Genomic DNA, 72,089 nt, shown 5'->3' with positions numbered 1-72,089 from the left:
ACACACAAGACTGAGAGATAGTGAGGTGGTGCGGGAGAAAGACAAAGAGAGAGAAGGAGAGAGTATTGTGGAGTTTCCATGTCCTCTGGAAAGTTGCTATCGTAGCATACCATACTCGGACATTACTGAGACATTACCGGCACAGACATCGTTAGGGTCTTCCCATAGTCTTAGTTGCCAATGCCATACCATTGTCATGGTGTTAGTTACCCTATACTCCAGACTACAGTTTCCATGGCAGCACTTCCAGGGTGGTGTCTCCGGGACAGGTAGTGTGTTACCACGGTGAGTTGCCAGGCGTCAGTAGCCATGACTGTAGACTGTTACTGTAACTGTGAGACTGTTTCAAGCAGTAAGCAGTCTAAAGCCAAGGTGCTGATGCTCTGGCTGTCATGGGTCAGTGGTCGTAACCACGGTAGCCAGAAAGAGGACGAGGAAGAGAACAGACTGGATATATAACACTGCACCTGCAATGAAAAGAAGAGAAGACTTCATAGTGTTAAGCGGTTAAAAAGACATGGACCTGAATGAATTAAAAGTTTATACATTACAGAGACCCTATTCCGTATATAGTGCACTACTTTTGACCAGTGGCCTATGCCATTTGGGATGCAGCCTTAATGTAAGGCTTTCTTCCTGTGTAGTTCCCTGGTACCATTATGTTAACCAGGACAGCATGACGGTCAGCGTCCCGGTATATAGATGTTTATCTGGCAATGGGAGCGGTTAGAGACATTCAAAAAGGAATACGTCTTATTTTTGAGAGAAATCTTTATTAAATATCAAGCAAAACTATAACTATCCCCCTGTCTCTGTCTCTCTCTCGCTGATGACCTGGTTCTCGTGTGTGTGTGTGTGTGTGTGTGTGTAGTACAGTATTGATTAAACCCAGGCTTATCTCATATCTGTGATATTCCCCATGGGGACCATGTTCTGTCAGAGAGAACGAGAGAGGGAGAAGGGGGTGGGGGTTCTTAATGCGTCTCTCTGCTACCCTGCTACCCTGCTTCCCTTCTACCCTGCTCCCTTCTACCCTGCTACCATGCTACCCTGCTCCCTGCTACCCTTCTACCCTGCTACCCTGCATTGACGTACTGGATAGAATGAGGCACTCAACTGTTACACATCACTGGATCGACAGAGGATCGCTCAGCCTCTGCTGATTACGTGGCTGAGCAACAGACCGGAAGTAAAGAAAGAGAGAGCGATCCCAAACATTATCATACAATTCAAATCATTGATGAATCTTGACATTTGGGAAAGAAGTATACCTATTTAGTACTCTTTCTCTCACACTCTCCCTCTCGCTTTCTCTCTCTCGCTCTCTCTCTCACCTGCATGCCTGTCAGATTATAATTTATCTCTCTCTCTCACCTGTATGCATGCCAGACTATAATCCCTGTAATGCCTGAGCTGGTGTTAGATCTTGTCACTCAGCCCCTCTAACCCCGGCGAGATGTACCAGATTAAACGAGTCCCGGCGGCTCTGGCTGACTCACTGACCGAGTCTGGAGGACAGTTCTTTAAAGCTACAGACACCGCATGCAGTGTTCATTGTCTTTTGAGCAGTTACACATTTATTTTAGAATCACTAAAGTTATGTTTCTTTATATACTTTTATTAAAGCCCTTTGTAAACTGGAGCTCTTTCTCTGCCGCTTATTTCAGCACCCCGGGGAAAGGGACAGTGCCAGCAGCAGAATGGATCGTTTGCCGTTTTGCTAGCTAACAATCAGTTTTTTTACTATAGACAGCTTGTCAACGTGGCAAAAAATCAACAATGTAGCATTGTTGAATGGCAAACAGCCTGGCCCGTCAGCTATGGTACAACACTGCAAAAACGCCAACTAATGAAATGTTGGGGAAGCTATTAACTTCCCCAACTGTGTCAACATTTCTGTGCGGCTTTAATTAAGAAATCATATTATATTATGCTTTTGAAATTCCTCTGTAATAATGCTGAGTGGACTGGCAGAGCCAACATATTTTTGGGCCTGGAACAGCCGCTAGTGCGTTCTATGTCACACAACACATGCACATTCAATATCTGAGGAGTGAGCCAATTTCAGATTCAGGTGCAAAACGTTGGAGTTGTCCATAAAGTTACAAATTTCTTGTATAATCACTTCTGCCTATCCCAGTACGACGCAGAAAGATGAAGAGGAAGTGGCAGAGATGGACGTTTACGGTGGTGCTGTCCATGGGACTGAACTGGCTACAAGTCTGTTTCAACTGTAGCCAGCTTGTCAACTTGGCAAATAATCAACCATGTAGCGTTGTTGAACGCCGAAATCTGAGTCTGGTAATCAGGCTATGGTCCTAGGCTACCGCTCTGTATTACTTGGGGTTCACTAGCTGTCCTCTGATATTATGACATCTCTTACATTTACATTTAAGTCATTTAGCAAACGCTCTTATCCAGAGCGACTTACAAATTGGTGCATTCACCTTATGATATCCAGTGGAACAACCACTTTACAATAGTGCATCTAAATCTTTTAGGGGGGGGGGGGGGTTAGAAGGATTACTTTATCCTATCCTAGGTATTCCTTAAAGAGGTGGGGTTTCAGGTGTCTCCGGAAGGTGGTGATTGACTCCACTGTCCTGGCGTCGTGAGGGAGCTTGTTCCACCATAGGGGTGCCAGAGCAGCGAACAGTTTTGACTGGGCTGAGCGGGAACTGTGCTTCCTCAGAGGTAGGGAGGCCAGCAGGCCAGAGGTGGATGAACGCAGTGCCCTTGTTTGGGTGTAGGGCCTGATCAGAGCCTGAAGGTACGGAGGTGCCGTTCCCCTCACAGCTCCGTAGGCAAGCACCATGGTCTTGTAGCGGATGCGAGCTTCAACTGGAAGCCAGTGGAGAGAGCGGGGGAGCGGGGTGACGTGAGAGAACTTGGGAAGGTTGAACACCAGACGGGCTGCGGCGTTCTGGATGAGTTGTAGGGGTTTAATGGCACAGGCAGGGAGCCCCGCCAACAGCGAGTTGCAGTAATCCAGACGGGAGATGACAAGTGCCTGGATTAGGACCTGCGCCGCTTCCTGTGTGAGGCAGGGTCGTACTCTGCGAATGTTGTAGAGCATGAACCTACAGGATCGGGTCACCGCCTTGATCTTCCACAGGATATTCTCTCTATACAAGCTAGGCTAGACTTGCTCTGCTAGCTTGTCTATCAGTGTCCAGCCAACTGATGCTGTAGCCTACATTCAGCAAAGAGTCTATCTACAGCTTCTGTGTGCCTGTTAACATTTATAATCTACACCTCCACCTTCACTGCAATACCAGCTAAGACTAAACAATGATTAACCAACTACAACGTGCTAACTACCTACCGAGCACATTGTTGTTAAGCAGTGTTTGTGTTTTAGCTACCTACAGTGCATTCGGAAAGTATCCAGACCCCTTGACGTTTTACACATTTTGTTACATTACAGCCTTATTCTAAAATGTATTAAATCCTTTTTTCCCCCCTCATCAATCCAGGCAACTTTTGTTTTGCAAATGTATTAAAAATAAAAAACGGAAATATCACATTTACATACAGTTGAAGTGGGAAGTTTACATACACTTAGGTTGGAGTCATTAAACCCAGTTTTTCAACCACTCCACAAATTTCTTGTTAACAAACTATAGTTTGTGCATGACACAAGTAATTTTTCCAACAATTGTTTACAGACAGATTATTTCACTTATAATTCACTGTATCACAATTCCAGTGGGTCAGAACTTTACATACACTAAATTGACTGTGCCTTTAAACAGCTTGGAAAATTCCAGAAAATGATGCTTTAGAAGCTTCTGATAGGCCAATTGACATTATTTGAGTCAATTGGAGGTGTCCCTGTGGATGTATTTCAAGGCCTACCTTCAAACTCAGTGCCTCTTTGCTTGACATCATGGGAATATCAAAAGAAATCAGCCAAGACCTCAGAAAAAAAATTGTAGACCTCCACAAGTCTGGTTCATCCTTGGGAGCAATTTCCAAATGCCTGAAGGTACCACGCTCATCTGTACAAACAATAGTATGAAGTATAAACACCATGGGACCACGCAGCCATCATACCGCTCAGGAAGGAGACGCGTTCTGTCTCCTAGAGATGAATGTACTTTGGTGCAAAAAGTGCAAATCAATCCCAAAACAACAGCAAAGGACCTTGTGAAGATGCTGGAGGAAACAGGTACAAAAGTATCTATATCCACAGTAAAACGAGTCCTATATCGACATAACCTGAAAGGCCGCTCAGCAAGGAAGAAGCCACTGCTCGAAAACCTCCATAAAAAACGCCAGACTACGGTTTGCAACTGCACATGGGGACAAAGATCGTACTTTTTGGAGAAATGTCCTCTGGTCTGATGAAACAAAAATAGAACTGTTTGGCCATAATGACCATCGTTATATTTGGAGGAAAAGGGTGAGGCTTGAAGCCGGAGAACTCCATCCCAACCGTGAAGAACAGGGTGGCAGCATCATGTTGTGGGGGTGCTTTGCTGCAGGAGGGACTGGTGCACTTCACAAAATAGATGGCATTATGAGGAGGGAAAATGATGTGGATATATTGAAGCAACATCTCAAAACATCAGTCAGGAAGTTAAAGCTTGGTCGCAAATGAGTCTTCTAAATGGACAATGACCCCAAGCATACTTCCAAAGTTGTGGCAAAATGGCTTAAGGACAACAAAGTCAAGATAATGGAGTGGCCATCACAAAGCCCTGACCACAATCCTATAGAAAATGTGTGGGCAGAATTGAAAAAGCGTGTGCGAGCAAGGAGGCCTACAAACCTGACTCAGTTACACCAGCTCTGTCAGGAGGAATGGGCCAAAATTCACCCAACTTATTGTGAGAAACTTGTGGAAGGCTACACGAAATGTTTGACCCAAGTTAAACAATTGAAAGGCAATGCTACCAAATACTAATTGAGTGTATGTAAACATCTGACCCACTGGGAATGTGATGAAAGAAATAAAAGCTGATATAAATCATTCTCTCTACTATTATTCTGACATTTCACATTCTTCAAATAAAGTGATGATCCTAACTGACCTAAGACAGGGAATTTTTACTAGGATTAAATGTCAAGAATTGTGAAAAACTGAGTTTAAATGTATTTGGCTAAGGTGAATGTAAACTTCCGACTTCAACTGTAAGTATTCAGACCCTTTACTCAGTACTTTGTTGAAGCACCTTTGGCAGTGATTACAGCCTCGAGTCTTCTTGGGTATGACGCTACAAGCTTGGCACACCTGTATTTGGGGAGTTTCTCCCATTCTTTGAAGATCCTCTCAAGCTCTGTCAAGTAGGATGGGGAGTATTGCTGCACAGCTATTTTCAGGTCTCTCCAGAGATGTTTGATCGGGTTCAAGTCCGGGCTCTGGCTGGGCCACTCAAGGACATTCAGAGACATGTCCTGAAGCCACTCCTGCGTTATCTTGGCTGCGTGCTTAGGGTCGTTGTCCTGTTGGAAGGTGAACCTTCTCCCCAGTCTGAGGTCCTGAGAGCTCTGGAGCAGGTTTTCATCAAGGATCTCTCTGTACTTTGCTCCTGACTAGTCTCCCAGTCCCTGCCGCTGAAAAACATTCCCACAGCATGATGCTGCCACCACCATGCTTCACCGTGAGGGTGGTGCCAGGTTTTCTCCAGATGTGACACTTGGCATTCAGGCCAAAGAGTGCAATCTTGGTTTCATCCGACAGAAGAATCTTGTTTCTCATGGTCTGAGAGTCCTTTAGGTGCCTTTTTGGCAAACTCCAAGCTGGTTGTTGTGGTGGTTAATTTCTTTACTATCAAATGAGGAGAGACAAACTTATCACACAAGTCAGAGTTGTACTTAAACTAAATCTTTAATCACTTATTAATAAGGGAGCAGGTCAATACAACGCACACATATAAAGTGAATTGATTTAGTGCTCTACGATAATGATGGCTGGTTGACGATTCACGCACAGATGACTTGTTGAGAGCCCCGAGACCAAAGTACAAAGGTATTTTTATAGCCAAGATACACCCCTTTCAACCTACATGACAAACAACATATGTATGGAATGGGTCACAAGGTTAAGATTTGTATGAAAGATAACTATAATTCACAGCAGACAGTATCTGACATGTCAACAGTTTTCAATGTGTAGAGACCAGTGTCTGGCCCCCCAACTCCATACTGGAGCCATGTCTCCCTGGTACCATATAGAACAGAAACATTAACTCATGCTCTTGAATGCTCTTTACGTTTTATCACCCAAAAGACATTGTAAATCTCCTGTCAGTGTTTTCTCCCAGAGGCCCATCCTAAGTAGAACACACACAATAGTTTATTTAACATTTATTTAACTAGACACGTGAGTTAAGAACAAATTCTTATTTTCAATGACAGCCTAGGAACAGTGGGTTAACTGCCTTCTTCAGAACAACAGATTTTTACCTTGTCAGCTCTGGGATTCAATCTTGCAACCTTTACGGTTACTAGTCCAACGCTCTAACTAGGCTACCTAGGTTACCTGCATAAAGGCCTGATTGGTGGAGTGCTGCAGAGATGGTTGTCCTTCTGGAAGGTTCTCTCATCTCCACAGAGGAACTCTGGAGCTCTTGTCAGAGAGATCATCGGGTTCTTGGTCACCTCCCTGACCAAGGTCCTTTTTCTTGATTGCTCAGTTTGTCCAGGCAACCAGCTCTAGGAAGAGTCTTGGTGGTTCCAAACTTCTTTAATTTAAGAATGATGGAGGCAACTGTGTTCTTGGGGATTTTCAATGCTGCAGACATTTTTTGGTACCCTTCCCCAGATCTGTGCCTCGACACAATCCTGTCTCGGAGCTCTACGGACAATTCCTTCGACCTCATGGCTTGGTTTTTGCTCTGAGATGCACTGTCAACTGTGGGACCTTATATAGACAGGTGTGTGCCTTTCCAAATCATATCCAATCAATTGAGAAATTTCTCAAGGATGATCAATGGAAACAGGATGCAACTGAGCTCAATTTCGAGTCTCATAGCAAAAGGTCTGAATACTTGTGTATATAAGGTATCTGTTTTTTATTTATAATACATTTGCAAAACATTCCCCAAATAGTATGTTTTTGCTTTTTGTCATTATGGGGTATTGTGTGTGGATTAATGAAGCAAAAAATATTTAATCAATTTTCGAATAAGGCTGTAACAATAAAATGTGAAAAAAAGGGAAGGTGTCTGGATACTTTCCGAATGCAATGTACCTACCAAGCCTGTTGTTGTTAACCAGTGTTTATGTTTTAGCTACCTACCTACCAAGCCCGTTGTTGTTAACTGGTGTTTGTGTTTTAGCTATACCTACCAAGCCCGTTGTTGTTAACCAGTGTTTGTGTTTTAGCTACCTATCTACCAAGCCCGTTGTTGTTAACCAGTGTTTGTGTTTTAGCTATACCTACCAAGCCCGTTGTTGTTAACCAGTGTTTGTGTTTTAGCTACCTACCTACCAAGCCCGTTGTTGTTAACCAGTGTTTGTGTTTTAGCTACCTACCTACCAAGCCTGTTGTTGTTAACTGGTGTTTGTGTTTTAGCTACCTACCTACCAAGCCCGTTGTTGTTAACCAGTGTTTGTGTTTTAGCTACCTACCTACCAAGCCTGTTGTTTTTAACTGGTGTTTGTGTTTTAGCTACCTACCTACCAAGCCTGTTGTTGTTAACCAGTGTTTGTGTTTTAGCTATACCTACCAAGCCCGTTGTTGTTAACTGGTGTTTGTGTTTTAGCTACCTACCTACCAAGCCCGTTGTTGTTAACTGGTGTTTGTGTTTTAGCTACCTACCTACCAAGCCTGTTGTTGTTAACCAGTGTTTGTGTTTTAGCTACCTACCTACCAAGCCTGTTGTTGTTAACCGGTGTTTGTGTTTTAGCTACCTACCTACCAAGCCTGTTGTTGTTAACCGGTGTTTGTGTTTTAGCTATACCTACCAAGCCTGTTGTTGTTAACCAGTGTTTGTGTTTTAGCTACCTACCTACCAAGCCTGTTGTTGTTAACCAGTGTTTGTGTTTTAGCTATACCTACCAAGCCCGTTGTTTTTAACCAGTGTTTGTGTTTTAGCTATACCTACCAAGCCTGTTGTTGTTAACCAGTGTTTGTGTTTTAGCTACCTACCTACCAAGCCTGTTGTTGTTAACCAGTGTTTGTGTTTTAGCTACCTACCTACCAAGCCCGTTGTTGTTAACTGGTGTTTGTGTTTTAGCTACCTACCTACCAAGCCTGTTGTTGTTAACCAGTGTTTGTGTTTTAGCTATACCTACCAAGCCTGTTGTTGTTAACCAGTGTTTGTGTTTTAGCTATACCTACCAAGCCTGTTGTTGTTAACCAGTGTTTGTGTTTTAGCTATACCTACCAAGCCCGTTGTTTTTAACCAGCGTTTGTGTTTTAGCTATACCTACCAAGCCTGTTGTTGTTAACCAGTGTTTGTGTTTTAGCTACCTACCTACCAAGCCTGTTGTTGTTAACCAGTGTTTGTGTTTTAGCTACCTACCTACCAAGCACGTTGTTGTTAACCAGTGTTTGTGTTTTAGCTACCTACCTACCAAGCCTGTTGTTGTTAACCAGTGTTTGTGTTTTAGCTACCTGCCTACCAAGCCTGTTGTTGTTAACCAGTGTTTGTGTTTTAGCTACCTACCTACCAAGCCTGTTGTTGTTAACTGGTGTTTGTGTTTTAGCTACCTACCTACCAAGCCCGTTGTTGTTAACTGGTGTTTGTGTTTTAGCTACCTACCTACCAAGCCTGTTGTTGTTAACCAGTGTTTGTGTTTTAGCTACCTACCTACCAAGCCTGTTGTTGTTAACCAGTGTTTGTGTTTTAGCTACCTACCTACCAAGCCTGTTGTTTTTAACTGGTGTTTGTGTTTTAGCTACCTACCTACCAAGCCTGTTGTTGTTAACCAGTGTTTGTGTTTTAGCTATACCTACCAAGCCCGTTGTTGTTAACCAGTGTTTGTGTTTTAGCTACCTACCTACCAAGCCTGTTGTTTTTAACTGGTGTTTGTGTTTTAGCTACCTACCTACCAAGCCTGTTGTTGTTAACCAATGTGTTTGTGTTTTAGCTACCTACCTACCAAGCCTGTTGTTGTTAACCAGTGTTTGTGTTTTAGCTACCTACCTACCAAGCCTGTTGTTGTTAACCAGTGTTTGTGTTTTAGCTACCTACCTACCAAGCCTGTTGTTGTTAACTGGTGTTTGTGTTTTAGCTACCTACCTACCAAGCCCGTTGTTGTTAACTGGTGTTTGTGTTTTAGCTACCTACCTACCAAGCCTGTTGTTGTTAACCAGTGTTTGTGTTTTAGCTACCTACCTACCAAGCCCGTTGTTGTTAACCAGTGTTTGTGTTTTAGCTACCTACCTACCAAGCCTGTTGTTTTTAACTGGTGTTTGTGTTTTAGCTACCTACCTACCAAGCCTGTTGTTGTTAACCAATGTGTTTGTGTTTTAGCTACCTACCTACCAAGCCTGTTGTTTTTAACTGGTGTTTGTGTTTTAGCTACCTACCTACCAAGCCTGTTGTTTTTAACTGGTGTTTGTGTTTTAGCTACCTACCTACCAAGCCTGTTGTTGTTAACCAATGTGTTTGTGTTTTAGCTACCTACCTACCAAGCCTGTTGTTGTTAACCAATGTGTTTGTGTTTTAGCTACCTACCTACTAAACCCGTTGTTGTTAACAACTGTATGTGTTTTAGCTACCTACTTACTAAGCCTGTGTTTGTGTTTTAGATACCTACCGACCAAGCCTGTGTTTGTCTTTAAGCCAGAGTCATATAGATGTACCATAGTAAAAGGCTCTGCATTTAGCTGCAAAGACGTCAGCTTGACATAGCGACGTGGGATCCGTGAGCAAAGTGGTGTCAAAAACACACAAACACACACGCACACATACACGGAGGAGTAGGAACTGATGAGGAAGAGGGAGACTTCGGCCCAAGGGCCTTTTACTTCAGACAGTTTTTCATCATATCACCGTTCACTCAGCGACTACCTCAGCTAATCGCAGCGCACAGGGAGTGCCCTCTGCTGTGGTTGGTTTCCATAGCGCCGCCAGCTTCCGCTGCGCTCTGCTCTGTTCACGCGACGGTGTGTGTGTGTGTGTGTGTGTGTGTGTGTGTGTGTGTGTGTGTGAGAGAGAGGGAGACCCGTGTGCGTTAATAAAGAACACGCCGATTTGGCCACATTATGACTGATAAGAATGAACCCTAAAACCTAACATGAATCTCAGAGATACAATAAAGTCCTACATCTGTCCAATGTCCATTCAGAATATAAACCCCTCCACTTAGTGACTGCATATGAAATATAGAAGTAATTCTCATGATCTTCCTTGACTTCTAAAATATCACGGAGTGAGGATAGGTTAGCTCTCCCTCTCAGTCCTCCCTCCTCACGCTGCTGCGCCCTCAAATGATGAATCAGATCAACGTCAATTACAATGAATGAACAAAGACTTTCATTGAAGCTTAATGCCATTCACACGCTCCCTATATCCTCACCCACTTCTCCACCTCCTTCCTCACTCTCCTCCTCCCCCCAGTGCCCCCTACACACGAGCCACTTCTCACCACCCATTCATGTTACCACCCAGCACGCTGATCACTGCGGTTGTAGAGTGTGTGTGTGTGTGTGGGTGTGTTTGTTAGAGCTGTGTGCTTTAAAGGGTTACAGTTGGTGACTGCGAATCATCTGCAATGTGCGCAAGAATGACGCAGGGCTGACTTCAACGCCGAATACACGTCACTGAGCTGAGAATACATTTGAAAAAGTTCAAGGAAACGCGGGACTGAGCGGAAATACACGGAGGCGGGTGGAGGGAGGAGAGCGTCACAGGGGATATGATAATGAAAGAGCAGCGGGAAGCAGCATGGGTTTAGGTGGGGGGATGAAACACCGTAAAGAAAGTCATCATCACCACCACAGGAAACCTCCCGGTGCCACGCGCTCCCGGGAGTGGAGGAGAGAGGGGGTGGTAGAGAGAGAGAGAGCAAAAGAAGAGGCAGAATGGTAGCCAATTCAGCACCATGGACAGTGACTGTGTAGAAAACAAGATGGATGTCTTATCCTGGTTTGAAAATATTTCCAAATGCATAGACAGCGACTCTATCATGGCAAAGTCTATGTATCTGACTCTAGAAGGAGGTGAGCACCTTCAAAACATTATCCATCCCTACCAGTTGTTGCGTAATGTATTTGAGAGTCATAAACAAGTTGTGCAGATATGTAGCCAACGATCCAAGTACAGTTCCAGTCTGATCAACCTCTATGCATTAAAATATTTTGGAGAGAGAATGTCTCGAATGTGAACTGACTTGGCTATTCCAAAAACCAGTCGCAGTCAAGGCGAGTATGGCCCCTTGTTCGGCGTTGTTCGTGTGTACTCGGGCTCGATTACCGATCCCGAAGCCCGTCTCGTCTATAGGCTGCATGCTGCCCACGTGCTAGAGAAAGTGAGTCACACTGCAGTAACTTTCAACCGCCGAGAAGAGACCCGCGGTGCCACGGCGACCTAGCGGTTTTAAGACTGCATACAAACGAGCCTATAGCTCAATTACAATTTCGAAAAGTTAGCTTTTAGATAAGAATGTTTTCGAATATAAGCCTATAACTGCACCTCAAATAAGCCCTTTATACCTAGCAATAAACCAATGTCGAAAACAAGCCATGAGAAACAGTTTGAACTTACCTCACACAACCTCCCATCTTAAAGTGTCCGCAACACAACCACAGCTTAGTTACAGGAAAGATGCTGAAATAGGAACTTCAACAGATGTCAGTACGGACTTCTTTTTCGTATTCTTTTTCTCCTGTTGCAGGACAGTATATATATATATATATATGTGTCACACTCTGTCTTTCCAAGAACATCTCTTCTCCTCTTCTTATTCTCTTTCTTCTGTAAAAGTTGTTCGTCTGAGCCGGATCTATGATAGGGTTTTTATAGAGAGGCAGTAGTAGGCTAATAGAACCGGAGCCGGGACACCGAGGGGAGGGGACAGCCCATTCACTAAAAACCAACACCTACACATCTACGTGCGCGGCCTACGTCATTGACGGCATGTTTTCAACCGAGAGGCTATTTATACAGGCAAGACGCGCGGGGGAGAGAAAGAGCCCACCGTACGGTCCGAACACAGCCCGGGGGAGATGAAAATAGACTGTTTAGACTTTTATTAAAATCGTTCCTAATATATATATTTTTTAAAAACGAGTTCTAAAATATGCTATATTTTGTGTTAATAATGTACCCTAATGAATGCGTCCTTTTTATTGATCTTGTTTCATTCGCTCTGAAAAAAATTGCCTCAGAAATAGGAACATAATCTAACGTGAGGATTAGTTGTTGGAGCGGACGCGGGCAGTAACCGAGCAGCCATTCGTTCGTTCGGTCGGTCAGTTGGTTGTAGAGCAAAAACCGAGGCTGAAGTGAATAGTAATAGTCTTGTTTCAGACTAGCCACACGATGACGTGTGATTAAAGGCTGTAGCTAAAACATTTATCCAAATAATGCAGCACAATATTCAGGTCATTCTGGTATCATGTTGATAATAATATAACGCCCCATCGGTATACAACGAAGGACATGATTCGTGTCATGGAGTGGGTAACTTCAATGTCAGAGTGAATGATACAAATGTAACACAGTATGCTATTTCAATAGTGACATTTTCCAATGTTACATCTTCTGCAAGGTTAGCCTACTTGACAGACATCTCTGCGTATTGTCTCACTACTATCCTACGAGTGTGTGTATCAGCCCCGCTGGAGAACGGACAAAGTCTGAGTGAAACGTTCTCAGTGGCGCTGAACTGCGCTACGCAACGATCTATTCCTCTCGTCAGCTCCCAAGCCCTGAGCGACACGACCAAAAAGCTGGAGTTGCAAGCTAACTTGCATGCGGAGTTATCATGATCAGTGCTTGCTTAGAGACAGCCGACGGGGTTAAACCCCCAGTCGAGATATGCTTGCAGTGGTTCGTCGCGCGCTAGGATTACCCTAGTAAACCTTATGATGAGCGAGTCTGAGAAGATGATCCGAAATCCGACAGACTCTCCAATCACATCACAGCCGTTATGAATGAGCATTGAGCAGGTCCACCAAGCAGCGAGTTACTTTGATTGCCCGTTTATTCAGATAACCATTTCATTATCATTCGGTTGTAAGAGTGACATACTGTACACCACAGCAGATTTATCATCATAGCTTCACACCACTATACAGGCTAAGCAATTGGTCACAGACGTGTCCAATACAGCCTACTAAAATAAACCGTGATCCGCCGTCATCCATCAAAGTAAAACACACACGCACACACAGAGAGAGAGATATAGGTTATATATCACTGTGAGTAGAATAAACCAAACCAACCGAGCATACATGAGTCTGGAATGAATCCAGGAATTTAACCCAGATCTGCCGTGGTTGTAAAGCGGAATGAGGGGGTTAGAGGGAAGAGGCACAATCATGCGTAAAAAAAAATCCCAAGTTACATATTCATGGTGACTTTTGGGGACTCCTGCTCTGAGCACTGCGTAACAGAACGTGTCAGACGTGTGTAGGACTGAGCCCCGCGCCGTTAATTGGGAGTTGTGGGCGCAAGGAGGATTGTGAAATCGAGCTCGATCTGGTATTCGTTGCTACGTGGTGGCTTCCCTCTTCCGTCTCGAGGGATCATATTATTGTTTAAGCGTATGTGTAGTGTGTTTCCGTGTGTATGCCTATGTTTGTGAATCTTGGCGAGTTAACAAACCACAATAACACATCCCTCTTTTTCTATACTGCCACTTTCCAATCCGAGGTCCATTATCTTTTCTGCCTATTTCAGCACCGGGGGGAATGGGACCGCGCCAGCGGCAGAGAGGGACGTCGACTGCAGTGCTGTCCATGGTTCTGAACTGGCTGCAAGTCTCTTGGGGCACCTTTCCTATCTCCTGAAGTGTAAACCCGTTCACTACTTCTCATAAAACTAAAAGTATTGGATTGCTGTAAAGAGAATGTGAAGAATGGACTTGTAACGGTCATTTCCTTTTAAATCAGTGAGGACAAGTGAACAAGTGCACACTTTGGGAGGAAGAAGAGTTAATTGGGACATTACCACTGTTTCAAAATCAATTTATATGTTTAAAGGTTGACATTCATTGTAAATAAGTGATATCTCTCTCACAAACACCCACACACACACGCACATCAGGTACACACATAGAAACACAAAGTTGATGACTGCGCCACGCATGCTGCATGTTGTGTATCAGACACCGTGCGCTGTGTGCTCTATCAGTCATGAGTCATATTGTAAAGACTGTTTTATGTTGTCACTACATGACCATGTTAGGCAGGACAGAAGGAAGTAGCCCCTTGATACAGGTTTGTCACGAGATTTGGATAGTTCAGATTGTCATACTCTCAACAAAATATCTGTTGATTAACAAGTGCTTGCTAAGGTTACGGTTATGGTTAAGTTTAGAGTAAGGGTTAGGGTTAAGTTTTGAATAAGGGTTAAGGTTAAGTTTAGATTAAGGGTTAGGGTTAGTAGATAGTCTGTAGAGCATCTACATATGGACTATCCAAATAAAGTGTTGCCCAGGATTTCAGTACCATGTTGCCCAGGGCGACAGTACCATGTTGCTCAGGATGACAGTACCATGTTGCCCAGGGCGACAGTACCATGTTGCCCAGGATGACAGTACCACGTTGCCCAGGGCAACAGTACCATGTTGCCCAGGGCGACAGTACCACGTTGCCCAGGACGACAGTACCACGTTGCCCAGGACGACAGTACCACGTTGCCCAGGGCGACAGCACCACGTTGCCCAGGACGACAGTACCACGTTGCCCAGGCCGACAGTACCACGTTGCCCAGGACGACAGTACCACGTTGCCCAGGACGACAGTACCACGTTGCCCAGGATGACAGTACTATGGTCAAAACTGATGAGCAAATCCATAAACTACTAAATGTGTTTTAAGTTGGGTTCCTGGGTTGGACATAAAACTTACAAGGTGAATAGAAAGTACAGGAAGTGAGAGATATGTGATGTTAGGTTCTAGATGACGATGACAGAAGAGAGACAGAGACCGAGAGAGAGATGACAGGAAATCCAGAGTGGAGGTAGAGAAGGTCACACTTTCATTGCATAGTCCCCTATAGAAAATAAACTAGAAACTAGAGGATGAATGTGAGGTTTAGGACAGAGAAAGGACAATAAAGGCTTTTGAATGGAATTGAGAGAGAGAGGAAGGGAGAGAGAGAGAGAGAGCGTGAGAGGGTGTGTATGCTACATGGTCGTGTGTAAAATGAAAAAAGACTAAACATGATCATCCTCAGGCAAAAGGACTGTACAGTATGTTGTCTTCACATCTCTGTCATATAAGATCAGTGATGACACATAGCCTGACTTCAATATTTTATTAGAATTAACTGCTGAAGAAAAGTACTGAAAACTGCCTGGAGACACCAGTTAGTCTCTCTCTCTCTCTCTCTCTCTCTCTCTCTCTCTCTCTCTCTCTCTCTCTCTCTCTCTCTCTCTCTCTCTCTCTCTTTTAGTGGAACAAGCAAAATCCTGATGAAGGCTATGCAGGCAAGAAATGTGTTGGTTTTATCAATAAAAACGCGTTTTTAAAACAATTTCAACTGTCCTCCGGGAATTGCTGAATGTAGAGTGAGGTAGTGGCAGTATTACCTTTGTATGGTTGTATGACCAACCCACAATCAACACACTATGCAAAGACTCAAGCAAAAGATCAACGGCTCAATGAAACAGCTTCTACAATGTGTCTCTCTCTCTCTCTCTCACTTCTGCCCACCACTCTCATCCCACTCTCTTCCCTTACTCTTCAACATTATGATCACACACACACAAACACACACACACACACACACACACACACACACACACACACACACACACACACACACACACACACACACACACACACACACACACACACACACACACACACACACACACACACACACACACACACAAACACCTCTCTATTCACACGTCATCATTTATACATTGATGCACATCTTGATTTGTTCCCCATTTCGATATCGACAAATAGACAGACTATATGTCTTTCCTCATATCTGAGAGGGTTCGAAATTCAGAAAATCATCAAACATTATCTCCATGCAGATGTCCTTATCTTGGCTCATTTCCCATTTTCTCTCTCTATCTCTTTACCTCTCTGTATTCTGAACAGAGAATGCAGTTGGATCAATAGAGAGAGAAAACTCTCATCCCTCCTTCCATATTCCCTTCTCTCCCCTCTCACCCACCCACCCACTTCGCCTCCCCCTCCCCCTCTCTGACTCATACTAAAATCCCAGCGTGCCTCCCTCCTCCTCATCGTCCCCCCACACTCTCATTTGTGTTTTCTCTCCCTTTGATTTCCAAGCTGACTGGAATGCAATGAGCAGAGAGAGAGAGAGAGAGAGAGAGAGAATGAAAGGGAGAGACAGTGTGAGAGAGATGGGAGAGACAGTGACGGAGAGGAGAGAGAGGGAGAAAGAGAGTGAAGGAGAGGAGAGAGAGAGAGAGAGAGAGAGAGAGAGAGAGAGAGAGAGAGTGTGAAGAGATGGAGAGACTGTGACGGAGAGAGAGCGAGAGCGGGAGAGCGAGAGAGACAGCTCACTGCTGCCTGACGTGCATGTAATGAGGATTCCGTTGAAAGGGAGCAGAGGAAAAGAGAGGGAGGTCTGAAGCCATTGGGTGTTGATTGGTGAAACCCCTCTCTCTCGCCCCCACACATCTCTCCCTCTACTGTCTCACGCCTACGTCCCTTCCTCACACACATTTGCACACACATACATGAACACACACACTCACACCCACCAGCACGCATTCACACACACACATATATAAATTACATACTTCCGATAAGGCTTCGTACACACTTGATGAAATACAAACATGTACACACACACTGCCACACACACACACACACACACACACACACACACACACACACACACACACACACACACACACACACACACACACACACACACACACACACACACACACACACATCTGAGTTCTTATGGATGGTGCTGTGTGTGATTCAGAGAAATATGACACTATAACTCTGTCTGTCTGTCCATCTGAGTGATTCAGAATCCAAAACATACAGAAAGTATTCACACCCCTTGTCTTTTTCCACATTTTGTTGTGTTACAGCCTGAATTTACAATAGATTACATTTATAATTTTGTCACTGGCCTACACACAATACCCCATGATGTCAAAGTGGAAATCTTTTTTTTTGAAATTTCTACAAATTAATTAAAAATGAAATGCTGAAATGTCTTGAGTCAATATTTATTCACCCCTTTGTTATGGCAAGTCTAAATAAGTTCAGGAGTAAAAATGTGCTCAACAAGTCACATAATAGTGTTTAACATTTACCTTGTAGAAGACACTCTTATCCAGATCAAATGTTTCCATTTTTGTACTGGTCCCCGCCGTTGGAATCAAACCCACGACCCTGGTGTTGCACGCACCACACTCTGCCAACTGAGCCACACTGGACGGTGAGTTTTGAATGACTACCTCCTCTCTGTACCCCACAAATACAAATATCTGTAAGGGCCCTCAGTCAATCAGCGAATTTCGAACACAGATTCAACCACAAAGACCAGGGAGGTTTACCAATGCCACGCAAAGAAGGGTCCCTATTGGAAGATGGGTAAAAAAACAAACAGATATTGAATATCCCTTTGAGCATGATGAAGTTATTAATTACACTTTGGATGGTGTATCAATACACCCGGTCACTACAAATATACAGGTGTCTTTCCTAACTCAGTTTCCGGAGAGGAAGGAAACCGCTCAGGGATTTCACCAAGAGGCCAATGGTGACTTTAAAACAGTTACAGAATTTACATTTAAGTCATTTAGCAGACGCTCCTATCCAGAGCGACTTACAAATTGGATGTGATAGGAGAAAACTGAGGATGGATCAACAACATTGTAGTTAATCCACAATACTAAGCTAAATGAAAGAGTGAAAAGAAGGGAGCCTGAACAGAATACAAATATTCCACAACATGCATCCTGTTTGCAATAAGGCACTAAAGTAACACTGCAAAAAATGTGGCAAAGTAATTCCCTTTTTGTCCCAAATACAAAGTGTTATGTTTGGGGCAAATCCAATGTAACACATTACTGACTCCCACACTCCATATTTTCAAGCATAGTGGTGGCTGCGTCATGTTATGGGTATGCTTGTAAATGTTAAGGACTGTAGAGTTTTTCAGGATAAAAAAATTATTGGAATGGAGCTAAGCACAGGTAAAGTCCTAAAGGAAAACCTGATTCAGTCTGCTTTCCACCAGACACTGGGAGATTCATTCTCCTTTCAGCAGGACAATAACCTAAAACAGAAGGCCAAATCTATACTGGAATTGCTTACCAAGAAGACAGTGAATGTTCCTGAGTGGCCGAGTTACAGTTTTGACTTAAATCTGCTTGAAAATCTGTGGCGAGTCCTGAAAATGGTTCTCTAGCAATGATCTACAACCAATTTGACAGAACTTGAAGAAAATAATAATGGGCAAATGGTGCACAATCCAGGTGTGGAAAGCTCTTAGATGCATAAAATGTCTCAAAACATGTTTTTACTATCATTATGGGGTATTGTGTGTCGATGGGTGAGAGAGAAAAATCAATTTAATCCATTTTGAATTCAGGCTGTAACACAAAATGTAGAATCATTCAAGAGGTATGAATACTTTCTGAAGGGACTGTAAATCCCCAAAGGATCCACAAACCTGGCTTCTCATGAAAAAGTCACAAGCAGGTAAAGATGAATAGCAACCAGTGTGTGTTGATGATTAATGTTAGTAATGACAATGAGTCTTCCGGGGGGAGGCTCCCCACACTGCTGTTGTCCTCAATATAATACAACATATGGTGAAGCCAAACAGAGCACTCGCTCTCTGCCTTCCTCTTTCTCCCCCCTCCCCCTCAATGTAAATGAGACATTAGAAACAGTACTAATTAAGGGACATATCACAAACTTTAATAACAGCATCACACAGATCCATCTCTCCTCCGTCTCTTATTTTACTAGGCAAGTCAGTTAAGAACAAATTCTTATTTTCAATGACAGCCTAGGAACAGTGTGTTAAACTGCCTTGTTCAGGTACAGAACAACAGATTTGTACCTTGTCAGCTCAGGGATTCAAACTTGCAACCTTTCAGTTACAAGTCCAACACTCTAACCACTAGGCTACGCTGCCACCCATTCGCTCTCATCGATCTCTTTCTCTCTCATCGATCTCTTTCTCTCTCTTCATTCTGTATGTTCCCTCCACCTTTCTCACTCCTTTTCCATCACTGTATCTCTCACCTCTTTCTCTCTCGTCTCCATCACTGTATCTCTCACCTCTTTCTCTCTCGTCTCCATCACTGTATCTCTCACCTCTTTCTCTCTCCCCTCCATCAGTGTCTCTCATCTCTTTCTCTCTCCCCTCCATCAGTGTCTCTCACCTCTTTCTCTCTCCTCTCCTTCCCTCAATTTCTCTCTCATCCCTCTTCCTCTTCATTCTGCATTTCTCATCCCTCTTCATTCCATCGCCCTCTGCTACCCCATCCCTCACTCCTCTTTTCTAAGCTAACTTCCTCCCTCCATCTGTCCTCCTCTGCTGTCACTTTCAAAAGTCATCCCTCCATCCCACGAGAGAGGCAGGGGCGGGCGGGCGGGGGGGGGGGGCAGTGGAAACCCCCCTGGTGTTAAGAATTCACCTGCAAAAAAAAACCTCCGCCTCCGCTTTCCTCGTCTGTATTCAGTCCCTCCCTCCCTCCCTCGTGCTCTCCCTCCCTCCCTCCCTCGTGCTCTCCCTCCCTCCCTCCCTCCCTCGCTCCCTCCATCCCTCCCTCGTGCTCTCCCTCCCTCCCTCGTGCTTTCCCTCCCTCCCTCCCTCCCTCCCTCCCTCCCTCCCTCCCTCCCTCGTGCTCTCCCTCCCTCGCTCCCTCCCTCCCTCCCTCGTGCTCTCCCTCCCTCCCTCCCTCTTCCCTGTCTCCTGTCGTTCTGCATTGCTCTACCTGCACCAAAGCACTGTACTGACAATCAGAACCCTGCACACATGAGCCATGTCTTCAAGGACATAGACATCAGATCCCTGTCGAGTTGAGAATCTTCTTGTGCATAACGCAGCAGTTGGTCCTCCGCTGTATAATTTAGTGGAGTGAACACACACACACACACACACAGACACACACACACAGACACACACACACACACACACACACACACACACACACACACACACACACACACACACACACACACACACACAGACACACACACACACACACACGGAGAGAGACACACACACCCGGCACTTCCGGCTCCCCCTCCCTCTCACACACAGACACAAAGACACTACTTCACTGCAGAAACGACACATTCTCCACTACAGCACTGAATCACAGCATATTCACAATCTAAACTGTATTGTACCACAACAAAATCACTGTATAATCATAATATTAATGCTAACATGTATCTTAACATCTGTCGAGTGAGTTTAATAAGACAATAAAAACTGTAATCTATTGATATGTTGTAGAATATATACGAATCTCCATTAAGTTTGTGCTCAAGCCTGAAGCTGCGGGTTCTATTCCGTATTCTGGACTATCAGGCTGTGGTTCTTTCACTGGTCTAAGTAGAGCCAGTTTCTCCTCTTACCTCTGTTTCTCTCCTCTTCTCTCCTCTCTGTTTCTCTCTCCCTCTCTCTGACTGAGAAGCAGTAGTGGTGCGTGGGTAAAATCCCTGGGGAAGCCAAGCTACCTATGTGTTGTGATAATTGCATTGTTTGCTCTATAACCTGTTAGTTCATATGCCTTGACACCGTGATATATAGGCCTAAGGCCGAGACAATAAGAAGATACAGTGGCAGAATAAATTCAACCACACCTTTGCTTCATCACAAAACTGGAGAGCAACATCTGTCTGGTGAAGTCCACAAAACATATTGCATGTAACAAACAGTTACATGATCTACAGCACGGTCAAACAAGGTAATGTTTCTGACATCTCTGGACTACTAAACAGCTAATGATTTAGAACCACAGAGAGTTACCGCGAGTCACAAAGAAAACAGGAGCTGCTTCCACTATTCCAGTACCATTTCAACTTCAACATCATCAAATTGTTATTTATTTCACCTTTATTTAACCAGGTAGGCTAGTTGAGAACAAGTTCTCATTTGCAACTGCGACCTGGCCAAGATAAAGCATAGCAATTCGACACATACAACAACACAGAGTTACACATGGAGTAAAACAAACATACAGTCAATAATACAGTAGAACAAAAGAAAACAAAAAGTCTATATACAGTGAGTGCAAATGAGGTAAGTTAAGGCAATAAATAGGCCATGGTGGCAAAGTAATTACAATATAGCAATTAAACACTGGAATGGTATATGTGCAAAAGATGAATGTGCAAGTAGACATACTGGGGTGCAAAGGAGCAAGATAAATAAATAAATACAGTATGGGGATGAGGTAGGTAGATAGATGGGCTGTTTACAGATGGGCTATGTACAGGTGCAGTGATCTGTGAGCTGCTCTGACAGCTGGTGCTAAAGATAGTGAGGGAGATATGAGTCTCCAGCTTCAGAGATTTTTGCAATTTGTTCCAGTCATTGGCAGCAGAGAACAGGAAGGAAAGACGACCAAAGGAGGAATTGGCTTTGGGGGTGACCAGTGAGATATACCTGCTGGAGCGCGTGCTACGAGTGGGTGCTGCTATGGTGACCAGTGAGCTGAGATAAGGCAGGGCTTTACCTAGCAGAGACTTGTAGATAACCTGTAGCCAGTGGGTTTGGCGACGAGTATGAAGCGAGGGCCAACCAACGAGAGCGTACAGGTCGCAATGGTGGGTAGTGGATGGGGCTTTGGTAACAAAATGGATGGCACTGTGATAGACTGCATCCAGTTTGTTGAGTAGAGTGTTGGAGGCTATTTTATAGATGACATCACCGAAGTCGAGGATCGGTAGGATGGTCAGTTTTACGAGGGTATGTTTGGCAGCATGAGTGAAGGATGCTTTGTTGCGATATAGGAAGCCGATTCTAGATTTAATTTTGGATTGGAGATGCTTAATGTGAGTCTGGAAGGAGAGTTTACAGTCTAACCAAACACCCAGGTATTTGTAGTTGTCCACGTATTCTATCATCTGTATGCTTTAGTCTAATACAGTGACGAACAAACAGTTACATGACCTTATGTGTGCGTACAAGTAGAAAAACATGTTGATTCACCCTACTTGTAGAGAAACACCAATGCCATCCTCCTCTCTTTCATGTTGAGGAAACGGTCTATCACTCTGTCTTACAGTAGTACACGCTTGTATTTTTTGTTGTCCTAGGCTACCTGGCTAAAATGCTTGCTAGAATAACTTCCATTCATGGGCAATGTTAGCCAGTTAACATTAGCCTTCTACATCTAGCTACATATTGAACTTTCATCCTCTCAGGCCAGGGGCACAACAATGTATGAATGTAATGATTGGATCAGAATCGCCGTTATAATCATTGGTCAGTACGGAAAATTAAGTAAAACCACAAGTCCAAATCCCTATCTCCATCCATAGCTAATTTAGGAAAGGGCCACACTGGCTAGCTGGCCATGGGAGGATAACAACACAACGAGATGCAACAATTCAAGTTTTTCTGTCAATGACGTATGCTCTCAATGAGGCTTGATAGGAGTGAAGCCAAATCCAAGTTGGCTTCCCTTGACACTGTTTTTTTGGACCATTCACAGTTGAGCTTGCTCAGTTTAGTTCAATGCTGATTGGCACATTTTTGGGACTCTTGTTTATTTTTTTATCAAATGAGGCCAAATGCTCTCTTCAATGGCCTTCAATGCTATGGGCGGCAACAATGTCATACTTGTTTGGACCGGACAGCATCAGATAGATGGCTTACATGTAGAGAAGGAAAATTGAAGGAATATTATGAAACACAGAGAGACGAAAGATAAATTATTTTGTATTTTATAAAAAAAATTCTTGGTCAATTGTTTTGGGGAAGGCTGGATTCCCTTGGCATCCATGAATACACACCACTGCTAAGAAAAAGAAGAAGACAACGACGACGAAATACAAACATTTGACAAAATAGTGGTGCTGAAACTGAGAAGAGCCTATTCATATGTACAGTTGAAGTCGGAAGTTTACATACACTTAGGTTGGAGTCATTAAAACTCGTTTTTCAACCACTCCACAAATTTCATGTTAACAAACTATAGTTTTGGCAAGTCGGTTAGGACATACACAAAGTACATTTGTGGAGTGGTTGAAAAACGAGTTTTAATGACTACAACCTAAGTGTATGTAAACTTCCGACTACAACTGTAGCTAAGCTGATAGACTTATTTACCAGAGAACTAACATAGTAAAAATAAAATGATGCCAAATACCTATTGAATACTACTTAATAGACTACTAGTTTGGGAACTAATTATTCCAAGTTTGTCCCAGAGAGTAGCCTGTCAGCAGTATTTCTCAGTCAATAAATACCAGGCCACATCTACTATATCCAGTACATGCATTATAGGCTGACCACACCGCTTGCGTCGCGTGCGCGAACGTTGCAAAATAAATTTAGAAATCTGTTATTCAATTATTGCACCACACTGCTCGCGTGCATCAACGAACATCTGTGTTGCCAAGGGCTAAAATAGAATCCCTTTCTATTTCTGATGCAGATCGCGCTGCAAGTCCTGCCTCTCTCATCTCCTCATTGGTTTATAGAAGCAGGTACCCACGTGCCATCTCCTCATTGGTTATACCCACATGGGGGACTGAAAGATGAACTGTGTTGCCGGTCGGTGTAGTAATACAATGAAAGTTTAGATGCCAATCACCATATAAGTTCAAAGATAAAAAAGCCTGGAAGGAGGAGAGATGACTAGAAACGATTCAGTTCCCCGTTATATGTGTGGATTAATTGTCGGAGTAGAGGACCTTGTGCCTTTCAGGTAAAATAACAAGTCAATGTTTATATCCCAGGACAAATTAGCTAGCAAGTGCAAGCAAACTAGCTAAATTGCCATAAATGTTTAATGCTTTTCAACCTGTTGTCACAGAAGTTGTCATGGAGAGAAGACCAAGGCGCAGCGGGATTGTGGACACTCATGTTTATTAAATAAAACACGTAAAGCATCCACTTGAAACAAACAATAAACAGTACTTACAACAGCACCAGTCTTGCAGGCACATACAATGCCATGCAAGGACAACCACCCACAACCCCAAAGAAAAACATACACACCTATATAGGACTTCCAATCAAAGGCAACTCAACACACCTGCCTTCAATTGGAAGTCCCAATCACCAACACAACATTTAACAAACACAAACCACCTGCCACACAATTACGCCCTCTGCTGGTCAGGACGTGACACCTGTTCCCAAATTAATGTAATTGGTTCAGAGTTTGTATTGATATTTTAACCTGCGTGTCGTGATCGCGTTTGGTATAGGGGGACAAAATAAATGTATGCACGATGGCTAGAGCAGTGGTCACCAACTGGTCGATCGCGATCCAAGCCATTCCTAGTCGATCACCAAACATTTCTGTAAAAAACCCAACGTAAAGGTGCACTTGATTCAGCAGCCCTAGTGCCTGGAAGGCAAAGTGTTCTCATTTTGAACCATTTTGTGTGTCTGAAGGTAGTTCTCCGCCAATCTGGCAGACCCAGAGAGCAAATCAAGTGCACCTATAGCAAATCTGATTTGTATTTTATTTTTATTTAACTAGGCAAGTAAGTTAAGAACAAATTCTTGTTTACAATGACAGCCTACAAAAGCCAAATCCAGGCCAATTGTGCACCGCCCTATGGGACTCCCAATCATGGCCTGTCGTGATACAGCCTGGATTCAAGCCAGGGTGTCTGTAGTGACACCTCTAGCACTGAGATGCAGTGCCTTGGACCACTGAGCCACGCAGGAGCTCCCTTGAGATAGCTGAGATCACTGTGTCTGTACAGTTTCCTTGTGCTATAGACTGAAAAGAAGCCTCTAACGCACCAAAGTTGTGGGATTTCAAAACATTTAAAACCACGTCTACAGAGAGACTCAGCAATTACAGCAAATAGCTGCTGTTTTTATGATTAAGTTCATGTTTAAGTTGTTATTCAGCACTGTCAACACTTTGTTCAACACTTTTATAAGCCATAAAATGCAAGTTCTCCCTACTTCCACTCACGCTATAACCAGCACTGCAGCTGTAATGAATGAGTACAGCAATGTGTTTCCATGAGCTTGTGTTGTTATTATTAGCGGTTTGTGCCTTTTTTTGATATCGAGGAATATTTCACTTTCTCTGGTCATAGGTGTCCTTTGTGCCTCAGTTGGTAGAGCATGGCAACACCAGGGTTGTGGGTTCGATTCCCACGGGGGAACAGTATGAAAATGTATGCCCTCACTACTGTAAATCGCTCTGGATAAGAGTGTCTGCTAAATGACAACAAAAAAAAACAATGCATGAGTCAGAAATAATGCAGTGCGACTTAAGTTTTGCCATCAGCTGGAAAAAGGTGTCCCCTTTACTGAGCCTCCCCCCTGCTCCCCCCCTGCTCCCCCCTGCTCCCTCCCTGCTCCCTCCCTGCTCCCTCCCTGCTTCCCCCTGCTCCCCCCTGCTCCCCCCCTGCCCCTCCTGCTCCCTCCCTGCTCCCTCCCTGCTTCCCCCTGCTCCCCCCTGCTCCCTCCCTGCTCCCCCCCTGCTCGCCCCTGTTCCCCCATGCTCCTCCCTGCTCCCCCCTGCTCCCTCCCTGCTCCCTCCCTGCTCCCTCCCTGCTCCCTCCTGCTCCCTCCCTGCTCCCCCCCTGCTCGCCCCTGTTCCCCCATGCTCCTCCCTGCTCCCCCCTGCTCCCCCCTTCTCCCTCCCTCCCTCTCATCAGATGCAGGCCATCAGTCCAGTAAAACTAAAACTATATTATGCTCACTCAGCTGTGCTTCACAACTAATACAACAAATGATCTATTACCAGTGTGATCATATACCTAACATTTTTAAATATGGTCTGAGAAAAACAACTTTGTCAGGGCAATTCAAGCATAGCCAATATGCAGTGATAATGTATTGGGCATAGGCTTACGATTTTTAAGTTAAGTTTAAAATGCATTTTGTGATCTTGACTCGAAAAGGTTGGTGACCACTGGACTACAGCGTTCAATGTGCACGTGATGTACAGTAGCCTATTAGCAATTACAGTTCTCCAAGAACATGTAGGTCTACCGAATCAAATCATCCCACTGTGGATGTGAGCTCACACACAGGCCTTAGATGTATCATTCACTCACATGCTGTAGGAACATGAGGGGAGAATAAGCAGTCAAGAAGACTTCAAAAAAACATAATGAAGTGGAGCGAGAAGAAGACAAAAATGGAGGGAAAATGAGAGAGAGAGAGAGAGAGAGCGTGCGTCATGTGTAAGGCACTGGTCCTTTAATTCCGAAGTGAATCTTGTTGCTAGGGAAATAAGGATGTTTACTCTACTGTCAGATAGAGCAGACGGCTGCTACAACACCTCATCTCTCTGCACTGCTACTGCTGATGCAGCTGGGTCCCCCACCTGCTCTTTCTTTCTCTCTTTCTTTACCTCTTTCCTTCTCTCTCTTTCTTTACCTCTTTCCTTCTCTCTCTTTCTTTACCTCTTTCCTTCTCTCTCTTTGTCCCACTCTCTCACAATCCCTATATCCTTCTCCCTTTGTCTGTCTGTCTGTCTGTCTGTCTGTCTGTCTGTCTGTCTGTCTGTCTGTCTGTCTGTCTGTCTGTCTGTCTCTCCCCTTTGTATCTTTCTCTGTCTCTCATTCTCCCTGACCCCCTCTCTCTTTCACTCCTATTCTGTCTGTTTCAGATAGAAAAGACAAAGAGAAGTGTCAACCGAAAGAAAGAGCGAAAGATATGACGTTGAGATGGAGAGGGGGTGTGAAAGAAAAGAAGATAGTTATTTCTTTAACTAACACTCACACACAGCTTGCTATCAGCTGGGTTGGATACAACTAAATCATCATATTTAAGTTCCTGTAAGTGTGTGATTGTCTTAGGTCCAGAGAGCTCAATGGGAGAAGAGGGCAGGAAGCTGCAGTGTGTTTGAGCATTGCTAACCAGGGGTTCAATACTCAATATACCTGACACCAGCTGGTCAATGTCTGTAACTGCATGTTAAAGATCTACAGGACCACGAGCAAAATATGCTATTCTGCACACACACTCACTCTGGCTTTGCCAATTAATCCATTATAGCTGTGTGTGTGTGTGTGTGTGTGTGTGTGTGTGTGTGTGTGTGTGTGTGTGTGTGTGTGTGTGTGTGTGTGTGTGTGTGTGTGTGTGTGTGGTTTGTTATTGTTGTGTGACCATATTTCCGTGTCTGTGTATGCCCATATTTACTGCCTGTCTCTTCCTGTGCCATCCTTAACACACACTGCATGACTCATTGGGATGACTCACATCCCCCCTCCCTCTCCATTCACACATCTCATTATTCCACAGAGAGGGAGAGAGAGGGAGAGAGGGGGAGGGAGCGACAGAGAGAGAGCAACAGAGAGAGAGCGACAGAGAGCAAGAGCGACAGAGAGAGAGAGAAACAGAGAGAGCAACAGAGAGAGCGACAGAGAGAGCGACAGAGAGAGCGACAGAGAGAGAGTGCAACAGAGAAGGCTACCAAGAGAATGGGAGAGAGATGGGAGGGTGGTGAAAGCAAGGAAGAAAGATAAGAAAAGAGAGATGAGAAAGAGAGAAAATGACTTATCATTGTTGACTAGAGGCACATATGAAATGTAATGTATTTGAAATTACTTACAAGCCAGCTTTTACATATCTAAAAAAGTCAAAATCACTTCACTTACCACCCAACCATTTGACGTAGGCAAGAAGCAGACAAGTGTCATACGTCACCAAAGCCATCACCATGGGGTTCTATGGTGTAATGTTTACATTCATTATTTCTAAAAACAATTTAAAAGAATGCAGTCAGATCCCTTTTAGCTATTTGTTTTGTTAGCTACAGGTTGGTGTTGTTTCACTTTGTAGACATACTCTGACATATCGCAAATCTTGACTAAACATTTGAATACATTTATAACCTAATTCATATCCTAATTCACTTAATTTGTAAATTACACTGTATAGCAGGGGTTCTCAACTATTATTTCTGATCCAGTCACACATATTTCCTGGGTGGCAAAGGTCCGGATGGACATTGTCATTTATCGGCATAGTAACAAACTCGGAGTATTCATATGATACTCAGGTGATATGATACCTGAGTGGCTCAACAAAATCAATGGGGGGCCCCTGGGGGTCAAGGTGGCTGGGCACATCATTTGGCTACGATAACTACCCTACAAGATTTAAATAGGTTAGCATAATTGACCTACCTAGCTACCATGGGCAGGTGCATCAACTGGACGTTTTTGACAGGTTATAAATAGCTCTCTAAGGTCTGTCAGTGATTGACATAACAAAATGAAAACTGCCCATGCACTACCAAATTTCAAAACCTTGTGCATTCTACTATTACAACTCTCAACAGCAGTAAGTTGAAAGCCCGACTGAGTTCCAAAAAATTAAACAAATAAAATAAACACACACATATATATATATATATATATATATATATATATATATATATATATATATATATATATATATAGTTTTAGTCTTGACACGCGATCCCTAAGCTACTGACCCCGTTCTGGGTCGTGAGGTAGAAAGGGTATAGCCTAGCACATAGCCCGACAGATGGCGATATTGAGTCGTTTCCATCTTACCGTCCAAAGGCATTTCATGCAGCCGGAAATACACTCGTATCCCCTGTGGACCGGTTCAAATGCGTAGATGTTCTCCTTAACTCGATTTAACTGCGAGAAGGCGGGAAAATATGCATACTTTCAACATGAAATACAATGCTCCACCACCGTGCTGAAGTGGCTAATGCCTACGAATGCTAGTCCCAGATGTTGCGTATCGCGTTCAGCCAATCAGGCTACAGCCACAGAGTTTCTAAACTCAGAGGTGCAACATCGCGAGACTTCCGGGAACGATTGGGAAAAAGACCAAACCGACAAGGCCGGGGTTTGGGGGTTTGATAAGTTAAAGAGAGAAGTGAAAAATTATTGTTTAATTGTTCATTTTCTCAAATATCTAAATGCACAACCTAGATTCCAGCCAATGTCTTAAGTAGTTGAACATGTTATTACTCCAAACTTTATAGTTGGAGTTGACGGCTTGTACATGCGCAGCTCGGCGCCTAACGATCGTTAGACCCGATTACGTGTTTCTACCTATGATTTCATGCCGCGTTTCTATACTAGTCGGATCTAGGAAACTCGAAATGTCCGACTTTATGATTTGTTGAACGTGGCACGTTTATACAAGAAGTTAGCAAATATGACATTTCAGAGTTTCCTAGTTCCGACTAGCACTTGAACATGGCAGCCGGAATGTTTCAGGGAGTGCTGAATGAAGAGGCTCCACCTCCGGTACCGAGTCAATGTGCGGGAGTACAGGTTAGTCGAGGTCATTTGTAAAGTGACTATGCATAGATAATAAACAGCGAGTAGCAGCAGCCTAGTTAAATAAAGGTTAAGCAAATAAATGGTGCGCTATCGTGCATACATTTATTTTGTCCCCCTACACCAAACGCGATCACTACACGAGGGTTAAAATATCAAAACAAACTCTGAACCAATGACATTTATTTGGGGACAGGTCGAAAAGCATTAAACATGTATGGCAATTTAGCTAGTTAGCTTGCACTTGCTAGCTAATTTGTCCTATTTAGCAAGCTTGCTGTTTCTAGCTAATTTGTCCTGGGATATAAACATTGACTTGTTATTTACCTGAAATGCACAAGGTCCTCTACTCCGACAATTAATAATCCACACATAAAACGGGCAACCGAATCGTTTCTAGTCATTTCTCCTCCTTCCAGGCTTTTCCTTCTTTGAACTTATATGTTGATCGCATCTAAACTTTCATAGTATTACCACGACAACCGGCACAACAGTTCGTCTTTTAAAACATGGATTTCAAAATGTATTTCGCGGCGCACACGACGTGTCCGGTCTGGTCAGCATGTTAGCTAGCCAACCTTGCTTTTTTTATAGAAAAAAAGTCAGGGTGGCCATTTGATTAATTGTTCAGAAGTCTTATGGCTTGAGGGTAGAAGCTGTTAAGGAGCTTTTTGAAACTAAACTTGGCGCTCCGGTACTGCTTGCCGTGCGATAGCAGAGAGAACAGTCTATGACTTGGGTGACTGGAGTCTTTGACCATTTTTTGGACTGCCTTCTGACACCGCCTAATATATAGGTCCTGGATGGCAGGAAGCTTGGCCCCAGTGATGTACTGGATGCCGAGCAGTTGCCATACCAGGCGGCGATGCAAGCAGTCAGGATGCTCTCAATGGTGCAGCTGCATAACTTTCTGAGGATCTGAGGAGCCATGCCAAATATTTTCAGTCTCCTGAGGGGGAAAAGGGGTTGTCGTGCCCTCTTGGTGTGTTTGGACCATGATAGTTTGTTGGTGATGTGGAGACCAAGGAACTTGAAACTCTTGACCCCGTCGATGTGAATGGGGGCTTGTTCAGCCCTCCTTTTCGTGTAGTCCACGAACAGCTCCTTTGTCTTGCTCACGTTGAGGCAGTGGTTGTTGTCCTGGTGTCTCTGACCTCCCTATAGGCTGTCTCATCGTTGTTGGTGATCAGGCCTACCACCACCAGCAAACTTAATGATGGTGTTGGAGTCATGCATGGCCACGCAGTCGTGGGTGAACAGGGAGTACAGTAGAGGACTAAGTACACACCCTGAGGGGCCCCCATGTTGAGGATCAGCGTGGCAGACGTGTTGTTGCCTATCCTTACCATCTGAGGGCGGCCCATCAGGAAGTCCAGGATCCAGTTGCAGAGGGAGGTGTTTAGTCCCAGGGTCCTTAGCTTAGTGATGAGCTTTGTGGGGACTATGGTGTCGAACGCTGAGCTGTAGTCAATTAATAGCATTCTCACATAGGTGTTCCTTTTGTCCAGGTGGGAAAGGGCAGTGTGGAGTGCGATTGAGATTGCGTCATCTGTGGATCTGTTGGGGCGGTATGCGAAATGGAGTGGGTCTAGGGTTTCCAGGATGATTGTGTTGATATGTAGCCATGACCAGCCTTTCAAAGCCTTTAATGGCTACTGACGTGAGTGCTACGGGGCTGTAGTCATTTAGGCAGGTTACCTTCGCTTTCTTGTGCACAGGGACTATGGTGGTCTGCTTGAAACATGTATGTATTACAGACTCGGTCAGGTAGAGGTTGAACATGTCAGTAAAGACACTTCAAATTGTATTTGTCACAAGCGCCGAATACAACAGTGAAATGTTTACTTACAAGCCCTAAACCAACAATGCAGTTTTTAGAAAAATACCCAAAAAATTAAGAAATACAAGTAACAAACAACTAAGGAGCAGCAGTAAAATAACAATAGCGAGGCTATGTACAAGGGGTGCCGGTACAGAGACAATGTGCGAGGGCACCGGTTAGTTGAGGTAATTTGTCACGTCCTGACCAGTATAAGTGGTTATTGGTTATTGTAGTTTGGTCAGGACGTGGCAGGGGGTATTTGTTTTATATGGTTCGGGGTGTGTGTGTGTATGTAGAGGGTTGTTGGATTTATGTGTTCCGGGGTTTTTGGTTTATGTTCTTGTTTTGTATTCTAGGGTTTCTATGTTGTGTATTTATTTGTTGGCCTGGTGTGGCTCTCAATCAGGAACAGCTGTACATCGTTGTTTCTGATTGAGAGTCATACTTAGGGAGCTTGTTTTCCACCCGTCCCTTTGTGGGTAGTTGTTTTTTGCATTGCTTTTGTGTAGCCTGCGAAACTGTCTCACTATCGTTCTTTGTTTATTGTTTTTTTCGTGTTCACTTTACAAATAAAGTTATGATGAGCACGCAACCCGCTGTGCCTTGGTCTAATCGCTTCGACTACCGTGACATAATTGAGGTAATATGTACATGTAGGTAGAGTTATTAAAGTGACACTGCATAGATAATAAGAGTGTAGCAGCAGCGTAAAAGAGGGATGGGGGCAATGCAAATAGTCGGGGTAGCCATTTGATTAGATGCTCAGGAGTCTTAAGGCTTGGGGGTAGAAGCTGTTTAGAAGTCTCTTGGACCTAGACTTGGCGCTCCGGTACCGCTTGTCGTGTGGTAGCAGAGAGAACAGTCTATGACTAGGGTGGCTGGAGTCTGAACATTTTTAGGGCATTCCTCTGACACTGCCTGGTACAGAGGTCCTGGATGGCAGGAAGCTTGGCCCTGGTGATGTACTGGGCCATACGCACTACCCTCTGTAGTGCCTTGCGGTCGGAGGCCGAGCAGTTGCCATACCAGACAGTGATGCAACCCGTCAGAATGCTCTCAATGGTGCAGCTGTAGAATCTTTTCAGGATCTGAGGATCCATGCCGAATGGGCCCTCGCATGCTTTGAGGACACGTCCTGGTAATCAGTCTGGCCCCGCAGCCTTGTGAATGTTGACCTGTTTAAAGGTCTTGCTCACGTCGGCTACAGAGAGCGTGATCATACAGTCGTCCGGAACAGCTAGTGCTCTCATTGCATGCTTCAGTGTTGCTTGCCTCGAAGTGAGGATAAAAGGCATTTATCCCATCTGGTATGGTCGCGTCACTAGGCAGCTCGCGCCTAGGTTTCCTTGTGTAGTTTACATATTTAATAGTCTACATGGAAGTTTCTGTAGGTAAACTTGTTTTTTGGAGTCCAGCTTTGTTCTTGTTTTTATTCTGTTCTGAGTTGTTTAAAAATAATGTAATAGGGGACAAAAACTTGTTTTATAGTCATCATACATCTTGTCTTCCAAATCTTATTGTTCACATTGCATATTATTGTCCTCCATAGATCTTTAGTATTGTCATCCATGTGAGTATCAAAAACATAGTGAAATACTGTCTTGAGATTTATACATCACAATCAATACTTCTCGTCAGGTCCCCTATTTCATTCATATAAATACAAGTCTATTTTCACATCATTACATGGTTTCATTATTAGACTGCTTAACATCAACATCAAATTTTATTTGTCACAGTGACCAATCTTATTGTTCACAATGCACATTATTGTCCACCATAGATCTTTAGCATTGTCGTCCATGTGTGTAAACGCAGTGAAAGACTGTCTTGGAATTTATACATCGAAATCAATACTTCTCGTCAGGTCCCATATTTCTTTAGTTCTGTAGCTAGCAGTTCAATAAAATGTGCTCTAAACTCTCTTCATCATTACAAATAGACAACCGTGCTAAAACATGGCCTACAAGGGTGATCGGGGATTGGAGAAGCAGTTTTAGCGTATCTTCATACTGTACTGTCTTTGTTACAATAGCCGACTGCATACAATGCTTTCGGAGCCATCAATACCAGATCAATATCGCCATCTGCCGGTCTTTCGGCAAAGTATAGCCTAATGTTCAAGCTTGGCTACTGTACCCAGAATGACAAACAGTTGTTTATCTAAACGCGTTTATCTGCGGGCGCGTTGTGTTTTGTCCCTCCGAGTCGCCGTGTGTTTGTGTTGTTGGATAGAGACGAAGATGGCGGACGAATTAGACCTCAGTGAACTAGACAGAGTACGGATTTCTGCTGCGGAGCTTCGAGTTGAAGCGTCGAGTTTCGTCAACCACGGCGATGTTCACAGAGGTGAGAACGATCGCAGAAGTGCTCAATACACTAAGAAAGACAACGCAAAATGAGCTACCCGAAGTATAAAGTGCCACGAAACTAAGTGGCTAACGCTAACTTGCTAGCTAACGGTAGCTAGGCTCATCATGTGGTCGTTTGTTTTCAAACGCCCCCCCCATGCTTACATAGGTATGGGAAACATGTTTACATTGTCAAAGCAAGTGAAATAGATGATAAACAACATTTAAATGAACAATAAACATTACACTGATAAAACAAAAGTTTCAACAGAATAGAGACATTTCGAATGTTAAATTGTGGCTATGTACGATGTTGTAACACAGTGCAAATAGTTGAAGAACATAATGGAAAATAAATCAACATGGGTTGTATTTAAAATGATGTTTGTACTTCACTGGTTGCCTTTTTCTTGTGGCAACAGATCACCTTACAGTGAAATGCTTACTTACAAGCCCTTAACCAACAATGCAGTTAAGAAAATACCTCAAAAAAAGTAAGAGATAAGAATAACAAATAATTAAAGAGCAGCAGTAAATAACAATAGCGGGGCTATATACAGGGGGTATCGGTGTCGAGGTAATATGTACATGTAGGTAGAGTTATTAAAGTGGCTATGCATAGATAATAACAGAGAGTAGCAGCAGCGTGGGGGGGGCAATACAAGTAGTCTGGGTAGCCATTTGATTAGATGTTCGGGAGTCTTATGTCTTGAGGGTAGAAGCTGTTTAGAAGCCTCTTGGACCTAGACTTGGCGAATGACGGGGATGAGGGCCTGTACGGGTGTTTGGAGTATATCCATCCTGTCCGACTCATTAAAGAGAAATTCTTTGTCCAATTCGAGGTGAGTAATCGCTCTTCTGATGTCCAGAAGCTCTTTTCGGTCATAAGAGATGGTAGCAGCAACATTATGTACAAAATAAGTTACGAACAACGTGAAAAACAAACAAAATAGCACGGTTGGTTAAGAGCCAATAAGACGCCAGCATCCCCTCCTGCGCCATCTTCACAGAAGATGATTCCAACATTTTAGAATACCATATCAATCAATCACATTTTATTCGTCACATGCTTCATAAACAACAGGTGTAGACTAAGCAAAACAGGTGTAGACTAAGCAAAACAATGCAGAGAGAGAAAAAAGAGAAGTATTAGAAAAATAATAACACAAGGAATAAGTACAGAATGAGTAACGATAACTTGGCTATATACACGGGATACCAGTACCGAGTCCATGTGCAGAGGTATGAGGGAATTGAGGTAGATATGTACATATTGGTAGGGATAAAGTAACAAGGCAACAGGTTAGATAATAGACAGTAACAGCAGCATATGTAGTCCCGTGTGGCTCAGTTGGTAGAGCATGGTGTTTGCATCGCCAGGGTTGTGGGTTCGATTCCCACGGGGGACTAGTACGGGGGGAAAAATGTATGAAATGTATGCATTCACTACTGTAAGTCGTTCTGGATAAGAGCGTCTGCTAAATGACTAAAATGTAAGTATGTGATGAGTCAAAATAGTTTGTGTGTAAATGGTCAATGCAGATAGTCCAGGTAGCTATTGGTTAACTATATAACTACCTATTTAGCAGTCTAATGGCTTAGGGTAGAAGCTGTTTAGGGTCCTTTTGGTTCCAGCCTTGGTGCATTGATACTGCTTGCTGTGCGGTAGCAGAGAAAACAGTGTATGCCTTGGGTGGCTGGAGTCTTTGCAGCCAATCAAGATGATCTCACTAGTGCAGCTGTAGAACTTTTTGAGGATCTGATGGCCCATGCCAAACCTTTTCAGCCTCCTGAGGGGGAACAGACGTTGTTGCGTCCTCTTTACAACTGTGTTAGTGTGTGTGGACCATGATAATTCCTTAGCGATGTGGACACCGAGAAACTTGAAGCTCTTGACCTGCTCCACTACAGCCCCATCGATGTGGATAGGAGCTTGCTTGGCCCTCTGTTTCCTGTAGTCCACTATCAGCTGCTTTGTCTTGCTGACGTTGAGGGAGAGGTTGATGTCTTGGCAACACGCTGCCAGGTCTCTGACCTCCCTGTAGGCTGTCTCATCGTCGTCGGTGATCAGACCTACCAACGCTGTGTCGTCGGCAAACTTAATGATGGTTTTGGAGTCATGCACGGCCACGGCTCCATAGTACCGTTTCATATGATATAAAAAAAATACATTTGGTCCCCACCGATCTAATAAGCTCACACCTATTATAAAATGTTTATAAAGTCAGTTTGGTTTATAAATGTAGTAAAAAAAATGAAGCAACAGCAACTACTTTCTTGTATGTGCTGTAATTTCCACTTCACTTTCATGCACATCTCAAGTGTGGCAGCTGTGATCAGCCAGCCACATCCCCTTCCAGCCATCACTCACCTGCTTCTCTCCATTAACTCTGCCTGTGCATCTATTCCGCTGTCAGTTTTTAAAATAAAAATTATAGGTGATGGCAAGTGTGGATGCAAACCCTGATGAGTCTTCGGTTGTTACATTTGTACATTTGATACATTGGAGCTGCGCCTAGGGCTTGTTACTCTGACTGTATTACCGCCACGCTGGTAGTCACGAGTAATGACCGTAGTCAAATTCCACATGATCACATAGTCACGTTAACTAGGCTTCTCCAAGCTCTGATGCTGCTGATGGTCATTAGTAGCCTACCGAACTTGCTAACTGCCTGGTACTCAGTACTCTATTGTCCCTCTAATCACTCTGACGTCAATGCAAATGTATTCCCAACAGCTTTCTGTAGGCTAGGCATACTACATTTATTTCTCAACTTTCCCAATATTAAGAACATTGTTTGGCTTAAAACAGGAGTATAGCCTAGCTGGCTGGTATGAAAATGAACAATGGGAAAAGTGTCCTCCATTCGCTATTTAAGTGCATAGATTACTTGTATTTTTCCCCCTGACCCGCGACAGGTGCCTCATAATGGTCCATTCTAAATCAAAACTAATTTCACACACACAGTACCAGTCAAAACGTTGGACACACCTACACATTCAAGTTTTTTTCCTTCTTTATTTGTACTATTTTCTACATTGTAGAACAATTGCTAAGACATCAAACCTATGAAATTACACTTATGGAATCATGTAGTAACCAAAAAATTTAAATCTATTTTAGATTTGAGATTCTTCAAAGTTGCCACCCTTTGCCTTGATGACAACTTTGCTCACCATAGCTACAACGTATATCCAGGCCCTGGAACAGCTGTCAGTGTGTGCCATGTCCGTATATCCAGGCCCTGGAACAGCTGTCAGTGTGTGCCATGTCCGTATATCCAGGCCCTGGAACAGCTGTCAGTGTGTGCCATGTCCGTATATCCAGGCCCTGGAACAGCTGTCAGTGTGTGCCATGTCCGTATATCCAGGCCCTGGAACAGCTGTCAGTGTGTGCCATGTCCGTATATCCAGGCCCTGGGGCAGCTGTCAGTGTGTGCCATGTCCGTATATCCAGGCCCTGAGGCACCTGTCAGTGTGTGCCATATCCGTATATCCAGGCCCTGGGACAGCTGTCAGTGTGTGCCATGTCCATATATCCAGGCCCTGAGGCACCTGTCAGTGTGTGCCATGTCCGTATATCCAGGCCCTGGGACAGCTGTGAGTGTGTGCCATGTCCGTATATCCAGGCCCTGGGGCACCTGTCAGTGTGTGCCATGTCCGTATATCCAGGCCCTGGGGCACCTGTCAGTGTGTGCCATGTCCGTATATCCAGGCCCTGGGGCACCTGTCAGTGTGTGCCATGTCCGTATATCCAGGCCCTGGGGCAGCTGTCAGTGTGTGCCATGTCCGTATATCCAGGCCCTGGGACAGCTGTCAGTGTGTGCCATGTCCGTATATCCAGGCCCTGGGACAGCTGTCAGTGTGTGCCATGTCCGTATATCCAGGCCCTGGGACAGCTGTCAGTGTGTGCCATGTCCGTATATCCAGGCCCTGGGACACCTGTCAGTGTGTGCCATGTCCGTATATCCAGGCCCTGGGACAGCTGTCAGTGTGTGCCATGTCCATATATCCAGGCCCTGGGACAGCTGACAGTGTGTGCCATGTCCGTATATCCAGGGCCTGAGGCACCTGTCAGTGTGTGCCATGTCCATATATACAGGCCCTGGGACAGCTGTCAGTGTGTGCCATGTCCATATATCCAGGCCCTGGGACAGCTGTCAGCGTGTGCCATGTCTGTATATCCAGGCCCTGGGACAGCTGTCAGTGTGTGCCGTGTCCGTATATCCAGGCCCTGAGGCACCTGTGAGTGTGTGCCATGTCCATTGTTGTTGAAATATGGGGCATAGGTGGGCTACATTTTCATGCAGGCATCATGACTGTTCTCCTTGCTCGCTCTCTCTCTCTCTCTCTCTCTCTCAATTCAAGGGGCTTTATTGGCATGGGAAACATATGTTAACATTGCCAAAGCAAGTGACATAGATAATAAACAAAAGTGAAATGAACAATAGAAATTCACAGTAAACATTACACTCACAGAAGTTCCAAAAGAATGAAGACATGTCAAATGTCACATGTCTATATACAGTGTTGTAAAGATGTGCAAATAGTTAAAGTACAAAAGGGGGAAAAAAATAAACATAAATATGGGTTGTATTTACAATGGTGTTTGTTCTTCACTGGTTGCCCTTTTCTTGTGGCAACAGGTCACAAATCTTGCTGCGGTGATGGCACACTGTGGTATTTCACCCAGTAGATATGGTGTTTCCAAATTCTTTGTGGATCTGTGTAATCTGAGGGAAATATGTGTCTCTAATATGGTCATACATTTGGCAGGAGGTTAAGAAGTGCAGCTCAGTTTCCACCTCATTTTGTGGGCAGTGTGCACATAGCCTGTCTTCTCTTGAGAGCCAGGTCTGCCTACGGTGCCCTTTCTCAATCGCAAGGCTATGCTCACTGAGTCTGTACATAGTCAAAGCTTTCCTTAAGTTTGAGTCAGTCACAGTGGTCAGGTATTCTGCCACTGTGTACTCTCTGTTTAGGGCCAAATATCATTCTAGTTTGCTTTTGTTTTTTTAGTAAATTCTTTCTAATGTGTCAAGTAATTATCTTTTTTGTTTTCTCATGATTTGGTTGGGTCTTATTGTGTTGCTGTCCTGGGGCTCTGTGGGGTCTGTTTGTGTTTGTGAACAGAGCCCCAGCACCAGCTTGCTTAGGGGACTCTTCTCCAGGTTCATCTCTCTGTAGGTGATGGCTTTGTTATGGAAGGTTTTGGAATCGCTTCCTTTTAGGTGGTTGTAGAATTTAACCATTCTTTTCTGGATTTTGATAATTAGCAGGCATCGGCCTAATTCTGCTCTGCATGCATTATTTTACTTGCTGTGCTGTTTTGTTGTTAATTTGTTCAGTCGTTTCATTCTCAACCAGGATTTCATTATACATGTCAAGCAGTGAAGTTTCAGCTCTGTCTGTCCGTGGCCTCTCTTCCTCGGTGCACACTGTCACTGTGTCTGTTTCCATCTTGTCCAGCTGTGTATGTAATATTTCACATAAACCCTGTTTCTTGTCTGCATCGAAGTAGCGGTCCTTGTACCTAGCATCGAGCATGGTGGCGACACAGTAAAGAGGCTCAGAGAGAATGCTACCGAATTGCTTGTTCACAGCCTCGAATGCTTTTGTAAGTTTTAACCCCACGGTCTGTGTTGGCAGTTTTGTTGAGCAGGCGTTTCAATGCCATGACAGAGGGTATCACATCTGCTGCAGACGATGTTGATGAGCTTATTTCACCAGTCAGTTGGTCGAATGGCGCTAGGAGTGTGTTAATGTTTCCAAGTTTTAAACATGTTCTCAAATGCCATTGAAATGCCAGCAACGGTATGAGAACCAGCACATTCTTGAGCATGCAATACGGCTTTCCTCAGTACGAAGTCCTCGTCAACCCACTGTGCTATCAGACTCAGCATACTCATGGGGCTGACATCGCTGGTCCAAATGTCAGTCGTGAAGCTAATAGCAGCGACACCCATAGCAAGTAGCTCATAGATGTGTGTTTCAACAATACTGTTTAACTCCGGTAGGGCAACATCTGAAAAATAGTGTGTACCGGGGCTCGACCAGTCGGTGAAAACCAACTTCATCCACGACAGAGGACGGTTGATTGTCAAGGGCAATGAATTCCATTATCTTGGCGTTAATGGATTTCGCCTTTGAGTTCTCGCTGAAATTTTCTTACTCTTTCAAATGACTGCTGGACTTGAACTTGTTTAGTTGTTGTAAGTGTGCACTTACTATTTTTCTGCTTTTGTTCTGTGTAGCGCTGTATTTTACCTGGCGTCATTACGTCATCTACCTATGTTATATAGGTATACACGTCAGCTTTGACATCGGTTTTGCACGTTGGTGTTAAACTAGACATCGGACCAATGCCGATGTTGGCATTTTTAGCTAATTTTGGCCGATTCCGATATGCTCTCCTATATATCGTCCATCCCTCATTGGTATGTCGAATTTGATGTTCCTTTTGATGGCATAGAATTCCCTTCTTGTCTTTTCTCTCAGCTCGTTCACAGCTTTGTTGAAGTTACCTGTGGCGCTGATGTTTAGGCTGAGGTATGTATAGTTTTTTGTGTGCTCTAGGGCAACGATGTGTAGATGGAATTTGTATTTGTTGTCCTGGCAACTGGATCTTTTTTGGAACACCATTATTTTTGTCTTACTGAGATTAACTATCAGGGCCCCGGTCTGTCAGGGCCCCGGTCTGTCAGGGCCCCGGTCTGTCAGGGCCCAGGTCTGTCAGGGCCCAGGTCTGACAGAATCTGTGAAGAAGATCTAGGCGCTGCTGTAGGCCCTCCTTGGTTGGGGACAGAAGCACCAGATCATCAGTAGACATTTGACTAGAGATTCTAGTAGGGTGAGGCCGGGTGCTGCAGACTGTTCTAGTGCCCTCACCAATTTGTTGATATATATGTTGAAGAGGGTGGGGCTTAAGCTGCATCCCTGTCTCACCCCACGGCTCTGTGGAAAGAAATGTGTGTTTTCTGCCAATTTTAACCGCACACTTGTTTTCTTTCTCGCTCTCTCTCTCTCTCTCTCTCTCTCTCTCTCTCTCACCTTCTTAAACTGTCTCCTGCTGAGGGTTAGTTGAAGAGCCTGATGAGTCAGTTTAGTTCATTAGCCGACTGGGAGATGAATAACACATAAGAAGGTGAGATAGGATGTGATGTGCTCTGTGCAGGTGGACCTGTGTCTGTGTGTTAACTCTGCACTGTTACTGTGTGTAGGACAGGACAGGACAAGTAGTCTGTCTGTTGTCTGAACGTCCTCTCTACAGCTTCTTGGAACACTTTCAAGTTCATAACACACACCTTGTCATCACTGCTAATATATCTCTCCCTTTCTCCTCATTCCTCTCCCTCTCTATCTCTTTCCCCAACTATTTCTCTCCCTTTTCTATCTCCCCCTTCCCTCTTTCCCTGTCACAGAGGAGCAAGGAGAGGAGGGGCGTGGCGAATGCCAGCAGCAGAGTAACCACGGCAACGACGCATCAAAACATCCCAATCTGCAATGCTACACGTCCGAGGCCATCCACGGCAACCGTTGCCATGACAGCAAGGAAGGCGAGGTGGTGACCTCCCCTCGTCACCCTGGAGACCCTGTAACTATGACCTCTGACCCTGAGGAGGAGCTGGTACTGTCACCACTGCCGCAGAAGGAGGAAGAAGCACTCAAGATGGCCGCCACTGAGATGGTTTCAACTGAACCTGGATGTACAGATGGAGGGATGGGGAAAGAAGGAAAAGATAAAGATGGAGGAGGGGGTAGTCATGGTGGGGAAGGTTTTACTTTTAACAGCGAAGGCTCTCAAGAATCTGCACTACAGAAGACTCAAAGAGGTGACCACCACACCACCAGAGTCGACAACAACAACAGTAGCAGCAACAGTAGCAGTGCAGGGGGGCCATCGGGCTCAGGCAGCGGACCACAGAGCTCCAGACAGAGGGATGGAGGGAGAGAGAAGGACCAGAGGGATGGAGGGAGAGAGAAGGACCAGAGGGATGGAGGGAGAGAGAAGGACCAGAGGGATGGAGGGAGAGAGAAGGACCAGAGAGATGGAGGGAGAGAGAAGGACCAGAGAGATGGAGGGAGAGAGAAGGACCAGAGAGATGGAGGGAGAGAGAAGGACCAGAGAGATGGAGGGAGAGAGAAGGACCAGAGGGATGGAGGGAGAGAGAAGGACCAGAGGGATGGAGGGAGAGAGAAGGACCAGAGAGATGGAGGGAGAGAGAAGGACCAGAGTGGGAGAGACCCAGACATTCCGGAGCCAGCAGGGGGTTCCCTTGGCTCTGCCAAGCCCACCAGGAAGACTCGTAAACCGGACCGGGAGATCTATCAGCCTGGGGGCCGAAGGAGCACCACCTGCACCCAGGGGAAGGAAGTGGGAAGAGAGACGAAGAAACCTGCCCCTGGTCCTGGGTCTGGTTCTGTTAGAGAGGAGGCTGTAGTCAGGAGAGAGCCAGTCCCACAAAAAGAGACTGGAGGAGAGAGAGGGGTAGCGGAGGAGAAGGGGAGAGGTGGCAGGTGTGAGGAGAAGGGGAGACGGCAGGGGAGGAGAGAGACAGGCAAAGCAGCAGCAGCAGCAGTCTCAGACCCTGTATCAGAGAATCTGACTGGGAAGATGGAGAAACTCAGTGTGACTGTCTCATCCGGGAGAGAGGAGGAGGAGGAGGAGGAGAGAGGAGGAGTAGGAGGAGAGAAAGGAGACGGTCAGGAAGTAGACAGGACGAAGAAGGCTAGCGTTGAGGGCAGGAGGAGCAGAGGAGTTGAGGGAGGAAGAGCAAATGAAGGAGATGAGAAGACAGAGGAGAAGAAGAGAGAGAGGGGAAACCGCAGGAACAGAGGAGGAGGAGGGGAGACGGGTGGCAATCAGGACTCCAGGAGAAGAGGAAGTGGGGAAGGAGGAGGGGGGAAGGGTGAGCGAGTGATGAAAGAGAGAAATAAGAGAGAGTCGGAGGGGGACAAAGAGAGGGAAGCAAACCGTCCTGCAGATACACAGCCAACAAAAGGAAGAGAAAAACAGAGGGATAGAGAGACGGAAAGAGAAAAACAGAGGGATAGAGAGACGGAAAGAGAAAGACAGAGGGATAGAGAGACAGAAAGAGAGGAACCGAGGGATAGAGAGACAGAAAGAGAGAAACCGAGGGATAGGGGGACAGAGAGGGACAAGCAGAGAGGGAACAACAGACCCCGAGACAGAGAGATGGAGAGAAACAGAGAGAGGCCAGCGGAGGGGAACGAGAGGAGCAGAGCCAACACTAGTCCTAACAACCACCACCCATCATCGTCCTCTAAGCGTTACTCCAAGTCAGACATCAGAAGACCCAGGAACCGCACCTACAGCACCAGCTCTGCCAGCAGTGGCACCAGTCTGGACGGACCTGGACTGGGACAGGGAGGGGGGTTGGGGGAGGACAGGGCCCGACGAGACCGGCTGGGGCGCAGGGAGCGAGAGAGAGGGGAGGGAGGAGGAGGTGGTCAGCTCCAGAACAGGAGGAGAAGCGCTAGAGACTCCTCTACTGACTCAATGGAAGAGAGCAAGGTGGGAGACTGGATGGATGAGAGGAGGAGGAGGAGGAGGAGGAGAGACGGAGGAGAGGAGGACTGGAGCCCGGAGAGGAGGAAGAAGGGGGAGGAGAGCAGAGGGACAGGAGGGAGGCACAGAGGAGGAAGAGGGAGAGGAGGTCTCCTGAGAATATCTCACAGTGACAGACAGTCAGGCTCCTCCCAGGCTACCTCAGGCCCCGGCGAGGACCCCCAGGGGCGACGCAGACAGGGCACTGGGCCTTGCGGCAGGGGGAGGGGAATCCTCATCCTCCCTGCCCACACCAACCTCTCGAATTCGCCGGCGGAGCCCGGGCCGAGGCTACTGTTTGGTGGGATCCGTGGAGGAAGAGAAGTGGGACTAGGGAGAGGAGGAGGAAGGGGCGGAGGAACAAGGCGTCTCTGGGACCCGAACAACCCCGACCAGAAACCCGCCCTCGGGCTCTCCCAGCATGCATCGCTCCAGCAGCAGCAGCAGCCCATGTACCTGCAGACAGGCGTTGGTTACGGAGCACTGCACTTCCTCGATACAGATGACGAGGCTGCAGGGAGTCCCCCGGTCCGCCAGGCGGAGCACTTCCACCTGCAGCAGCAGGCTGCAGCTATGGCCCAGGCCTTCTACAAGTACCAGAACTCTGACAACCCTTACCCTTACAACGCCAACCCTAACCCCAACACACGCTACCCCTACCCTTACCACACTATGCCCGCCGGCTCTTACCAGATCCCCCCCTCTAACGACATGTACCACCCGGGTCAGTTCTACGGGGGGTACAGGGGCCAGGGGTACCCGGATGGACCCGAGGCTGCAGCAGGGGGTGGATCCGGAGCAGGTCTAACCCCTGAGGAGGCTGGGCAACATGCCAGAGGAGAGCTGGGGAGACTGCTGAGAGCTGCAGACAGTCAGGAGTTACAGCTCACTAACCTGTTGTCTCGAGACAGACTCAGTGCTGATGGACTGGACCGCATGGCTCAGCTCAGGTAAGATAGAGGGATGGAGATGAGAGGAAGCAACAGCTCAGTAACCTGCTAATGGAGGGGGGGAAGGATGGAGGAATGGTGAAAGCTGCAACCTGCTGTCTAAAAACAGACTATGCTCCTTTCTTTATCTTGTCCCCCCCCCTCCCAGAGCTGAGCTGTTGACCCTGTACGAGCGTGTGATCCTAACAGACATAGAGTTCAGTGACAGCCAGAACATGGACCAGGCTCTATGGAAGAACGTGTTCTACCAGGTTATAGAGCGCTTCAGACAGCTCCTCAAAGATCCCAGTGGAGACTCAGCTCCGCGCATCACCGCCATGCTGCTGACACTGCTGGACGAGGTACACACACTGAACACACAGCATGTACACACACAGGCGTAAATCAGCCGTTACCTAAAACACGTGTAAATATTGGACTATAAATTGTGCCTTCCTTTATTGTATTTAAATTGAAATGTTTATTCTACTGAGACATTTACTTTATGTTCCTATTGTTATCTTTCATTATTTATTATTGTTGTTGCATTGTCCAAAAGGAACCTGCAAGTAAGCATTTCGTGGGACGGTGTATATCATGTCTGTCCCGTACATACGACTAATAAAACTTAACTTGAAACATGTACAGACAGACAAACACCACGTACAGACACACACACACAAGCACTGATTGTGTGAACAGCACTTTAATGCGAATAGAGTTTGGTGACAGTATGCAGACTACATTTCTTCAGGGAACTAAACTTTTATATAATGCTGTTGTTTGTTTCCCAGGGGGCAGTATTCTTTGATGCGCTGCTGCAGAAGCTTCAGATGGTGTTTCAGTTTAAACTGGAGGATTACATGGACGGCATGGCCATCAGACCACGACCACTACGCAAAACGGTAACTTGTGTGTGTGTGTGTGTGTGTGTGTGTGTGTGTGTGTGTGTGTGTGTAATTAACCATGTTTAATGTGTGTTGGTCCAGGTGAGGTATGCTCTGATCAGTGCCCAGCGGTGTTTGATCTGTCAGGGGGACATCGCCCGTTACCGGGAGCAGGCCAGCGACTCGGCTAACTACGGCAAGGCCCGCAGGTACGTAGCACATCAACCGTGGCTATTGGCTACCACAAAACACATAATTGTCTGACCATTCATACATGACCATTCATGTGTGTTCCTGCTCGTTTCTCCACAATGGAGAAAACGGTGTGCTTTTTGTTCTCAGGTCTCTTGCTAAATATATTTTTCTCAGGGAGACTATTCCCCAACTAGTAAATGTAGCTTATACCACAGCATTGTTGAATACTAATTTCTGATTGGCTAGAAGGGCATTCTAGAATGTACATTAAAACCAGATATTGGGAGAGTTGGGAAAGAAATCGTAACACCTTGATGCAATATGCACCTACACATGCCGCCTATACTTGCTACACAGTTACAGAAAGCACACTGTCGTGTCTTTAGTATCATTATTAAAGGTGAAGACTTATTTTATCAAATCAATTGTCTGTAATTATTATTACGTGATTAAACTAATCACGGAAAATGTTAAGATTACAAAGTTATAATTTTCTGAGTATACCTCTTCAGATATTTGAATATCTGATCAATTAGTCTTCTATTAATAAATTATTATTATTATTATTACCTTCGTCAGTCTCATCTGAACGTCGTAAATTGTTGGTTATCTGCACGAACCCAGCCTCTACTATGAATCATCCATACACCTGTTGGCTCAATTATTTATTAACTAACTAAACAATTACAGAATATACAATACATAATAACATTATAGAGTAAAATGCCGTCCCTAGTGGACTAAACAAGACAAAACAGTTGGGTTATAACAGAGAGAAGAGAAACAGGTTTTGGAAGGTAGACTAAGGAACATTGGTCTTCATAGGACCTGGGAAGCTATTCTCACATAAATACATATGCCACTAACGATCGCTCATTTGGGAAAAGCAATGCATTGTATTTACGTGAAGCTGGTGATGTGAGGCTCTGGTTTGCCCAGTCGATGTCGCCCTCGTCCTTTGTGGAAACTTCCGGGTCGTCGTGTGAGAAGTTCACGTGGTCGGAGAGGTTCATCTCACTCTGGAGATTCGTCCACGTCGGTTAGTGTTCTCGTACTAGATTTGCTACCTTTCCAGCTGCAGTCTGTTAGGCTGTCGTCTAGGACTCACTTCTTCTTGAGTGATCAATAGTTCAGAGTTCATACCATTTTACGTGTAGAGCAAGCTCCCACGTTTCCTGGCCTCTGTGGTTGACATTAGAATTAGCCCTTTTAAACGTGAAGACAAATCCTCACGGTATTCAGAACTTGAGTGACTTTTCGTTATGTAGAGTGGATGTCCAACTATTCGCCACCACAGCTCACGCTGGGGTTTGCTTAGTTCAATGTGAATTGGGTCATGGGGGCTCTTATAGAAATGTAGAAAAGGGGTTGGTTCATCATTTCCAACCAATGCCTATTCACTTGAGCTTGGCTACTGACTTAGTTAAACTTCACAGGGAAGACAATTTTCTCATTTTAAAAGTTAACATTACATCATTTCGTAAATAGTTTAATCTTTACTCATTCATTTTATATAAGAATTAGATGCAAACCTCATAGCTGAGGCACCTGTATAAACAGAGTTATGGTAATGTGGCTGTATGAGGTCACAAACATGAAACAAAACGGCCGGGTCGTAGCTGGCTTCTCCACCGACCGTTTTCACATTCTCCAAAATAGGACTATTGTTCCATTCTCAAATTCTGGGATGTAGTAGAATTTATGGACGACTGGGTCGCGTCCATAAATAACAAACCAACTGAACGAACGACTGGGTCGCGTTCATAAATATCAAACCAACTGAACTAACGACTGGGTCGCGTTCATAAATATCAAACCAGTTGAACGAACGACTGGGTCGCGTCCATAAATATCAAACCAACTGAACTAACGACTGGGTCGCGTTCATAAATATCAAACCAACTGAACGAACGACTGGGTCGCGTTCATAAATATCAAACCAACTGAACGAACGACTGGGTCGCGTCCATAAATATCAAACCAACTGAACGAACGACTGGGTCACGTTCATAAATATCAAACCAACTGAACTAACGACTGGGTCGCGTCCATAAATATCAAACCAACTGAACGAACGACTGGGTCGCGTCCATAAATATCAAACCAACTGAACTAACGACTGGGTCGCGTCCATAAATATCAAACCAACTGAACTAACGACTGGGTCGCGTCCATAAATATCAAACCAACTGAACGAACGACTGGGTCGCGTCCATAAATATCAAACCAGCTGAACTAACGACTGGGTCGCGTCCATAAATATCAAACCAACTGAACTAACGACTGGGTCGCGTCCATAAATATCAAACCAACTGAACGAACGACTGGGTCGCGTTCATAAATATCAAACCAACTGAACGAACGACTGGGTCGCGTTCATAAATATCAAACCAACTGAACGAACGACTGGCTCGCGTTCATAAATATCAAACCAACTGAACGAACGACTGGATCGCGTTCATAAATATCAAACCAACTGAACTAACGACTGGGTCGCGTTCATAAATATCAAACCAACTGAACTAACGACTGGGTCGCGTTCATAAATATCACACCAACTGAACGAACGACTGGGTCGCGTCCATAAATATCAAACCAACTGAACGAACGACTGGGTCGCGTCCATAAATATCAAACCAACTGAACGAACGACTGGGTCGCGTCCATAAATATCAAACCAACTGAACGAACGACTGGGTCGCGTCCATAAATATGAAACCAACTGAACGAACGACTGGGTCGCTCCATAAATATCAAACCAACTGAACGAACGACTGGGTCGCGTCCATAAATATCAAACCAACTGAACGAACGACTGGGTCGCTCCATAAATATCAAACCAACTGAACGAACGACTGGGTCGCTCCATAAATATCAAACCAACTGAACGAACGACTGGGTCGCGTCCATAAATATCAAACCAACTGAACGAACGACTGGGTCGCTCCATAAATATCAAACCAACTGAACTAACGACTGGGTCGCGTTCATAAATATCAAACCAACTGAACTAACGACTGGGTCGCGTCCATAAATATCAAACCAACTGAACGAACGACTGGGTCGCGTTCATAAATATCAAACCAACTGAACTAACGACTGGGTCGCGTCCATAAATATCAAACCAACTGAACGAACGACTGGGTCGCGTCCATAAATATCAAACCAACTGAACGAACGACTGGGTCGCTCCATAAATATCAAACCAACTGAACGAACGACTGGGTCGCGTTCATAAATATCAAACCAACTGAACTAACGACTGGGTCGCGTCCTTAAATTTCAAACCAACTTAACGAACGACTGGGTCGCGTTCATAAATATCAAACCAACTGAACGAACGAATGGGTCGCGTCCATAAATATCAAACCAACTGAACTAACGACTGGGTCGCGTTCATAAATATCAAACCAACTGAACTAACGACTGGGTCGCGTCCATAAATATCAAACCAACTGAACGAACGACTGGGTCGCTCCATAAATATCAAACCAACTGAACGAACGACTGGGTCGCGTTCATAAATATCAAACCAACTGAACGAACGACTGGGTCGCGTCCATAAATATCAAACCAACTGAACAAACGACTGGGTCGCGTTCATAAATATCAAACCAACTGAACGAACGACTGGGTCGCGTCCATAAATATCAAACCAACTGAACGAACGACTGGGTCGCGTCCATAAATATCAAACCAACTGAACTAACGACTGGGTCGCGTCCATAAATATCAAACCACCTGAACTAACGACTGGGTCGCGTCCATAAATATCAAACCAACTGAACGAACGACTGGGTCGCGTCCATAAATATCAAACCAACTGAACTAACGACTGGGTCGCGTTCATAAATATCAAACCAACTGAACTAACGACTGGGTCGCGTCCATAAATATCAAACCAACTGAACGAACGACTGGGTTTCATCTCTTGCAATTAAAATATGAGGAAGTTTGAATTCTCTTTATAAAAATGAACATATCAATTAAATGTTTTTATTTCTACTGGTAAATGTTTGCTTTAGTATTGTTTTTCTTTAGCAACTGTGGTATAAGCAGGATAAAAATGAACTCCGCAAAGGGACTTGACTCCGCCTCGTCCCGCTGCGTTTTCCATTATTTCCAAGGTAATATACAGAACGTCGGCATTTGTCTCTTACTGTCATGATAAACTTTAAAGTTTTAGTCACAAGTGTAGGGTTACAAAGGGAGGGTATATTACTGGAAACTTTCAAAGTTTACCAGTAAACTACCAGAATTTTGGTATCTTTCAATTATTGTATGTAATCTATCGAAATAAATCTAGTTGCCGTTTTAGGTACTACAGATTATCACAGGTGTCTGTAATTATCTCTGGCCTTATCACATGTAAAATATATGAGAAAAAATGTATATGATTTTATTATAAAAAAATCGAATGACCGCTGTAAAGCATTCTAAATATAAACCATACACTTAGTGAATACCATTGGTGTTTAATATGAGGGTTTCAGCATCAGCTGTCAGAGCAGTTTACCGATCACTGTACCTGTACACAGCCAATCTGTAAATAGCACACCCAACTACCTCATCCCCATATTATTACTTATCCTCTTGCTCTTTTGCACCCCAGTATCTCTACTTGCACATCATCATCTGCACATCTATCACTCCAGTGTTAATGCTAAATTGTAATTATTTTGCCTCCATGGCCTATTTATTGCCTTACCTCCCTACTCTTCTACATTTGCACACACTGTACATAGATCTTTAAATCGTGTTATTGACTACGTTTGTTTATCCCATGTGTAACTCTGTGTTGTTGTTGTTATTGTCGCACTGCTTTGCTTTATCTTGGCCAGGTCGCAGTTGTAAATGTGAACTTGTTCTCAACTGGCCTACCTGGTTAAATAAAGGTGAAATAAAAAAAATAAAAAAAATGTTTTAATATCCCCTATTTTTTTGCACTATATTTCATTTACTCTGTCAATATGTATTTGTTGTCAATGTTTTGCCGTTAAACTGGTGGCAGTTGTGAAAATAGTCAATCATTGGACAAGTTGCAGAGGTAATTGAAAATAATGCTATTGCTGATTAGATGCTTTTTTCATTCATTAGGCTATTTTCTCTTGGACCATATGGTCTATCTACTAAAAACTGTTGGACAATATGGACACAGATAGATATATATATATATATTTTTTTTTATTTTTTTTTATATATGAATTTAAAATATGCAGTTATTAAAGTATAAATTACCAAAGTTACAATAGATGGCCGAAGATTCCAGTAACTTTAGTAAATTACCGGTAGCTATCAAATCACATGCGCCGAATCGTGAAATCCTTACTTACAAGCCCTTAAACAACAATGCAGTTCAAGAAATAGTTAATAAAATATTTACAAAATAAAGTAAAAAATTAAATTAAAAGTAACACAAAATTACTTAACAATAATGAGGCTATATACAGGGGGTACCGATACCGAGTCAATGTGCGGGGGTACAGGTTAGTCAAGGTAATTTGTACATCTAGGTATGGCTAAAGTGACTATGCATAGATAATAAACAGTGAGTAGCAGCAGTGTAAAAACAAAGGGGGGAGGTCAATGTAAATAGTCCCGGTGGCCGTTTTATTAATTGTCTTTTGAACCTAGACTTGGCGCTCCGGTACCGCTTGCCGTGCGGTAGCAGAGAGAACAGTCTATGACTTGGGTGACTGGAGTCGTTGACAATTTTCCTGGATGTCAGGAAGCTTGGCCCCAGTGATGTACGGGGCCGTACTCACTACCCTCTGTAGTGCCTTATGGTCGGAGGCCGAGCAGTTGCCATACCAGGCGGGGATGCTAGCAGTGAGGATGCTCTCGATGGTGCAGCTGTAGAACTTTTTGAGGATCTGGGGAGCCATGCCAAATCTTCTCAGTATCCTGAGGGGGAAAAGGTGTTGTCGTGCCCTCTTCACGACTGTCTTGGTGTGTTTGGACCATGATGGTTCGTTGGGGATGTGGACACTAAGGAACTTGAAACTCTCGACCCGCTCCACTACAGCCCCGTCGACATTAATGGGGGCCTGTTCAGCCCTCCTTTTCCTGTAGTCCACGATCATCTCCTTTGTCTTGCTCACATTGAGGGAGAGGTTGTTGTCCTACCACCACACTGCCAGGTCTCTGAACTCCTCCCTATAGGCTGTCTCATCGTTGTCGGTGATCAGGCCTACCACTGTTGTATCGTCAGCAAACTTAATGATGGAGTTTGAGTCGTTCTTGGCCACGCAGTCATGGGTGAAGAGGGAGTACAGGAGGGGACTAAGCACGCACCCTTGTTGGGTCACGGTGTTGAGGATCCGTGTGGCAGAAGTGTTGTTGCCTACCTTTACCACTTGGGGGCACCCATCAGGAAGTCCAGGATCCAGTTGCAGAGGGAGGTGTTTACTCCCAGGGTCCTTAGCTTATTGATGAGCTATGTGGGCACTATGGTGTTGAACGCTGAGCTGTAGTTAATGAACATCATTCTCACATAGGTGTTCCTTTTGTCCAGGTGGAAAAGGGCAGTGTGGATTGAGATTGCGTCATCTGTGGATCTGTTGGGCGGTATGCGAACACTTCATGGATACCGACGTGAGTGCTACGGGGCGGTAGTCATTTAGGCAGGTTACCTTCGTTTTCTTGAGCACAGTGACTATAGGGGTCTGCATGAAAGGTGTAGGTATTACAGACTTGGTCAGGGAGAGGTTGAAAATGTAATTGAAGACACTTGCCAGTTGGTCTGCGCATGCTCTGAGTACACACCCTGGTAATCCGTCTGGCCCCGCGGCCTTGTGAATGTTGACCAGTTTAAAGGTCTTGCTCACATCGGCTACGGAGAGCGTGATCACACAGTCGTCCTGAACAGCTGGTGCTCTCATGCATGCTTCAGTGTTCCTTGCCTCGAAGCCAGCTTTACAACCCCGACACAGGAGTGGGCTCTCTTTTTGTGTAAAGTCATCTTCTCTCTTTTCCTTCTCCCTCTTCTTTCTTCCTCTTCCCTCCTTTTCCTCCTCCTGTCTAGTTGGTACCTGAAGGCCCAGCAGATTGCTCCTAAGAACGGACGACCCTACAACCAGCTGGCCCTGCTGGCTGTTTACACGGTGAGAAGATGTGTTATTTTCTACAGTAGGGGACAAGATGAGACGAGACAAATATCTGCTGTGTTGTGTTGATGTAATGCTGTGTAAAGTATGTATTGCTGACCAAATTTTTTTTATTTCCATGAAAATGGTGAATAATGTATATAGTTAGTAATATTTTGAGAGAGAAACCCGACAGACACAAGAAAGATCACTCACATCTCTTCTCTGTCTATCTCTCTCTCTCTCTCTCTGTCTCTCTCTCTCTCGCTCTGTCTCTCGCTCTCTCTGTCTCTCGCTCTCTCTCTCTCTCTCTCTCTCTCTCTCTCTCTCTCTCTCTTTCTCTCTGTCTCTCTCTCTCTCTCTAGAAGAGGAAGTTGGATGCGGTGTATTATTACATGCGTAGCCTGGCGGCCTCCAATCCCATCCTCACTGCCAAGGAGAGCCTCATGAGTCTGTTTGAAGAGACCAAACGCAAGGTCGAACACACACACACACTGGCCACATATACACCTATAGCTCAACCGACACTGCTTTCATAGACCAGCTAATGTATTCATAGACCAAACACATCCAAGCCTTTCATCTCCTGGTTCTGTCCCCTGCTTGTGTATTCTGTATATATGACCTCTGACCCCATGACCCCCCCCCCCCCCCCTCCCAGGCGGACCAGATGGGGCGGAGGCAGGAGTCAGAAGGGGGTTCCAGGGGCCCGGGGGTCCGGGGTGGAGGAAGAGGACGGGGGGAGCAGGGGGCCAGAGTAGAGATCTGGCTTCGCCCTGTCGTCCAGGCAGGGGCTCTCTCATCGCACCGCGGGGGCAGCGAGTCCAGCAGAGACTCTGAACAGGACGGAGAGCTCGGCAACCTCAGCGCTAGTGACGTGAGTACAATACACACATATGTATGCACCCACGCACACTTACTCTTTATGGCTTCTCTTCTGCTTCTCTTCCGGGTCTGTTACAGTTCTTCTATATTGGACATTGTTAATACTCCTTTGTGTCCATCTGTGGGTGTGCACATGTTCAATCATGCGTCAGAAGAAGTATACTTCATGGTAGCCACACAGACACACACACACACACACACACACACACACACACACAGCCACATAGACACACACAGCAACAGAGACACACACAGAAATGGAGTCACATGTGACCTTGTTTCCAGACACACAACAGGAACTATTCACCATTATATCTCTCTCTCTCTGTCGGTCTTTCTTTCTTTCCAGCTCATATTCCCCTCTTCCTCTCCTTGCAAAAAAATCTAAAACCTGTTTTTGCTTTGTCATTATGGGTTATTGTGTGTCGATTGATGAGGGGAAAAAATAATTTCATCAATGTTAGAATAAGGCTGTAATGTAACAAAATGTGGGAAAAGTGAAGGGGTCTGAATACTTTCTGAATGCACTGTATATGCTGTCACTTTCTCTGTTAAACACCTCTGGTTCTCAGGTTCCCTTGTCCACAGTCAGAGAAACACACGCATATTCTCTCTCACACATACACACATATACACACACAGACAGACATAAACATACATATACACACACTAGAGATGTTTTCTCTCCCAGGAAGTGGTGGCTCTGTGACTCACTGTCCGTATTGGACAGACAGAGTGCGTCGTGGGCCGCGGTGTTCTCGCCGTCTCCATGGAGATACGCCCTCGTAAAAAAACACATCCACACACACACATACGCAGGCAAACACACACACACACCCGCTCACATACACAGTCTTGTACAACTAACCTTGTTGGCGACACACAATTTAGTCCCATTCAAAATACAATTTTCCCTAACCCCTAAACCTAACACTAACCTTAACCCAAAAACCTAACCCTAACCCAATTTTTGTTAGTTTACTTTTCTTGTGGGGACTTCTAGTTAAACATGTCCAGACACACACGTGCAGGCAGAAACATGTAAACACACAGACGTCGACACACACACACACCCACACACAGACACGTACGCAGACACTAGGGATGAGCACTGTTATTTCAATATTCAAATACATTAGTATTAGAGTACTTGCGAGAGTATCAATTTTTTTTTTTAAGAAAAAAACCCCGGCATATTTTAACAATGAAAAGGCTGTGATATTGCTACACACGGATTTACCATGACATTTTAAATTCTTAATTCAATTAAACAATACACATTTTAATATAGTTTTTAAGACGTGTCCCCAATAAAATTACATAATGTAGTCTTACAAAGGTTCTACGTGTTTGTTGTAATTTTCGCCCAATCAGTGGCACTACAGTCCGAGGCTGCATGTGTATAAAGCAATGTGGGAGATCTCTAATCATTGCAAAATTGAATTAAAATTACAGAATTAAGTTAGCTAAATGAGAAGGAGTAGGTTGCGACGAGCAACCATCAGGTTGACTGTTTAATCTGAATGGAATTGTTGTAGACAAGGATGGGAAGCACAGCAAAATAGACTCAATTAGCCTAGTAGCTAGCTAGCTGACTAACATCGATTTGATGCAGTCAAGACAGGCACTACAAGATGGGATGATAGATAACCTATGGCATCCAGCGATTCTTCTGCCATAGAAACCCTTGGGCGGGCAGCCTAAGTCCATACAGTATATGTCTTTTTTTTATTTTTCAAAATTTTCGGGGTGGAAAAATGCTTTGTGTAAACCTAAAGGAAAACTCCATCCAAAAACGATCTTTTGGTATTTGTTTCATTAGTCCATTGTTGATATAGTCCAAAAGTATTTTATATGATGCATAATGCACCATACGGGCCAGATGTCTGTACAATTTTCTTAACAATTCAGCCGTGCCGACAGGCTGACCGTTGCCATTCCCCCTGCCACACCACCTAAGCCCTTTTTTTGTCCAGAAAAAACCCTGGCATCTACAAGTTTGTTTAACTAGCACAAGTCTGTATGGCTACTCTCTCTCCTTCCCGTCTCAAACACACTGACCCCCGCACTGCTGCAAGCAAGCAGAGCAGCACCTCTCTCCTATGTTTCTCAGGCTGCGTAGCAAGCCATTTCCCACGTTGAAACACTGTTCCAAATCTTTTTTACATGTAGTTCGACTATCCGGGATATCTGTAAAAAAATATATATTATTCTAATAGTGAAATCATTTAAAATGCCCATTACTAACACACACACACACACACACACACACACACACACACACACACATCCATGTGTCAAACCTGTTAGTTAACAGACTTCCCCATGACTAAATCAGTAGTTAATGACAAATGTCTGTCTTTCTGTCTGGAAGACTGTTTACCATAGTTTAATCTTCCTCTCTTTTTCTTTTCATCTCTTCAATTACCTTTGTTGTTTTTCTGATGTAAGTTGGCTTATAGTCAGGTTCTGGTGCCCACCTTTCTACTCAGTCTCTTTCACCTTCCTAGCTGTTATAACCAGTGTTATAACCAGTCCTGTTCACCTAGCTGTTATAACCAGTGTTATAACCAGTCCCGTTCACCTAGCTGTTATAACCAGTGTAATAACCAGTCCCCTTCACCTAGCTGTTATAACCAGTGTAATAACCAGTCCCCTTCACCTAGCTGTTATAACCAGTGTTATAACCAGTCCCCTTCACCTAGCTGTTATAACCAGTGTAATAACCAGTCCCCTTCACCTAGCTGTTATAACCAGTGTTATAACCAGTCCCCTTCACCTAGCTGTTATAACCAGTGTAATAACCAGTCCCCTTCACCTAGCTGTTATAACCAGTGTTATAACCAGTCCTGTTCACCTAGCTGTTATAACCAGTGTTATAACCAGTCCCCTTCACCTAGCTGTTATAACCAGTGTAATAACCAGTCCCCTTCACCTAGCTGTTATAACCAGTGTTATAACCAGTCCTGTTCACCTAGCTGTTATAACCAGTGTTATAACCAGTCCCCTTCACCTTGCTGTTATAACCAGTGTAATAACCAGTCCCCTTCACCTAGCTGTTATAACCAGTGTAATAACCAGTCCCCTTCACCTAGCTGTTATAACCAGTGTTATAACCAGTCCCCTTCACCTGTTAAATAGCATAGAACAATGAAAGAAGACGACAGGACAGACATGACTAATCAATGCTAGACCTACTATCTGACTCATCAGTGCTCTGTTGCTCCTGTCTGTCTGCAGCTCAATAAGAGGTTCATACTCAGCTTCCTCCACGCTCATGGAAAACTCTTCACTAAAGTGGGGTGAGTTATTTTGGTGTGTGTGTGGTCGTGAATTAAATATGTAGACTTCATTTTTTTAAAGCCCGTGTGGTTGTGTGTATGCTCTAACACACGTATTTCACTGATAATGCTGTTGTTTTTGAAGGATTTTTCATTCAATCACTGTGATATGTGGTTGTCTTACCTATCTTAGTTGAAAGCACTGACTGTAAGTATCTCTGGGTAAGAGTGTGTGCTAAATGAGCAACATGTCCACTGTGTGGCAGCATGGAGTCGTTCCCGGAGGTGATCAGTCGTGTTCTCCAGGAGTTCAGAGCACTGCTCCAACACAGCCCCTCCCCCCTGGGCAGCACACGCATGTTACAGATCATCACCATCAACATGTTCACGATACACAACGCTCAGAGCAGAGGTAACACACACACACACACACACACACACACACACACATACACCAAGAGAAAAGTGACCTTGTGCAAAAACACTGAAGCCTATGATCCCTCTCCTCCCCTTTCCCTTCCCTCTCCCTTTCTCCCTCCCTCCCTCCCTCCCTCCCCCTTCCTCTCCCTCCCCCTCCCCCTTCCTCTCTCCCTCCTCCTTCCTTCCCTTTCTCCCTCTCTCCCCCTTCCTCTCCCTCCATCCCCCTCCCCCTTCCTCTCTCCCTCTACCTCCTTCCTTCCCTTTCTCCCTCCCTCCCTCCCTCCCCCTCCCTCCCCCTCCCCCTTCCTCTCTCCCTCCTCCTTCCTTCCCTTTCTCCCCCTCCCCCTTCCTGTCTCCCTCTACCTCCTACCTCCTTCCCTCTCCCTCTCCTCCCCCTTCCCTCTCCCTCCCTCCCTCCCTCTCGTCCCCCCTCCCTCTCGTCTCCCTTCCTCTAGGAGGAGATGGTGAGGTGAGGTCTGTTTTACAGGAGCAGACTACATCTCTGGGTCTGGCCATGTTCTCTCTGCTGGTCCAGCGCTGCACAGAACTACTGAGAGACACACCTGCAGGTATGTCATTCACAGATGGGATATTTTGATACATTGTATGGTTGTGTAAAGACTGTTTGATTGACACAGTTCATATGAGGGAAGAGTTGTGTTCTCTGACACACTCTAACCCTCTAACACACTAACCCACTAACCCTGTAACACATTAACCCACTACCACACTAACCCTCTAACACACAAAACCTCTAACCCACTAACACTCTAGACCACTAACCCACTACCACTCTAACCCACTAACACTCTAGACCACTAACCCACTACCACTCTAACCCACTAACACTCTAACCCACTAACCCTCTAACCCTCAAACACACTAACCCACTAACACTCTAACCCACTAACCCTTTAACCGGTTTAGGATAGGGGGCAGTATTTTCACGGCCGGATAAAAAACGTACCTACATTTACATTTTACATTTAAGTCATTTAGCAGACGCTCTTATCCAGAGCGACTTACAAATTGGTGCATTCACCTTATGATATCCAGTGGAACAACCACTTTACAATAGTGCATCTAAATCCTTTAAGGGGGGGGGGTTAGAAGGATTACTTTATCCTATCCCAGGTATTCCTTAAAGAGGTGGGGTTTCAGGTGTCTCCGGAAGGTGGTGATTGACTCCGCTGTCCTGGCGTCGTGAGGGAGCTTGTTCCACCATTGGGGTGCCAGAGCAGCGAACAGTTTTGACTGGGCTGAGCGGGAACTGTGCTTCCTCAGAGGTAGGGAGGCAAGCAGGCCAGAGGTGGATGAACGCAGTGCCCTTGTTTGGGTGTAGGGCCTGATCAGAGCCTGAAGGTACGGAGGTGCCGTTCCCCTCACAGCTCCGTAGGCAAGCACCATGGACTTGTAGCGGATGCGAGCTTCAACTGGAAGCCAGTGGAGAGAGCGGAGGAGCGGGGTGACGTGAGAGAACTTGGGAAGGTTGAACACCAGACGGGCTGCGGCGTTCTGGATGAGTTGTAGGGGTTTAATGGCACAGGCAGGGAGCCCAGCCAACAGCGAGTTGCAGTAATCCAGACGGGAGATGACAAGTGCCTGGACTAGGACCTGCGCTGCTTCCTGTGTGAGGCAGGGTCGTACTCTGCGAATGTTGTAGAGCATGAACCTACAGGATCAGGTCACCGCCTTGATGTTAGTGGAGAACGACAGGGTGTTGTCCAGGGTCACGCCAAGGTTCTTAGCACTCTGGGAGGAGGACACAAGGGAGTTGTCAACCGTGATGGTGAGATCATGGAACGGGCAGTCCTTCCCCGGGAAGAAGAGCAGCTCCGTCTTGCCGAGGTTCAGCTTGAGATGGTGATCCGTCATCCACACTGATATGTCTGCCAGACATGCAGAGATGCGATTCGCCACCTGGTTATCAGAAGGGGGAAAGGAGAAGATTAATTGTGTGTCGTCTGCGTAGCAATGATAGGAGAGACCATGTGAGGATATGACAGAGCCAAGTGACTTGGTGTATAGTGAGAATAGGAGAGGGCCTAGAACAGAGACCTGGGGGACACCAGTGGTGAGAGCACGTGGTGCGGAGACAGATTCTCGCCACGCCACCTGGTAGGAGCGACCTGTCAGGTAGGACGCAATCCAAGCGTGGGCCGCGCCGGAGATGCCCAGCTCGGAGAGGGTGGAGAGGAGGATCTGATGGTTCACAGTATCAAAGGCAGCAGATAGGTCTAGAAGGATGAGAGCAGAGGAGAGAGAGTTAGCTTTAGCAGTGCGGAGAGCCTCCGTGACACAGAGAAGAGCAGTCTCAGTTGAATGCCCAGTCTTGAAACCTGACTGATTAGGATCAAGAAGGTCATTCTGATTTAATCTGGTTATTACTCCTGCCCAGAAACTAGAATATGCATATAATTATTTGATTTGGATAGAAAACACCCTAAAGTTTCGAAAACTGTTTGAATGGTGTCTGTGAGTATAACAGAACTCATATGGCAGGCCAAAACCTGAGAAGATTCTATATGGGAAGTGCCCTGTCTGACCATTTCTTGTCCTTCTATAGCCTCTTTATCGAAAATAGAGGATCTCTGCTGTAACGTGCCATTTTCTAAGGCTCCCATTGGCTCTCAGAAGGCGCCAGAACGGGGAATGATGACTCTGCAGTCCCAGGGCGAAAAACAGTAGGGGTTTTGGAAACTGGTCGTTCTGAGAACAATGACACTGGTGTGCATGTGAAGACTCCATTTTCTATTTTCAGTGTTTGAACGAAAACAAGGTCTCCCGGTCGGAATATTATCGCTATTTTACGAGAAAAATCGCATAAAAATTGATTTTAAACAGCGTTTGACATGCTTCGAAGTACGGTAATGGAAAATTTAGATTTTTTTTGTCACGATATGCGCCGGCGCGTCACCCTTTGGATAGTGTCTTGAACGCAAGAACAAAACGCAGCTATTTGGATATAACTATGGATTATTTGGAACCAAAACAACATTGGGTGTTGAAGTAGAAGCCCTGGGAGTGCATTCTGACGAAGAACAGCAAAGGTAATCCAATTTTTCTTATAATAAATCTGAGTTTGGTGAGTGCCAAACTTGGTGGGTGTCAAAATAGCTAGCCATGATGGCCGGGCTATCTACTCAGAATATTGCAAAATGTGCTTTCACCGAAAAGCTATTTTAAAATCGGACACCGCGATTGCATAAAGGAGTTCTGTATCTATAATTCTTAAAATAATATTTTTTTTTTTTTATGAACATTTATCGTGAGTAATTTAATAAATTCACTGGAAGTTTTGTGGGTATGCTAGTTCTGAACGTCACATGCTAATGTAAAAAGCTGGGTTTTGATATAAATATGAACTTGATTGAACAAAACATGCATGTATTGTATAACATAATGTCCTAGGAGTGTCATCTGATGAAGATCATCAAAGGTTAGTGCTGCATTTAGCTGTGGTTTTGGTTTTTGTGACATTATATGCTAGCTTGAAAAATGGGTGTGTGATTATTTCTGGCTGGGTACTCTCCTGACATAATCTAATGTTTTGCGTTCGTTGTAAAGCCTTTTTTAAATCGGACAATGTGGTTAGATAAAGGAGAGTCTTGTCTTTAAAATGGTGTAAAATAGTCATATGTTTGAAAAATGGACGTTTTGGGATTTTTGAGGTGTTTGTAATATCATTGGATATTGGCGAGGCGTTCCGCTAGCGGAACATCTAGATGTAAGATTAACTCACTAACACACTAACCCTCTAACACTCTAACCCACTAACACTCTAACCCTCTAACCCACCAACCCACTACCATTCTAACCCTCTAACCCACTACCACACTAACCCACTAACCCTCTAACCCTCTAACCCACTAACCCTCTAACCCCATAACTCTCAAACCCTCTAACACACTAACCCTCTAACCCACTAACCCTCTAACCCACTAACCCTCTAACCCACTAACACACTAACCCACTAACACACTAACCCTCTAACCCACTAACCCTCTAACCCACTAACCCTCAAACCCACTAACACTCTAACCCTCAAACCCACTAACACTCTAACCCTCTAACCCACTAACCCTCTAACCCACTAACCCACTAATCCACTAACCCACTAACCCTCTAACCCACTAACACTCTAACCCACTAACCCTCTAATCCACTAACCCTCTAACCCCATAACTCTCAAACCCTCTAACACACTAACAGGCTATTGTGAAATGGTAGAACCTGCTGTAGCAGCTAACTAGCCATGTGCTTTTTTTCTCTTTGACCAAAACATGGTGTTTTATTTAGATGCTATGGGAATGAATACACAAGCAGCATATCAAACTGGGATCATGTTTTAGGTTGGATGGATTCTTGGTTCTGACTCCTAAAACGTAGGGTTAATTATCAGGTATGCTATTGAAATATTGAGTACTGTGTTTTAGAGGGTCTACACCAGAAGTGAATGGTTATCTGTAGGAGGAAGGTATATGGTGTGTGCAATTAAGCTTGGAATGTACTGAGTGTAGGGAAAACAATCACATGTGGCAGGCATTGATAAGGGGAGAGAGCCATGGATTAGTGATGAAGGGGGTCGAGGTCAGGTCACGTTAAGGGAGAAGGAACAGTTTATTTCCCCTATCACTTAGTTTCCTGCAATAAAGATGCAATGTTTAGCAAGGAGGAGACTGTATACCACCACTGGTGGAACCATGTTTTGGTCGGTTCAGCTGTTCGACCCTCTGGGATGAATTCACTTGGTTTAAGCTTTCATAGTGTCCCTCGAGTTCTTACTCTGATAATTACAAACTAACAGGTTACACCGACAAGTATAAGAATATTTTCCAGGGCATATTTTTTTAAATTGTGAATCTGATTATGTCGCATTGGAGAAGTGGGAAGCTAAAAAGGCTAGCTAGCTTGCTATGTTTTTAGCCAGGCTAAAGCCACCTAGCCAGGCTGCCAGCTAGCTACTACTAGCAAGGGAAGGCGACTCTTCCTTGCTTTCTAAAAATGTAATGCCAAATGTTTTTTTATTTTGCTATCGTGAGTGGGAGTGGGACTGATGAGGATATCATTTTACCAAAAATCCAACTCCACCCACACAGCTTGTAGTAACCTTAATGGAGAGGTTTGCCTGACCTATGAACTCTACCCCCTAGGAAGGCAGACAATGATTCTCTTTCTCTCTCTCCCTATCCCTTTCTTCCTCTCCCTCACTCCCTCTCTCAGAGCCCATCCCTGAGGAGGAGAGAGAAGAGTGGGAGGAGGGGATGGTGAAAGTTTCTGCCTTCCCATTGGACCTGAGGGAGCTGCTGCCCAGCGTTAAAGTCTGGTCTGATTGGATGCTTGGACACCCCGACCAATGGAATCCTCCGCCTTGTAGTATAGAGTGAGTATACAATCCGAACACAGGACGATCTCCCTGTGGGGAGGTGTTACTGTCTCTTCTCTCTTCCTGTGGGGAGGTGTTACTGTCTCCTCTCTCTTCCTGTGGGGAGGTGTTACTGTCTCTTCTCTCTTCCTGTGGGGAGGTGTTACTGTCTCCTCTCTCTTCCTGTGGGGAGGTGTTACTGTCTCTTTTCTCTTCCTGTGGGGAGGTGTTACTGTCTCCTCTCTCTTCCTGTGGGGAGGTGTTACTGTCTCTTCTCTCTTCCTGTGGGGAGGTGTTACTGTCTCCTCTCTCTTCCTGTGGGGAGGTGTTACTGTCTCTTCTCTCTTCCTGTGGGGAGGTGTTACTGTCTCTTCTCTCTTCCTGTGGGGAGGTGTTACTGTCTCCTGTCTGTTCCTGTGGGGAGGTGTTACTGTCTCCTCTCTTCCTGTGGGGAGGTGTTACTGTCTCCTCTCTGTTCCTGTGGGGAGGTGTTACTGTCTCCTCTCTCTTCCTGTGGGTAGGTGTTACTGTCTCTTCTCTCTTCCTGTGGGGAGGTGCTACTGTCTCCTCTCTGTTCCTGTAGGGAGGTGTTACTGTCTCCTCTCTGTTCCTGTGGGGAGGTGTTACTGTCTCTTCTCTCTTCCTGTGGGGAGGTGTTACTGTCTCTTCTCTCTTCCTGTAGGGAGGTGTTACTGTCTCTTCTCTCTTCCTGTAGGGAGGTGTTACTGTCTCTTCTCTCTTCTTGTGGGGAGGTGTTACTGTCTCCTCTCTGTTCCTATGGGGAGGTGCTACTGTCTCCTCTCTCTTCCTGTAGGGAGGTGTTACTGTCTCTTCTCTCTTCCTGTAGGGAGGTGTTACTGTCTCTTCTCTCTTCCTGTGGGGAGGTGTTACTGTCTCTTCTCTCTTCTTGTGGGGAGGTGTTACTGTCTCCTCTCTGTTCCTGTGGGGAGGTGCTACTGTCTCCTCTCTCTTCCTGTGGGGAGGTGTTACTGTCTCTTCTCTCTTCCTGTAGGGAGGTGTTACTGTCTCTTCTCTCTTCCTGTGGGGAGGTGTTACTGTCTCTTCTCTCTTCTTGTGGGGAGGTGTTACTGTCTCCTCTCTGTTCCTGTGGGGAGGTGCTACTGTCTCCTCTCTCTTCCTGTGGGGAGGTGTTACTGTCTCTTCTCTCTTCCTGTAGGGAGGTGTTACTGTCTCTTCTCTCTTCCTGTGGGGAGGTGTTACTGTCTCCTCTCTGTTCCTGTGGGGAGGTGTTACTGTCTCTTCTCTCTTCCTGTGGGGAGGTGTTACTGTCTCTTCTCTCTTCTTGTGGGGAGGTGTTACTGTCTCCTCTCTGTTCCTGTGGGGAGGTGCTACTGTCTCCTCTCTCTTCCTGTGGGGAGGTGTTACTGTCTCTTCTCTCTTCCTGTAGGGAGGTGTTACTGTCTCTTCTCTCTTCCTGTGGGGAGGTGTTACTGTCTCCTTTCTGTTCCTGTGGGGAGGTGTTACTGTCTCTTCTCTCTTCCTGTAGGGAGGTGTTACTGTCTCTTCTCTCTTCCTGTGGGGAGGTGTTACTGTCTCCTCTCTCTTCCTGTGGGGAGGTGTTACTGTCTCTTCTCTCTTCCTGTGGGGAGGTGCTACTGTCTCCTCTCTGTTCCTGTGGGGAGGTGCTACTGTCTCCTCTCTGTTCCTGTGGGGAGGTGTTACTGTCTCTTCTCTCTTCCTGTAGGGAGGTGTTACTGTCTCTTCTCTCTTCCTGTAGGGAGGTGTTACTGTCTCTTCTCTCTTCCTGTGGGGAGGTGTTACTGTCTCTTCTCTCTTCCTGTGGGGAGGTGTTACTGTCTCCTCTCTCTTCCTGTGGGGAGGTGTTACTGTCTCCTCTCTCTTCCTGTGGGGAGGTGTTACTGTCTCTTCTCTCTTCCTGTGGGGAGGTGTTACTGTCTCTTCTCTCTTCCTGTGGGGAGGTGTTACTGTCTCCTCTCTGTTCCTGTGGGGAGGTGCTACTGTCTCCTCTGTTCCTGTGGGGAGGTGTTACTGTACCACACTGATTGTCCCTCGTCTCTCTACCAGTGGTTGTAGCTCTGGTGTGTGGCGTAGCTTGGCCGACCTGTGTAATGCGTTGGCTCGTGTGGACCACGGCGAAGCGCCGCTGTACAAGGCAGACGGGGACGGAGACGAGGGGGATGAGGAGCTCCGCCTGTTGCTATTGGAGGAGGACAGGCTGCTGGCCGGCTTCGTCCCGCTGCTCGCCGCCCCACAGGAACCCTGCTACATAGACCTCACCAGGGATACCGTGAGTTTATACACCATATATACATTGCATACATGCTCTCGCTCTCTTTCTCTTGCTCGCTCTCTCTCTCTCCCTCTCTCTCTTTCTCTCTCTCTCTCTTTCTCTCTCTCTCTCTCTCTCTCCCCTCTCTCCTCTTTCTCTCTCCCTCTCTCTCTTTCTCTCTCTCTCTCTTTCTCTCTCTCTCTCTCTCTCTCCCTCTCTCTCTTTCTCTCTCTCTCTTTCTCTCTCCCTCTCTCTCCTCCTCTCACTATCTCCCTTTCTCTCTCCCTATTTCTCTCTCTGTCTCTCTCTCTAGGTAATAGCAGCAGACTGTAAAAGGGTAACAGTGTTGAAGTATTTCCTGGAGGCTCTGTGTGGACAGGAACAACCTCTCCTGGCCTTCAAGGGAGGGAAGTATGTCTCCATGGCATCCTCTCCCCAACCCAGCAGCCCCGGCGACGCCCACAGTCGACACGACTCACTGACCGAGAGAGAGGTGTTTGTTTGTTTCTCTCTCTTGCCAATCAAATGTTATCGCAGGTTCTTCTCCAAGTTTTTCTGTCTCTCATTCCTTGAATATTTGTTTTAAGTCTAGCACTGAGTTAGACACCTGTCTCAACTAGTCACCGTCATGAATGCCTTGGTTAGCTGAATCAGGTGTGTAGGTGTTTTTAGATATGTATCTGCTAACATGTCCCTCTGTTCCCCTCTCTCCTGTGGTGCTGTATCTTAGAGCGATGACGTCATCGTGGAGGCGGAGTCGTCTGTTTCTGAGGGGGATGAGGGCGGGGGCAGTGAAGATGACATAAGAGAGCTTCGGGCCAGACACAGCGCCCTCACTAACAGACTGGCTCAGCAACAACGACGCAGGGACAAGATACAGGTCACACACACACACTATATGCACAGACTTACAGACACACACACGCACACTATATACAGACACACACACACACACACTATATATGTACACACACACACTATATACACACTCACACAAATACACACTCACAGAGACACACACACACACACACTATATACACACTCACACAGACACACACTATATACAGTCATGGCCAAAAGTTTTGAAAATGACACAAATATTAATTTTCACAAAGTCTGCTGCCTCAGTTTGAATGACGGCAATTTGCATATACTCCAGAATGTTATGAAGAGTGATCAGATGATTTGCAATTAATTGCAAAGTCCTTCTTTGCCATGCAAATGAACTGAATCCCCAAAAAACATTTCCACTGCATTTTAGCCCTGTCACAAAAGGACCAGCTGACATCATGTCAGTGATTATCTCGTTAACACAGGTGTGAGTGTTGACGAGGACAAGGCTGGAGATCACTCTGTCATGCTGATTGAGTCCGAATAACAGACTGGAAGCTTCAAAAGGAGGGTGGTGCTTGGAATCATTGTTCTTCCTCTGTCAACCATGATTACCTGCAAGGAATCACACGTGCCGTCATCATTGCTTTGCACAAAAAGGGCTTCACAGGCAAGGATATTGCTGCCAGTAAGATTGCACCTAAATCAACCATTTATCGGATCATCAAGAACTTCAAGGAGAGCGGTTCAATTGTTTCAGTGTGCCCAAGAAAGTCCAGCAAGTGCCAGGACCGTCTCCTAAAGTTCATTCAGCTGCGGGATCGGGGCACCACCAGTACAGAGCTTGCTCAGGAATGGCAGCAGGCAGGTGTGAGTGCATCTGCACGCACAGTGAGGTGAAGACTTTTGGAGGATGGCCTGGTGTCAAGAAGGGCAGCAAAGAAGCCACTTCTCTCCAGGAAAAACATCAGGGACAGACTGATATTCTACAAAAGGTACAGGGATTGGACTGCTGAGGACTGGGGTAAAGTCATTTTCTCTGATGAATCCCGTTTCCGATTGTTTGGGCATCCGGAAAAAAGCTTGTCCGGAGAAGACAAGGTGAGCGCTACCATCAGTCCTGTGTCATGCCAACAGTAAAGCATCCTGAGACCATTCATGTGTGGGGTTGCTTCTCAGCCAAGGGAGTGGGCTCACTCACAATTTTGCCTAAGAACACAGCCATGAATAAAGAATGGTACCAACACATCCTCCGACTTCTCCCAACCATCCAGGAACAGTTTGGTGACGAGCAATGCCTTTTCCAGCATGATGGAGCTCCTTGCCATATGGCAAAAGTGATAACTAAGTGGCTCGGGGAACAAAACATCAATATTTTAGGTCCATGGCCAGGAAACTCCCCAGACCTTAATCCCATTGAGAACTTGTGGTCAATCCTCAAGAGGCGGGTGGACAAACAAAAACCCACAAATTCTGACAAACTCCAAGCATTGATTATGCAAGAATGGGCTGCCATCAGTCAGGATGTGGCCCAGAAGTTAATTGACAGCATGCCAGGGCGGATTGCAGAGGTCTTGAAAAAGAAGGGTCAACACTGCAAATATTGACTCTGTGCATCAACTTCATGTAATTGTCAATAAAAGCCTTTGACACTTATGAAATGCTTGTAATTGTACTTCAGTATTCCATAGTAACATCTGACAAAAATATCTAAAGACACTGAGGCAGCAGACTTTGTGAAAATGAATATGTATGTCATTCTCAAAATTTTTGGCCACGACTGTACACTACCGTTCAGAAGTTTGGGGTCACTTAGAAGTTTCCTTGTTTTTAAAAGAAAAGCAAATGTTTTGTCCATTAAAATAGCATCAAATTGATCAGAAATACAGTGTAAACAATGTTAATGTTGTAAATGACTATTGTAGCTGGAAACGTCTGATTTTTCATGGAATATCCACGTAGGTATACAGAGACCCATTATCAGCAACCATCACTCCTGTGTTCCAATGGCACGTTGTGTTAGCTAATCCAAGTTTATCATTTTAAAAGGCTAATTGATCATTAGGAAACCCTTTTGCAATTATATTACCACAGCTGAAAACTGACCCGATTTAAGATAAGCAGAGTAAAGTGTTTATATTACTTTATTCCTGTGCATGTAAACATACTCATTGCATGCTAGGAATATGGGACCAAATACTAAACTTTTTGACTAATTTATTTACAAGAATCTTTAGGTGTGTCAATTTTGACCCCTACCTTTTTTTTAGGAAAAAAACATGACTTAATAAACAACATCTCTTTCTCTGAGCAGTTGTATTGGTATAAAATAATATCATTTCCTAACTTTTTGGTGCGTACTATACAGTACCAGTCAAAAGTTTGGGCACACCTACACATTCAACGGTTTTTCTTTATTTTTACAATGTTGAAAATAGTATAAAAATGGATAAATAAAAACCCCGGAGTGAGTAGTTGTGTCAACTTTGAAATCTGTTTCTGTGTAGCTCAGAATTGACTTCCTACTGTAATTATTGATCATCTTTTTTTAGGGTGTCAATAATTTCAGACCACACTGTATGTCATGAATTCTTGAGCGTATTAACCTGTGTGTTAACGTGTGTGTGTATACATGTGTTTATACCATCTAACGTGTGTTAACAAGTGGGTGTGTCCCTCTGTGCAGGCTGTGTTACAGACATGTGGTCAGCTGGAGTTAGAGGTACGTCCTCTCTTCCTGGTTCCAGACACCAACGCTTTCATCGACCACCTGACCAGCCTCAAGACACTACTGCAGTCTGGGACTTACATACTGGTGGTGCCCCTCATAGGTAACTAACACACACACACACATACACACACACAGGCTTCATCAACCACCTGACCAGCCTCAAGATACCTCTCCCCCTCCTTTTCTATCCCCCTTCCACCTCTCTCTCTCCCCGTCAATCGCTCGCTCTCTCTCCCTCCCTCCCCGTCTCTCACTCTCTCCCCCTTAATCTCTCCCCCTTAATCTCTCCCCCTATCTCTCCCCACTGTCTCTCTATCTCTCTCCCCCGTCTCTCTCTCCCTTCTCCAGTGATAACAGAGTTGGATGGTCTGGCAAAGGGTCAGGAGAGCTGCGGAGGCTCCGGCGGTGGTCGTGGCGGTGGTGGTTCCCGTGGAAACCCTGGCGCGACTCATGCACGGGCGGTCCAGGAGAAGGCCAAGGTTGCCGTGGCGTTTCTGGAGCGAGGGTTCGAGGCCAGAGAGCCCTGTCTCAGAGCGCTGACCAGCAGAGGAAGTCAACTGGAGTCTATCGCCTTCCGCAGTGAGGACACCTCCGGACAACAGGTGTGTGTTGTTAATGTGTGTGTATAAACACCCAGATCCTCTGTTTACAGTGCGATGTTTTACCATCATACCATTTGGAGCAGTCTGACTGCATATCAATGCATTTTCATCCAATTTTGGGCTGTCGTTGAAAATCATCTTTAGATTTACCAGTCTCTCCTCCCTCCCTACCTCCTCTCTTCCTTTCTCTCTCTCCAGGGGAACAATGATGATGTCATCTTGTCCTGCTGTCTCCACTACTGCAAAGACAAGGCTAAGGACTTCATGCCTGCACAGAGAGGTAGACAACCACCCACACACACATTATGCCTGATTTGTCTATACTTTTATATTAACCCCCCTCTTTCCCTCTATCCTCTCCTTCCCCAAATCCCCCCACCACTTCTCCCCCTCTCCCATCCTCTGCTCCCTTCTCTCTCCCAACCTCTGCTCCCCTCCACTCTCTCTCCCCTACCTATTTGCCCTCTTCCTCCCTTCCAACCTCTCTCTCTACCAGACGGTCCGGTGCGGTTGCGTCGGGAGGTGGTTCTTCTGACAGATGACCGTAACCTGCGGGTCAAAGCCCTGACCAGGAATGTGCCGGTCAGAGACATCCCCGCCTTCCTCACCTGGGCCAAAGTGGGCTGAACCGGGTTACACCTTAGACCACGCCCATAGCACTCAAACAACCAATCAACTGCTGAGAACCGCTGAGAACCGCTGGCCACCTCCCATACCATCGGAGTGGAGGAGGAGCCTGTAAGCTAATGCAGAAGTGAAGACTGATGGAGAGAAGGAGAAGAAAGCTTTTTTTGTGGAAAAATGAAATATGGAAACTAAAAAGCATTTTATTTTGTGTGGAATGAGTTGAATAGCCTGAGAGCTTTTTACCCTCTCATTGTGATGAGGTGTGTGTGTTTACCGCTGAGCTCAGGGAGCGGAAGGGAGGAGAGGAGCAGGGAGAGTTTTAAGAGATGCAGGAAGGCTGGCCCATGAAGAGAGGTAGAAGACAGAAAGAGGAGAGGTATTTGTGTTCATTTCTGGTTTCTTTGGTCCAGCCATGCGTCGTGCGTAACTTCTGCAGAGCGTTCACAAGGCCAGCGGCAGTACTTACCTCAGTGAAAACGACAGAGAGGAAGAGAGACATGGAATGGAGAGGGAGGTTAGGGCTGGAGGACGAAGGCCCAAACCTGACTGAGAAGTGTTATAGTATGTGTCTGTGTGAGGGTCTGTTTGACTGACAGCTGCTGGAACCCCCAGAGCAGCACAGAGAGAGAGGCTTTGTATTTTATTTATTTCACCTTTATTTAACTAGGCAAGTCAGTTAAGAACAAATTCTTATTTACAATGAGGCCCTACCCCGGGCCAAACCCTAACGTCGCTGGGCCGGTTGTGATACAGCCTGTAATCGAACCAGGGTCTGTAGTGACGCCCCTAGCACTGAGATGCAGTGCCTTAGACCGCTGCGCCACTCGGGGGAGTGGCAGGGGAGGCAGGTTGTAGTATCGGGGTACCAGCCAGGTTGTAGTATCGGGGTACCAGCCAGGTTGTAGTATCGGGGTACCAGCCAGGTTGGGGTACCAGCCAGGTTGTAGTATCGGGGTACCAGCCAGGTTGTAGTATAGTGGACGGGGGGGTACCTTCATCTACCCACCCTCCTCCAAGTCCCTGTGACCCCGAGCCACACTCTCAGCCTCTGATGACCCGGAAGGGGTCCGTTTCAGTTCCTGTAAAACCATGAAGTGATTTTCATCCCAGTTGCCCAGCAGCTTGTGTTGACTGAGAGTCATTCCCAAGGCTTCTGTAAAGGAACAGCTTTAAAGGCAAAAATACAAAGGAAAAATACTTGGTATTTTTTAGCATTGTGCGGTGGTGGGAGTGTGTTGTTTCTGAGTTGGCTGGTGTATCCATTGGGAGTGTGTGATGTTTAGGCTCTACAGAAGAGCTTTTCTGTCAGCAGTCGTTCTCACTCACCTACCCTTTTAGTTTGTTGTTTTTAAGAGTTTAAATATTATAATAAGATTGAACGTTAGTTTTAGGTCATTGTATATTTTGTGTGTTTGTTTTCCTTTGTTTTTTTTAATTTTTATTCTATATCTATGTTCAATCTAAGTGCAGAACTTTGTGCTGATCTGTTTCTTTATGAGTGGCTAAGACCTGGGCTGCATCCAAAATGGTACACTGTGGGCCCTGGTCAAAAGTTGTGCACTAGGCCTATAAGGAACAGGGTGCCAATAGGGTGCCCTACACTGATCATACAATTAACAACGGAATTAGCTTTTGTAGCATTACAGTGTGCACACGTTAACAAGCTGGTATGATACGTGTGTGTTTACCACAAACATGCGTGTGTGTCAGAGTACACAATATTATGCACTGTGTCAGACAGACACAGTCTTTTCACAACCATAAAACGTCCCACACAATACAAACAAAGAGGACATCAGTGAGGGTCTGATGTCATCCTGACGTAATATGTTTGATCAGCATGCTATAATGGTTTACTGTGCATGCTGACGTTACCGGTTACCGGTTAACGTGGTACCGGTTCTAATCTGTCCACCAGACGGCACAAGTTAGTTGGTTTATTATCTATGACAGTAACACACACACAGTTGAGTCATTTCACAAAGCATTAAACATCAGTCTTGAAAGCCCAAGTCTATGAACAACTACATATAGATAGATGTGGTATAAATGAGTTGATACTCTCAATCATTTGATCTTTACCTTTGTGTGTTGTGTATTTGCCAAAACCATAGCAAGTTAACTTGTTGATCCCACTTGTTTAGGAATATTTAAGTGGGTCCCAATGATCTCTCCTTTCTCCCAAAGTGTGCACTTGTTCCCTTTTTGTGGGAGGGATTGGTGATCGAGAGCGCACTTCAGGAGGAAGGAGATATTCCCGGGACGCCCTCTCCGTCTACTCTCACTGTTCTGTCTATATGCTGGAGCCGACCCCAGGCCTGCATGTACTATCCTATCACAAGGCTTTTTCATTCTTTTCCATGAGTTGTTTGAATAAATTATTTGTTTTGATTCAAATCAGTTGTCTGTTTGTTTATTTATGTATTTGTGTGTGTGGTGTATGATGATGGGTTTACATCACGTGTCAAACTCATTACACAGAGGGCCGAGTGTCTGTGGGTTTTCACTCCTCCCTTGTACTTGATTGATGAATTAAGGTCACTGATTAGTAAGGAACTCTCCTCACCTGGTTGTCTGGGTCTCAGTAAGGAACTCTCCTCACCTGGTTGACTGGGTCTCAGTAAGGAACTCCCCTCACCTGGTTGTCTAGGTCTCAGTAAGGAACACTCCTCACCTGGTTGTCTAGGTCTTAGTAAGGAACTCTCCTCACCTGGTTGTCTGGGTCTCAGTAAGGAACT

The 72,089-nt window shown here is 45.2% G+C and overlaps 1 protein-coding gene across 1 annotated transcript; it reads left to right on the top strand.

The window, feature by feature from the left end:
- Positions 1 to 41,867: 41,867 nt before the first annotated feature.
- Positions 41,868 to 71,748, top strand: LOC115204588 (telomerase-binding protein EST1A). The gene is made up of 18 exons (XM_029770247.1): positions 41,868 to 44,212; positions 44,361 to 44,553; positions 44,986 to 45,096; positions 45,181 to 45,287; positions 52,298 to 52,376; positions 52,724 to 52,834; positions 53,020 to 53,235; positions 56,484 to 56,545; positions 56,791 to 56,936; positions 57,400 to 57,513; positions 62,168 to 62,327; positions 64,356 to 64,578; positions 64,874 to 65,053; positions 65,291 to 65,440; positions 68,078 to 68,222; positions 68,471 to 68,724; positions 68,923 to 69,004; positions 69,221 to 71,748. Exons 1-18 carry the CDS (start codon positions 42,309 to 42,311, stop codon positions 69,349 to 69,351), a joined length of 4,368 nt encoding a protein of 1,455 aa, XP_029626107.1. The 5' UTR covers positions 41,868 to 42,308; the 3' UTR covers positions 69,352 to 71,748.
- Positions 71,749 to 72,089: the final 341 nt, after the last annotated feature.

The sequence above is a fragment of the Salmo trutta genome, chromosome 12 (assembly GCF_901001165.1).
Source record: "Salmo trutta chromosome 12, fSalTru1.1, whole genome shotgun sequence".
Lineage (NCBI taxonomy): Eukaryota > Metazoa > Chordata > Actinopteri > Salmoniformes > Salmonidae > Salmo > Salmo trutta.
Note: the sequence above shows the minus strand (reverse complement) of the source record. Positions and strands in the feature narration are given on the sequence as shown.

Bases quoted from the DNA above. Each gene is read 5' to 3' on its own strand.
- LOC115204588 (XM_029770247.1), top strand. From the start codon at position 42,309: ATGGAGAAACTCAGTGTGACTGTCTCATCCGGGAGAGAGGAGGAGGAG. The intron at 45,288-52,297 runs GTACGTAGCACA...CCTCCTGTCTAG, and splicing joins AACTACGGCAAGGCCCGCAG to TTGGTACCTGAAGGCCCAGC. The intron at 68,223-68,470 runs GTAACTAACACA...TCCCTTCTCCAG, and splicing joins ACTGGTGGTGCCCCTCATAG to TGATAACAGAGTTGGATGGT.